Source organism: Pogoniulus pusillus, chromosome 25, assembly GCF_015220805.1.
Source record: "Pogoniulus pusillus isolate bPogPus1 chromosome 25, bPogPus1.pri, whole genome shotgun sequence".
In the NCBI taxonomy this organism is placed as follows: Eukaryota; Metazoa; Chordata; class Aves; order Piciformes; family Lybiidae; genus Pogoniulus; species Pogoniulus pusillus.
In genome coordinates, this window is record NC_087288.1 from 10,351,308 (window position 1) to 10,423,186 (window position 71,879).

At 45.0% G+C, this 71,879-nt stretch overlaps 1 protein-coding gene and 1 long non-coding RNA gene across 3 annotated transcripts; both read right to left on the reverse strand.

Moving 5' to 3' along the window:
• Nucleotides 1-18,074: 18,074 nt before the first annotated feature.
• LOC135186580 (uncharacterized) lies at nucleotides 18,075-23,056 on the reverse strand. The gene is made up of 2 exons (XR_010307037.1): nucleotides 22,979-23,056; nucleotides 18,075-18,284 (listed from the first exon to the last, which is right to left on the reverse strand). It is a non-coding gene; the product is annotated as an uncharacterized LOC135186580 (long non-coding RNA).
• Nucleotides 23,057-23,161: 105 nt separating this feature from the next.
• Nucleotides 23,162-60,213, reverse strand: PKDCC (protein kinase domain containing, cytoplasmic). 2 transcript variants are annotated; one of them, XM_064164397.1, is made up of 7 exons: nucleotides 59,109-60,199; nucleotides 43,846-43,968; nucleotides 41,291-41,562; nucleotides 37,789-37,868; nucleotides 36,523-36,630; nucleotides 26,318-26,491; nucleotides 23,162-24,441 (listed from the first exon to the last, which is right to left on the reverse strand). In XM_064164397.1, exons 1-7 carry the CDS (start codon nucleotides 59,757-59,759, stop codon nucleotides 24,356-24,358), a joined length of 1,494 nt encoding a protein of 497 aa, XP_064020467.1. In that variant the 5' UTR covers nucleotides 59,760-60,199; the 3' UTR covers nucleotides 23,162-24,355. The 2 variants fall into 2 exon arrangements, with proteins under 2 accessions (XP_064020467.1, XP_064020468.1); XM_064164398.1 differs by lacking the exons at nucleotides 23,162-24,441; nucleotides 26,318-26,491 and adding an exon at nucleotides 33,312-34,964 and having other exon boundaries at nucleotides 59,109-60,213.
• Nucleotides 60,214-71,879: the final 11,666 nt, after the last annotated feature.

A 71,879-nucleotide genomic window follows, 5' to 3' on the forward strand; every position in this document is an offset into this window, starting at 1 on the left:
GATACTGGAAGGTGTCCACAGGAGGGCGCCAAAGCTGGTGAGGGGCCTGGAGCACAGCCCTGTGGGGAGAGGCTGAGGGAGCTGGGGGTGTGCAGCCTGCAGAAGAGGAGGCTCAGGGCAGACCTCATTGCTGTCTGCAACTACCTGAAGGGAGGCTGTAGCCAGGTGGGGTTGGTCTCTTCTGCCAGGCAAGCAGCAACAGAACAAGGGGACACAGTCTCAAGCTGTGCAGCATTTGAATGGGCTGCCCAGGGAGGTGGTGGAGTCACTGTCCCTGGAGGTGTTCAAGCAAAGCCTGGATGGGGCACTTAGTGCCATGGTCTGGTTGATTGTCTAGGGCTGGGTGCTAGGTTGGACTGGATGATCTTGGAGGTCTCTCCCAACCTGGTTGATTCTATGATTCTATGTCTTTTGTAGTGACATTGTCCCATATCAATGTGAAATAATGGAGTGTCATTACTTCAAAAGATCTAATACTTAGTTAACAGGGAAAAAACCCCTTGTCACTGCAGAAGCTGTGAAGCTGCACCTACCCAAAAGAAAATACAGTAACACAGAGCACCTCTGAACTAAAGCTGTTTTTTTTTTTCAATTCTTCCAGTCCTGGAGGATCTGTGGAATTTCTTTCATAGCAGACCACTCCGAAACATTGCAGGTGATGCACAAGAGACTAGACTAAAGTCATGTCCTTTTGCATCCTTTTTAATGTCTTACTTTTAAGTGTCTGGTGGATGTGCTTTTTTTTACCAGGCCCCCTGAAAAAACAAAAGGTCACTGGCACAAACAGATCTACCTCTTACTACATAAAATGTTATGTTTCAGCCTTTCTTAATCAGAATCAAACACTTCAGTTTTAGGTTAGAGCTCAAAATGCTGTATCCTTGTTTACAGATATTAGCCCTTCCTCCTCCACAGAGGGAGAATGCATAGCAGTAGCTTCCCAAAGTGCACATCAGGCTTTGGGCTCCGTTATTACTCATTTATCTCACTACTGGCTGCAGATATCCTTAAAAAGCCAGCCCCGTTCTGCACTGTGGGATTTATGTAGATGTAGCTGACTGGGTGGAGCAACAGGGTTAAATTGTGCAAGCAAGGGGAGCAGATCTCATGTTCATGAAGAAGCTGTTTTGGTTCTTTTCCAGTTTGTTTCAAGGATATGGATATGTGAATGAGTGGGCCAGGAGATGAGTCAGTAGAATATGCTACTTGAAAAAGGCAAAGAAGGGAAATCTTTATGAAATTAAAAAAAAAAAAAACAAAACAAATGGAAATAAGAATGAAAGACAGAGCAAGATCATGGGGCAGGGAGAGGGAGGCTGCAGGAAGCCATGAGGAAAACTTGAGGCTGGAAAATTTTGGAAGCAGTAAGAATGGCCACACTAGCAGGCACAGGACAAACTGAACTGCTGGAGCCACTACTGCCCCAACTGTTCCCCTTGAAATGAAGAGTTGGTTTAAACGTTCTGGCTTGAAAAACTGTAGCAGGTCGGCAGCTGAGGCAAAACCTGGTCTTTCTTGCTTCAGGATAACAAAGGCTGACATAAGACAAAAGTAAAGTGATTGCTCTATCTTCATCCATCCAAATTCAATCTGCTGCCATAAGTCTGCCCAAAATCTAGTCTAACATCTGCACTGAGGGGGGATCAAAAAAAAGATTCTGTCTCTTTCAGGATGAAAATGAACTTAACTACCTCATGTGAAAAGAAACCCTTCTTGCCAGAATCGTGTTATTTAAAGTGTTGATTGACCTGAGAGATTTTCTTTCCTCTGCCTCCTACTCCTCACACTATAAGAGTCTATTTTTATTTTCAGACATTATCATGGCAATAAATTTAAAACTCCAGGATCTCTCAGCTCACTCTTCCTAGTTGGCGCCTCATTTGAGTAATGGATCTTGAATCTGATATTCCTTCAGTGATGCATTGCTTGCTAGAGTGGCACTGACCAGGAAAGGCAGGTCAAATAGTCTTTTAATTTAATCTTTTACTCTTTTACAGCTAGAGATGAGAACAGTAAGAAAAATGCAAGATAAGATATCCATGTGATACTCTCATGGTAGAGAGTATCCATGGGGGAGAGAGAGAGAGACAAAATCAGGAGCCATGCAGAGTTATATATCAGGAAACATGGCTTATTTTGGGGGCGAGCCAAAGACAAAATATCAAGTGAGAGAGAAATGATGGAGAGGTTCTGGGGAATTTTTCACTAGTTGGTTGCCTTCTGTTTAAAGATTTGGCTCCAACTTCTTTTTAGGTGGCTTCATCCAGAATGCCCTTCATTCACAGCAAAGGACAACTGTTACTTCTGGGCAGTTAAAGCCAAGTACATTAAACAGGGGGTTCTGTCTGTGATTCTAATGAATAGCATTTCTTAAAATATATGTTGTTTCTGTTAGGTGGGTCATTACTTCTGATGTTTCTTAGATTGCTCCTGAAGTTTCTTAGGTTGCTGCAATTTATTCTGTTGTTTCTTAAAGCTCAGTGTGATCTCTTAACTTCACAAGGAACTGGATTCCACACAAAGCAGAACATTAAAAATGAGTAATAGTGAATTGTTTAGCAAGCTACCACCACTTTCCATAGTGCTGTGTTAACCATTTAAACAGCCCAATTCGGAGTGACATGCTTTGGTTTTATTAGTTCCCACTCCATTTGATGGGACAAAGTTTATCTGATGCAATTCTATTTGTTCTACAATATGAGCAGACATTCCCCAAAATGAGAGAAGAAAGTGCTCCTTTTTAAAGTTCTGAATCACTTTTCCCAACATTGCTTTGCCACTTTATTACTCCCCAGGTGCACATAAGGTATGTTCTTGGTATTTAGCTCCTTCTAGCTTTCCAGTTGTTTTGTCTTTCATTCTCTGAGACACAAAGTTTTCTTAAAATGTCATCAGGAAACAAACCCTTGTCTGGAATGAGCAGAGCCACATGTGCTTGTACTTACTACAGACACCAAAATAGTTTCAGCAATCTGATTCCAGAAAGGAGATGAATAGTTCTGACCACTATCATACATGCATGAACAGCTATACTTCTGCTCAATCCATAACAGTAGTTTTTGTTGTTATTTCAGCCTTGCGTATCGTTTGTGCTGATCCACCTCTTCACAAAGAGAACCAGATGTCTCTATTCCATTTTTGCTGAAGTCACCCCACAGAATTTTAAAGTTGTGAAGGAAAATCTGAAATCATTATTCATTCACTGGAAATTATGACATATTATCATGGAAACATAGAATCAACCAGGTTGGAAGAGACCTCCAAGATCATCCAGTCCAACTTAGCCAATCATCTAGACCAGAGCACTAAGTGCCTCATCCAGGCTTTGCTTCAACACCTCCAGGGATGACTACTCCACCACCTCCCTGGGCAGCCCATTCCAATGCCAAACACTCTCCCTGCCAACAACTTCCTCCTAACATACAGCCTAGACCTCCCCTGGCACAGCTTGAGACTGTGTATACTTGTTCTGTTGCTGGTTGCCTGGCAGAAGAGACCAACCCCACCTGGCTGTAGCCTCCCTTCAGGTAGTTGTAGACAGCAACGAGGTCTGCCCTGAGCCTCCTCTTCTCCAGGCTAAACAACTCCAGCTCCCTCAGCCTCTCTTCACAGGGTTTGTGCTCTAGAGAGAATGTTCCAGAAAGAAAAGGTCTTCATATTTGGCTTCTCATTTCTTGACCCCTTGAGATTATTTGCTTCATATTTTCAACTTTTATTCACATCCTGGAAGGCTAGCAAGTCATTCTATTTGATGGAAACTAAGATTATCATGACCTTCCTTTACTTCAGCAGCTAGGGCACAGAAAAGAAACAAATATCACAAGAGTTTGTGATAAAATATAAAAACCTGGCAGCAATTTTGCCTCCTGCTGATTAAATCTTTACTATATGAGTGATCTAATATAAACCAATGGAGTAAGTCAGCAGGAGATAATATTCATTGTGAGTAAACCTGGAAGAAATATGTCCTGCTTTAAACAAAATATCCTGAAGAAAGCCTCCAATCTGATAGTCTTGGTTATAAGTTGTACACTGTGTAACATGCATGCCCATAAATATACACACCTGTATCTATGTACACACATAAATCTACACTGTTAAAAACACTACATACATGTCTGCACTAAATAAAACTACCTCAGCAGTTTCCAGGTGGTAAGCTCCAGTATGACCACACCTTGTTAAATCAAACACCAACTGATTATTTCTCTGTTAATTTTAAATCAAGTGAACTGCATCTGTATGAAAACAAAGGAATTTGTTTATGACTTGCCTCTTAAATATCACTCATAGAGCACAACTGTGTGACCATAAGATCATAGAATCAACCAGGTTAGGAGATACCTCCAAGATCATCCAGTCCAATTTATCACCCAGCCCTAGCCAATCAACTAGACCATGGCACTAAGTGCCTCAGACAGGCTTTGCTTGAACACCTCCAGGGATGGCAACTCCACCACCTCAGATTTACTGCCAGTCAGTAAGAAATCTTGTCAGTGCTAAAAGGTGGAGGACAAGCCAGGACATGCCTCATCAGTTTCGTCACCCTACTCTGGACAGGTTCCAGTACCTCAACATCTCTCTTGAATTGAGGAGCTCAGAACTGGGCACAGGACTCAAGGTGTGGCCTGAGCAGTGCTGAGTACAGGAGCAGAATAACCTCCCTTGTCCTGCTGGCCACACTGCTCTTGAGCCAAGCCAGGATGCCATTGGCTCTGAACTGACACACACATAGCAGGTTAGAGAGACGAAGCATTGCTTGCATAGTTTGCATCTCATAATTATGGAACCCTGGGTTTTGGAGCATTAAAATTTATTGGTTAGATAGAATCTTTGATGTATAATAAATACAAGTGACAGTCTCCCCTGTAAACAATATACTTGAAAAACCTCTTTCTTGTCTACTTGATCACTGATTTTGACACTACTGGTGAGAACTTAACTGCCTTCTAAATTTCATCTGCCTCTGTCAAATTTCCTTGAAATCAGCTAGTCTTGTTAAAAAAAGGTTACCTTGGGGACACATAGTGTGACTCCAAAATAAGAAAAAAAAAAAGAGTAGGTATTCAGTTGAGGTAATTCTGTCTTATTTCTGTATTCTGCCACAAATGCCCAAGGGAAGCACTAGCTGACATTTGTAAATGGCAGTAGCTGCCTACGAGCTAGTGCAATCAATCATTCCTCATGCTGCTGCAGCTATCCACATAACAATGATTAGTCACTGTGAACCAACAAGTCTGAAGGATGTACTATTTATTACCACCCAGTTAGAAGCATCAGAGAACAACTCACTGGGACAGAAAAGACAGCAGCAGCTTCTTGTTTTCATGTTTATCTAATACAAGCATGGCACTTTAATACAAGGCATTAATAAAGTTCTATCTTAGATAATACTCTCACTTGATTGGTTTGACATATCAGACAAATTAAACCAATCCAACACACAATATCACATTAATGTCTTAGTTACTCTGAACTTGCACATCAACTGCACTCTGGAAAAAATGGCACCAAATATATGATCTTATTTATCAGTAAAGAATGGAGCTTGAATTCCTCAGAGCATTTGTACTACTGACTGTAGAACAAAGTTCTGCTAAATGATGTTACAGAATTGCCTTCACTGGTACTACATTTAAGGATAGCATTTTTACATGCATACAGACTTAGAGAATCCTTACTAATCATAAGGCTGTATAACTTCATCAGAAAAAAATTACACTTAGAGTGAGGCATCCAAAACTGAACTGTGGTGCAATTGGAAATGTATAGAAACATAGAATCATAAAATCAACAAGGTTGGAAGAGACCTCCAAGATCATCCAGTCCAACCTAGCACCCAGCCCAAGCCAATCAACCAGACCATGGCACTAAGTGCCCCAGCCAGGCTTTGCTTCAACACCTCCAGGAACAGTGACTCCACCACCTCCCTGGGCAGCCCATTCCAATGCCAATCACTCTCTCTGCGAACAACTTCCTCCTAACATCCAGCCTAGACCTCCCCCAGCACAACTTGAGACTGTGTCCCCTTGTTCTGTTTCTGGTTGCCTGGCAGAAGAGACCAACCCCACCTTGCTACAGCCTCTCTTCAGGTAGTTGTAGACAGCAACGAGGTCTGCCCTGAGCCTTCTCTTCTGCAGGCATCATTAATAGCTTTCTATTAAGTCATGATTACAGTGAGGTATTACTGCTGTAAAGTATTTCTCTAAGCCTTCCCTTTGATAGCTTGTTTTGGACATACATATTCTTTAAGCTGTAATACAATGATTCATATCTGTTTCCTCAGGGAACCATATTAGATCAAAGCCTATTATGATGATGAGAAGTTTATTCTATTTTCTAACACATACTACTTTTCATTAGAGCTGCCAGGTTGTGGATAGATGATGGAAGAGTGAATGCTTTGAGCAAATGCAAGCATTTCTAGGAGCTTGTAACAGTTCTCCTTAGTTGTTCCTGATCCAGAATAATTTCTTAACAAATTGCATTAAATCTCTGTTTCTAAAATACTTCAAATAATAAACAGCAGCCAAACATGTTTTTTTCACTGCTATTTTAAATTGCTTATTTATAATGAATTCTAAGAACCCTATATGTTGGCAGCATGGCTTGCTGTTTATTTTATTTCCAAAGGGTCCTGTGAGTAGCCTTTTGAAATTCCTCATACATTGTGCTGGAAAGATATATTTCATCTCTCACTTTACACACTTTTCCAGGGAATTCTTGATAGAGCAGCACAATGTACCTTACAGAAGCTGTGTCAGTTGGTCCTTATCGTATTATGCTTATCTTAATGTGTAATCTAGTCTTGAAGTAGATTCCATTTGAGGTCTTATCTTTCTCAACTAGACCAGATTAAAGACAAAAGTCTTTGTTCATTGAAGTGTTGTGACTTACTTGCTCTCAAATCCCTGGAATTCAGAGACAGAGCCCTTCAAGACTGCTGTCTAAGCAAAATATTTCATGCACTTGCTTAACTCTGGGCACAAACAGTCTCACTGCTGCCAGGTTCTCTCTCTCACTTAAAATTACATGTGTGATCAAATACCTTCCAGCTCTGTCAAGCAAATGCAAAACCTCAGGTAAAGAAAAGTAGCAGAATGCAACTATCTCAGGCAGTTGGTACTTTGTTGCCCCTCTCAATATTGTTTTCACAGATCGTATACAACACTCGGATCAACCAGAAGTTTTCTCTTTTAAATACCCTACATCATTTGTTCTACCTGCCTCAAAGAGTTTCTATCATACCTCAGGGACTGCCAAATGTTTCCAAACACGATGAGAACTTTGTTTGGTGGGGAAAAAAAGTAAAGTGTCTAACTTGTCCTAAATTGGCTAGAAATCCTGTCTAAATTCCTCTTTCCCTCACTTGCACAGCTTCGAGAGGAGCCCTGTGCCTAACACAAAGCTGACAGAACTAGCTTTCTCTGGGTTTTCCCAGGGACTCTACTCCACCTTCTGCTATATCTCTTACTGTGGGCTTGTTTACTTTCACTGGGTTAGCATCCAGCACAAGTCATTTTTGCTGCATGCAACTGGGTCTTTTAACTGTTGCAAATGCTTTGAAGTTCCCTCCTTCTGCAAAGAGGTCAACGCGGTCTTTCTTTTGCCCTTTCAAAAGGACCTTTCATTCATTCCTGTGTTTGGTCAAGTTGTTGTGGGTTCTGCTCCAGCCTGGCACCATGAGACCCCCCTACACGAGCAATTGCTGCTTTTGTTGCTACTGCTGTTTGTACTCCTTATTGCTTCTTTCATTTATCTTCGCTGACACACCAAAGGAAAGAGGGGGCTGAAAGAGCCGAATTTGTCCGTAAGCTAAATTGATTGCATGTTATACATGGAAGTCTGGCAGGAAGAGCTGAGTGATCTCAAGATTTTCAGGAATAGTTTCATTCCTATTGTGCAAACCAATGAAAGCGAGTTCAGGCTGGGCTGCCTGCCCCCAGCAGCCCGCAGCGGAGCTTGCTGCATTGTCAAGGAGGGTCTGAATAGAACAAAAGTCTCTCAGCGGACACTGCATTCACTCGATGGGTTCGCATATTACCCACAACTGAATAAAACTCGCATGAATTTGAAAAGGATTCCAGACAGATGAACGTCTGGAGAAGTTGTGAATTTAGATGCTGGAAGGGATGCCTTAAAATCACGGTGACGCTGTTAAATGTGGCAGTTACTCTTCTGTTTAGATATTGACTATCATGGGTGTCTTGGGACGATTAGAATGAGTTCTTGCCAAATAAACATATCTACTACTTTCCTGTCATGCTTGCAAGGAAGTTGTTTAGAGTGGATTGCTTTTTCCCCAGCCTTCATCTGCAACACCAGCTGACCAGGCTAGTTTGGATCCTCTGCAGCTGTGCAGGCTTCTCTGTGGCATAACCACAGATCTAGCAACTTCAGAAACCCTGCCCTGCCCCTCTAAGCTGTCTTTTCCTTTTAAGCCCAGGAGATCCCCAGGCTCTCCTGAAAGTTACAGCCAAGCTAGTCTTCCACCAAGCCTTGATAAAAATTGTGATCTTAGTAATCCTGACGGCCTCTAAAGAAATCTTCAGCTGCGGCGCAGCATAGGAAATGTTAATTTCATGCCTGAAAACAGAGAGCGAGAACTAATGAGTCTGCATTCTTTCTTAACTAAGAGATGGCCTTAGGCTATCTAAAGAGCATAAGGCCATATGATGTGTCACTGTTCAAAAATTCCAAAGGAATCCAAAGGAGTACTTTGTGCTTGTTCCTCCTCTCTTATCTGGCTCAGCACTAGCCTGGGCAATCAGTGTCAAAAGTGAGAACTGAGGGAATGCTGAGCCTGGAGTCATCACTCAGCTAACACTTAGTGCTTCTACAAGATACACAGCACCTTGCTGACTGCCAGCACCTTATTTTGGACAGAAGTCCAGACTAGAAGGAGAGAACAGATGCAAGGGCTCACTAAAACCCATGGCTCTGGGTAATCCAGTTTGGGTTTTGAAGGGCAAACCTTCAAATTGTCTCTGTAACAAGCTCATTTGGACTGTTTGCTTTTTAATAACTCATTTTATCAGTACAATTATATATCCTATTCACATATTTATGAGAGGAGGAATACATAGGTAGAGTTTTAAATCAAGATAAATATGGAATCTAGAGAACATAGAGATTAGATGAAAATACCTGGAAAAGGCCATATAGGGACATACTTCAAAGAATTATTTTCATACTGTTTCATTGTTTGTCTTTAAAGAACAATTATTTATTTTTACTAAAATACTCAGGATTAAGTTTTCCATCTGGCTGCCCAAATTTTCCCCACCAATACCATGTTTCTGCAGATGGGAGAGAAATAGAGCACAAAACATGCATAAGCTTGCCCTCTACATGTTACTCTGTAGAGTAATTTCAACTGGACAGTTCAGAAACCCAAAATTTGACATTATTAGAATGAATAAAATCATAGAATGGTGTAGGTTGGAAGGGACCTCAAAGATCATCCAGTTCCAACCCCCTGCCATAGGCAGGGACACCTCCCACTACAACAGGTTGCTCAAGGACTCATCCAACCTGGCCTTGAACACCTCCAGAGAGGCTGTGGAGCATAGAATCACAGAATGTGATCAAAGATTCACAGCCTCCCTGGGCAACTTGTGTCCAGTGTCTCACCACCCTCGCTGGAAAGAACTTCTTCCTAACATCTAGTTTTAATCTCCTCTCTGCCAGTTTAAACCCATTACTCCTTGACCTGTCATTACAAGACCTTTTCAATAGTCCCTCCCCAGCCTTCCTGTAGCCTACTTCAGATACTGGAAGGCTACTACATCTCCTCCAAGCCTTCTCCTCTCCAGACTGCAGATCCTCAACTCTTGTAGCCTATGCTCATAGGAGAGGTGCTCCAGCCCTCTGAGCACTAGAAAGACTGAGATTTGCAGAAGAGTTTAGGGACTGACTCCTAACTACAGGAGACAATTATTGCCTGGCTGCAACAATCTCCTCCCAAATTTCAGCCTGAAAAGCCAATGTGACACCTGGCAGTTAAAGTATTCTTGCAGAGATTTTTCAAGGGCAGTCAGAAAAGCACAGTTAAAAAGCAGAACAAAACTTTACCTCTTGGAAGGTGAGTACTCTGATACCCAGCCAGTGTAGTTCATAAACACTGGATGAAAACAAGATCTTCAAGCAGCATGCACTGTCCCAGTATACAACCCTGGCATCACCACAGGGCAGCTGTGGGCACAACTGTAACACAAAGCAGTATTTCCTGGCACACTTCTGCGTTCCAGCAAGGATGCTAACTGTCAGATCCCAGGATGCTGAAAAGGCCTGTTGTTACTAACAACACATAAACCACCTGCCTGAAGTGCTCAGCTGTTTTCAAGTTCTTCAACACAGAGACAAAATAACGGGTACATGGCATATACTGTTACTGACTTCAGTGTTTGGCTCACTGACAAGGAAGGAAGGAATTCGGAAGGAAGGAATTTAGAATTCAGAAGGAAAGCATTTGGAAGGAAGAAATTTGGAAGGAAAGAAGGAAGGAATTCAGAAGGAAGGGAATTTGGAAGGAAGGGAATGAGGAAGGCCATGAAAAAAATTATTTTGTCATCAGTGCATGTTAAAATACTCCAGCCTGTTTCTAATGTGTTCTCTCTGCCTTTTTCTGCTCCTGATTGTCTGACATGCTTTCCATTTACCATGTAACAAACCCTCTGGAGTCTGATTGTATGTAAGCTATAATTAATTATTTCCTATTACCACCAAATCTTACTTTGATTTGCATTGTTTCTTTCCTCGGTTAGTTTGGCAAAGGAGACTGACAGAGAGTTTTAGACCTTCTCTCAGCACAAGCTGCCACACCCCAGCAGGGGCACAGAGTGAGAGAGTTCAGGAAATGGGGAAATGCGTCCTGGACCACAAAATCCCCACAAGAAAAGTCACCTTCAGCCTCAGTTAGGTCTGTGGCAAGCCCATCAGGCTTTGTTTGATGAAATTCACCTCTCTTTGCAATACAAGTAATTCAATCACAACTCGGTCCTCTTAACCAGATAGGCTTTTAATTTTCAGCTGGTGTCACTGATAAGCACATTTGGGTTGAGCTGCTTAGAGAAGACTAGCCAAAAAGGCTCCAGATCAGTTTGGCTCTGTTTCTGCACTGAATGTGTGACTGAATGCTTCCAGAAGGGATCAGTTCATGTTTACACAGAAATGTGTTTCCTCAAGTTTCCCAGGAATTCACTGTCTGCAAGTATCTGAGCTGGTAAAGTCTGAGCATCCAAACATTATGGAAAGTGAACACCCAAAGAGCTGTGAAGCAAATTAATTAATTTAAACCGCTGGGAGGACACTTGCAGAACTCTGTTGGTGTCACTATCTACACCTTCTGAGGAAAAACAATTCTCAGCTCCTCTGAGAAGTTGATGGATCAAGGATCTGAGCCCCAAATCTGGAATATACTTCAAGGGATGAGGAATATTTCTGTCTACTTAAGCTTGGGCTTAACTTGCAGTGCACCTGTAGTCTCACAGAGGTTTTGTGTGTAGGCACTGTGCTGAATTTGGTTTGTGTGATTATAAAACATCATCATCTGGTCATTTAAATGTGGGGAATTTAAAATAGCTCCTACACTTTGCCTGTTCTTTTTCTTAACTTTGTCATTATTTGTTTGCTATTGGAACCCTAGAATGTAATCAACTGGAAGATCAGGCATGCAGAAAACAGCACTGTAGGGCTTCCAGCCAGGTCCAGCACTGAGGCACCTTGAATTTGCTTGGTGTCAGGAGGCACTCAGCACCTCCCGTGACTGGCCAATGTAAATGAATGCTGGCAAGGGACCGATACACTGCGATTAAAGGTGATATACAGTTTTACTTTTGTTGATAACAATTGCAGGCAACTGGCTGCATTCTGCTACTCCAAATGACTGTCACCATGCACTCAGGGCGTATGTTATCTGCAAAGGTTTCATATTCCACTTCGAGCAAGGAGTTACCCATTAAGACCCCGGAAACGTGATCACATTAATATGCTCTCTGCTGAGACTGCTTAGCCAAACACACTGAGTGTTTTTGCCAGTACTTTCCTGGTGAGCAGCACTGCCCCTGTGCTTGCCCTCCACCACGCAGTCAGGCACAGGAGGGCTCCCAGGGAGTGATAGAAACACTTGAGTGATTCACTGCAGGGAAATGCAGCAAGCAAATCCTCAAACTGTGCTGTCCAGTGCAAAGGAAACAAGACCATCTTGCAGTGGGAGAAGGGGCATTAAAACATACTAATCACATGAGCAGTAATCTCTTTGGCTGTTCAGTGTGCCACGCTTGGGCTTTGCTTGCCCTGACTTACCTGGCTTACTTACTCTGTGTGATCATGGAGGTGGTGAAGGGCCTCTATGTGTGCACGAGATCAGCTATGGGAGAAGGGCAATGAAATGTTCTGGAGGAAAGGTGGAATCAAAAAAAAAAACCAAAAGCAACCTTCAAGGCCACCTATCTAGACAAAAGGACTCAGACAGGCAATAAAAGCACAAAATTATTGAGACAGCAATGAATTATGAAGGCTATTAAAACCCACAACTGAATTTACAGAATCAGCTTCCCCTGATGTACTATAAAAATGCTTTTCCCTAGGAATTGCAGATGCTGAGATCTGTATTGCAGTTTAATGACACCTCTGTTTAGCAGAAGTGAGGAGCCAGAGTTTAGCTCCATCAAAATAGCATGGATATTAATAATGTTAAAGTTGCTAAATCTCAAATACTGCCAGGAAATCATTAACATTACATTTAACAGTTTCAGATCCTTCTGGTTTTGAACTCAAACTTTAATTATTTATGGAATCTTGATTGCAGAAAAGCCATACCCAGCACTTGTATTTAGATTCTCTTTACAAAGGAGCTCTGTGTTCTCCTTGGGACTTGCATAAGAACTGAAAAGTAGATCATGTGGCTTCTTAATAGTTGTTCACAAAGAGTCTTCTGTTTCTGGCAAATGGAGATGGTTTATGCAAATATATTCTCTCTACTGCTTCAACCAGTACTTGTGGAAAAATGACATTTTGTAATAGGGCACAATGAATATTTAATTCATCCTTTCTTAGGTGAGCTAATGGGCAGCTTGTCACGCTCTTATTCTGAAATTTTGACAGAGGCCATGGAGTTATCACCTGGCAGTGGGAACTGAAAAGCACTGCTCTTTAGCCCTTCCAACAGTAAGAAGAGAGGTGATCTGGGACTTTGAACTGCAGAAAAGTTTCTGCAATCTCAAGCTGTTTTACAAAAGGCAGGATGGATAAAAAAATCTAACTGCATTCTTGATGGCATAGTTATTGCTGGACTGTGGAAGGGCAAGGGGGTGAAGGCTCCACAAAAACCTCCTACAGATACTATTCCCTGGTGTGAATGGCACAAAAAAGAGGCAATATGGAATGTACAGGCTGAATCTTACAGGCCATATTCATGCAAAGAGGCACAGTGAAGTCAATGGCTTTGTGTTCAACTAGGTCCCCCCCAGTGCAGCAAAGGCTGTATGAGAAGCCCTCATCTTGCAGTCCAGTTCAGAAGGGGCAGGTTGGCAGTGGGAACTCTTTCCATGACAAAACTGACTTAAGACACCCAATTGTATACTATTGCTATATATAAATGATAGTGTTTATCTAATAGAGAGCAAGAAATCAAAGGGCAATTAGGCAGGTTAAAGAAGATATCATGAAAATGTTTTAAGCTTCCTTTGTGTCTTATGCACCTCACATGACAGCAGTAAGCTTTTTGAGTTGAGTCTTGTGAGTGAACCAAACAGTTCAGGGAAAATAGGGAGGCTTCACACATACTCTTCTGTCAGACAACCAGCAACAGAACAAGGGGACAGTCTCAAGTTGTGGCAGGGGAGGTACAGGGTGGAGGTTAGGAGGAAGTTGTTGGCAGAGAGAGTGATTGGCATTGGAATGGGCTGCCCAGGGAGGTGGTGGAGTCACTGTCCCTGGAGGTGTTCAAGCAAAGCCTGGGTGAGGCACTTAGTGCCATGGTCTAGTTGATTGGCTAGGGCTGGGTGCTAGGTTGGACTGGATGATCCTGGAGGTCTCTTCCAACCTGCTTAATTCTATGATTCTCAGTCCCCAGTCATTGATCTCAGAGCATGCCCAGGAAAGCCAGGGCATGTTTTTGGGCTTGTGATTCTTCAGAACAGAGATAGGACACAAGTTGTTATGAAAAGTATCAGGGAAGCTGATCTTGTCCAATTTCTTAGCCATTTGTATTTTGTTCTTAGTAGACTCCTACAGTTACCAAAAAAGTGTGTATCTTCTTAAAGAGATTAAGAATCACTCACAAAATCTTCATTCAGATTGAAAAGAGGATCAGATCCCTTATGTTCATTTACAACAAAGGCATTGGCTGTATGAAGCAGAGTAATTAATACCTTTTCAAGTTTATCACATTAAGTGCAACTGGAGATTGGAAAACAATTTCACTCCTATAAAGGTCTTCCAGTAAATACATTTGATTAACAGGTGACCTCAAAAGAGATATTTTGGACATGCTTTAAACCAGTGAATTTAGAAGCAATGTTGTAAAAAAAACAGACACATTGGATATTTCATTTCCACACAGTCACCTGAAGTCACTCGCCTGAATTCAGCATTCAGTTACCTCAACATTATTCCTCAATTAGTTCAAACTATAATTCTTTCATCCAATGCAGTTATCCTGGACCAGATGATCAGCTAGCACTGAATCTGCCTCAAAATAGGTCCAGAAAAATCAGAAACCTATTGTTTAGTGCAGATCTAATAGTAATAGATGTCTCAAGGCACTTGGAAGAGAAGAAGGTTATCAGGAGTAGTCAGCATGGATTTACCAAGAGGAAGTCATGCTTGACTAACCTGATAGCATTCTATGATGACATATGGGTAGATTCAGGGAGAGCAGATGATGTAGTCTACCTTGACCTTAGCAAGGCCTTTGACACTGTCTCCCATGATATTCTAGTGAGCAAGCTCAAGAAGTGTGGGATGGAAGAGCAGACAATGAGGTGGATTAGGAACTGGTTATGAGATACAGTTCAAAGAGTTCCAGCATTATCAAATGCTGGAATAGGCTCCCCAGGGAGGTGGTTGAACCCTCAACCCTGGAGGTGTCTAAAAGATGCAGAGATGTGGTGCTAAGGGACTCAGTTTAGCACCAGCCTTGAGTTAGATAGTGGTTGGACTGGGTGATCTTAAAGGTCTTTCCCAACTGAAACAATCCTATGATTCTATGAATAAATGAATAGGTATGTATGCATCTTAAATAGTCAGTGCAAGTCCTCAGAAGGACAGGGATCTCGTCTCTCCACCAGGCTACTCTGATGCAGACAAAGCCAGAAAACCCTATGTTCCCATAACTTTTGCCAGGCAGGCACAGAGAGGTGATACTGTGCTTGAAAATCACATTTCTGACACTGAGCCCAACATGAAGAGACAATTACTTTAAACTCAATGAGAATCAATAGCAAGACTGTAACAGAATTTGGAGTGTAAGTTCAGGCTCCTGTTACTCTAACCTCAAAGTTTCTCTCAAATTCCTTCTTGGAAGCCATGCTTACCCTACTTAGAAAGATACTAAAACACCTCTTCTATAAGTGCTCAGAAGGAGCTGTACATGGGAAATAAACTACTGAGCTGGCATTAATTTCATCTTACCCCAGTGTTCTGCAGTGTGACATACTCTACATCATCTTCACTGCATGAGAGTCTCCCATCTATCAACTTAAAGAGGAAAAAAATGGCATTAAATTTATTTCTTGGATAATATACTGGATGCTTCCAAAGTCCACACTGAAGCATGAAGTGATAGTGTCTGTGGAAGCAATCAGTTGTTATTGACAGGTCTGGTTAAATTATCAGGTTGTATGCAATTTTATTTGAATGTAGGAAAATGAAGGTTGTAGCCAAGAGCTTGGTGGGGTTTTCTTTCCTGAGATGATGATTTATTCATTTTGGCTTCAATAGCTACGGTGTCAGGCGTATTTTATATTTTTCCAACTTTGACACTTCAAACATTTGATTTCCCTTTGCAACTTCCAACCTAAAACATGTTTCCCATTATAGATATCCAAGTGACTGCCTCGCACACACTGACTCATGAGGCTGGTTTTTATTTTCACAAAATATACAACCCTATTTGAATAAAATACAGATGGTGTCCAGTACATTAAACACAGAAAAATTGCCATTCCTTCCTTCATTCCTTCTGTGTTCTGTCCCCCATATTTTCTGTAGCTGTGTAAAATCTTATCAGCCTTAACAGCTCCTAGAGGATGCGGCAACAGAAATTTGATGCCATCCATATATGGTTTACTACAATAAATTGCCAGCTTCACGTGGTCCTATGAAAGTACTGGGATTTGAATCAGAGAACCATAGAATCAGATAGGTTGGTTGATTCTATGATTTGTTGATTCTGGAGTGTGTCCAGAGAAGGGCCATGAGGATGATCAGAGAGCTGCAGCACCTCTGCTAGAAGGACAGACTGAAAGAGTTTGGGCTGTTCAGTTTGGAGAAGAGGGGGGTCCAAGGTGACCTTCTTGTGGCCTTCCAGTGTCTGAAGGGGGCCTACAGAAGAGCTAGGGAGGGACTTTTTAGGCTATCAGGTAGTGCCAGGACTAGGGGGAATGGAGCAAAGCTGGAGGTGAGGAGATTCAGACTGGATGTGAGGAGGAAGTTGTTCAGCATGAGAGTAGTGAGAGCCTGGAATGGGTTGCCCAGGGGTTGCCAACCTGGAATGGTTGAGGCCCCATCCCTGATGGTGTTTAAGACCAGGCTGGATGAGACTGTGTGCAGCCAGATCTAGGGTAGGGTGTCCCTGCCCATGGCAGAGGGGTTGGAACTAGATGGTCCTTGTGGTCCCTTCCAACCTTAACTGATTCTATAATTCTATAATTCCAGGATTCTAGGTTGGAAGAGACCTCCAAGCTCATCCAGTCCAACCTATCATCCAGCCTTACCCAATCAACTAGACCATGGCACTAAGTGCCTCATCCAGTCCTTTCTTGAATACTTCCAGGGATGGCAACTCCACCACGCAGGCAATGTGGAGAAGGGCACCTAACAACTTTTCTTCCCAGGTGACAGCTGAAGCAGATTCAGTAGCCTCTTACACCAAACAATTCAGAAGGGGAGGGGGAAAAAAGCAATATAGTAATAGTATAGCAAAATAACTGAGTAAACCAGTAACACATGCTGAAATGAGTCAAAGAAAAATTGTTCTGAGTTTGCCATTAAACCACGTCGACCATAGCATACATATGCATAGAGTGTACTTGTAATGCTTAAGACTTTTGAATAACATTCAATCAGCATCACTAGATGGCATTGGAGGGTGCTTAATCATAGAGTCATAGCATCAGTCTCATTGTAAGAGACCTCCAAGACCATCCAGTCCAATTTGTACCTATATCCTCATACGTGTCAGGTACTTGTAAAAGTAAAAAAAGACTTCAGGGTACAAGATTCAGGGGCACAAATCATCTTCTGTTATTCCAACTGGTGGCAGAGACATTGGATTAAGTTGCCACGTATCCACGGCTCTGTGGGTGGTGCCACCACCATGAATTTGGGTTCTTTGACAATGGTATGATCTATACAGCATCTCTACCATTTCACGGTCACTGCAGCCAAGCCTACCCTTCAGCTTCACTCACCAGCCCCTCCTTGTTGGTGAGGACTAGGTCCAGCATAGCATCTTTTCTTGTGGGTTCACAGGATCACAGGATGTTAGAGGTTGGAAGGGACCCAAGGAGATCATCAAGCCCAACCCCCCTGCCAGAGCAGGACCACACAATCTAGCACAGATCACAGAGGGACACATCCAGACAGGCTTTGAAAGTCTCCATAGAGTCTCTACCACTTGGAGGAGGAAGTTATCCTCAATGAACTCCAGGAATCTCTTGTTTAAAAATCACAATTTCTAATACATGTGTTGCTTTCCCTCTGACTTGATATTAAGGGCAGTCTCATAAGGAGGGTGGCTCCTACTGGATTATATGTGTCCCCCATTTGCGTGGGGAAGTAGGGCACCTGTTACACAAAGGCAACTGTTGACTGCATGCAACTCAAAAAACCCAAAGAGATTAAAGAGATGCACTGTTTAGGTTCCATTATATTTTTAAAATGCAGGTCTAAAAGCATCCAGGTCATATTGAAAAAATCACTTGTACTTACTTGTGAGCAACTTACTCCTAAGGGTCAAAATGCCAAGGTCCATGTCTGTGCTGAAAGGGCAATATGGATTCTACGTGCCCTGGGTGCTCTGAGGCAGTTGGCTGGAGTCAGCTTGACAACTCTCACTTCTGAAAAAGAGACAAAATGAAAAAAAAAAAAGGGGGGGGGGAAAAGTTTTCTTTAAAAAAAAAATGAAAGCAGAGTGTGGTTGTAAAGTCTTTATACACTGCCTGCTTTTCACAAAGCTTTCTTTGCTTTTTTTTGAGCCCCACTTTCTGCAGGCAACTGATGAAAACTTCAGTTGAGCCTTTTCAACTGGAATCTGTTTCTCATTTTGACCAAAAGGTTAGGGTTATGTTTTCCTGGAAACACTTGAAAGTCTTGTCTCTCTATTTTTAGTTCAGTTCATTTTTTCCCTCAGTGGTAGGTTTTAGGTAGTCTTCACAGAATTTAGTGCTAAAGAATACAACATAAGGTTCTCCCTACTGAAGTTTGAACATGTTGGGCTACATCAAAACAAGCCTGGCCAGCAGGTTGAGAGAGTTGATTTCTCCCCTTTACTCTGCTCTCATGAAATGCCACCTGGAGCACGGTGTCCAGCCCTGCAGCTCACAACACAAGAAGGACATAGAACTGCTAAAACATATCCAGAGACAGGCCCCAAAGATTATCAGAGGGCTAGTGCACCTCTCATGAGGACAGGCTGAAAGGGTTGGCATTGCTCAGCCTGGAGAAGACAAGACTCCACATAGACCTTACAGCAGCCTTCCATGAGGTGCTGTCACCAGATTAGAAGATTCTAGATTTAGACTAAACACTAGGAAGAAATTCATCATGATGAGGGTGGCGAGGCATTAGATCAGGTTGCCCAGAAAAGTTGTGGAGATTCCAACCCCATGAGTGTTCAAAGCCAGGTTGGAAGAGGCCTTGAGCAATATGGTGTAGTAGAAAGTGCCCTTACCCATGGCAGGGGTGTTGGAACTAGATGGCAGGGGTGTTGGAATTAGATGGTCCTTAGTTCCTTCCAACCCAAACTGTTCTGTGATCCTCCAATGCCTATATTCGTACCCATCTTCCTGACACAGAACAATAGCACAATCTCTGGATGTTGACTATCACCTTCCATATGCTTTGAGTTACAAGTTCTGCAAATACTTTGCTTGGTCCAAATTATTATCAACAAGAGTGTCTTTTTTTTCTCTAAATAGCAACTTTGCATGAAGGCACAGAGCCTCATAAACATTAGGATGGTCAGCACCAGTAGAGGAGGAATAATGATACATGTTTTGCCTCTCTCCAAGTCTCCTTGTAACACATGCCTCCCACACACCCCCAGGCACGTCTGTTCAGCAGGCTGTGGGAGAGCAGCCATGCACAGAAATCTCATGGGCAGTTCCTGGATCTCTGTTCCCCATAAGCACACCAGAGAGAGTCCATGTGGGTAGCTGTATTCTTCAGGATGCTTGGCTGTGACTTGGCTGATGAGTCACTAGGGCTGCTCCTCTGCTCACCTGACAGGAACACAAGGCAGCACTGACATACTGAGCTGTGGTTAGGTGAATTTAAGCTACGAGGTTTGAGTTGGTAAGATGAATTTGAGAGGCAGAGATATGGTCTTCGCTATACATATTATAGTGAAGAATAGATATTATGGTCAGGTCCTGCTGCAAGACAGCTGTCCCCAGTGGTCACCATACCACTTATAGTAACTGGAAATAGGATGACCACCTGTCTTCACTCTGAGCTACTGTCCTGGTACCCCACTCTGCCATCCTTCTCACAGAGCTTGCAGGAAACTTGGTGGCTATGGCTGACTGATCTATTAACCACAATGCCTCAGTGAAGAGGCTTTATCTCATGTTGGAAGAACATCTCTGTGTGATTCTTCATCAGTATCTCATTGCTCATCCAACTCCCTTCACTCCCTGTACAGACTTACCTGACCTCCTCAGCTAGCAACATGGCCCACTCGCTTTCAGGCTTTCTCTGAGGAGTGAGGAGTGCTTGTGCTGACACCACTGATTTCACCACAGATTTAGATACGATGCAAGCTGTAAGAAGAGATTTCTGGAGCTGAAGCCATGAAACCTCAGACTTCCACTTAAAAAGATGCATTGCAGTTGGGTAGAACACTTTCACATGTGAGCAGAGAGAAAATAGCAAGCTCAGACAATCTACAGGAAAAGAGAAGAACACATTTTTTAACCTTGGGCCAAGCAAAGACCGCATCTCTTGATGTGTCTCCAGTGCAACACCGAGAATGTCAGGCCACATGTGATGCTGAGGCAGGAGTTGCCTGGAGTCTGTTCCCAGCAGTGAGGCCAGTGCCCACCCCTGCACCAAACCATCATGGAGATGGTGGGCAGCTCTTGGAGGTGTTTGAGCCGCAATTTGGCCAGGCCAGTGCTGTGTTGGACTGGACCAAACACTCAGCACAGGCCTTCACGGAGGCCCACTGCTACATGCAGCTCTCCCACTTCTCCAGATGAACTCAAGATGCAGTTTAGCACTTCATTTTGTGGAGAACCAATTGTTTTTTCACTAAGGAAACAAGCTCTCCCTGTTTCGCCTGACAGGTACATAAATACATACACACACATGCATGTGCGCACCCAGACATCAATCACTTCAAATCCTGGGGGTCTCTTCTTTCATATTTCTACCTTGTGGCTCGAGGAAGCCAGGAAATGTAAAAAGCAGTCAACATGTTAGGGGGAAAATCAGAGAAAAATGCCTTTTCCACAGAAAATATGGAGCAGTTCCCAGGCTGATTGACCCAGATCTGCAAGTTCACTTTGTGCACTGCTTCCTCCTCCTCCTCGTCCTCCTCCACTGTGGCTTCTCAGGAGTTTTCATGCCCCAAGCACTGACCATGCACTTTGCTGAATCAGACCCCACTGCCAAGGACACCTTCTCCCCATAAACCCAGACTTTAAGCAGTGCTCATTTCAGCTGTTAAATTCAGTTATTTCAGTATCATGCCTCTGCTAAGATTTTAATCAGCACTTCCCCTGGAAAGCCTTACTCTAAGAGTTATAAAACTGCCTGTATAACCTTGATTACCTCTGAAATTTAGAACCCAAGCCCTCGGCTCCCAGCTGCTTCTGTCCTGCTTGCTTGAGCTTGCAAAAGCTGACCTAACTCAGTTTGGCAAGTTAATTTAATTGCAGGGATAAACAGTTCCTGTCCTTAGAAGCCATTTGTTTCATACACATCAGAAAGAATGGAAATTATCCAAAGTTACCTAACCACGACGTTAAATAATTACTATATCTTTTATAGACATATCTATGTCTTCATAGAGATTTGCTTGCCTTTTAAATGTTGACATTTTTTGCTTAGGAATGTGACAAGAATGCAACCACTTTGGTTTTAAACCCTGAGTATTTCTGAATAGTGCAGGGCTGCTGATGAGAAGGCAATCATGGGAGGCTATGAACATTCAAAATACATACCCAGCAGCTCAGTGCCAACAACCAGTATCACTTCAATGAACTGTGAAGGATGCACTGGCATGATTTATCTGGCCATTTTAAAAGGATCTGAGTGTTTGTTTATTACCACAGAAGGATCGATGGGTTCCCAACTGCACAGTGACACAATCAATCAAGCTGTTACAGCTGGGAGTTAGCTGACTTCTGAGTCGCTGCCATTATAGCATGTCATGACAGTCACCTGCCAGGAGTTGCTAGAGTATCAGTGACCTGAAACAAACCACAGTGAGAGGAGATCCACTGCAGAAGATACCACTGGCAGATCATCTCTCCTCCGTGGTCATGCTGCTGTTTGACTTCCCTGGCTCTCCTGCTCTCCTTTCCTGATCCTCCTTGGTAAAGAAAATACACCTTTTAGCCCAATAAGCAATTCTTTCATGTTCTGCCCTCATCCTTGCCTCTTCCAAATCTTAAAAGACTGGTACCAATGTGACTCAAACCAGAGTAGGGAAGGCTGCTGGAATCATAGAATCAAGCAGCTTGGAAGAGACCTCCAAGATCATCCAGTCCCACCTAGCACCCAGCCCTAGCCAATCAACTAGACCATGGCACTGAGTGCCCCATCCAGGCTTTGCCTGAACACCTCCAGGGACAGTGACTCCACCACCTCCCCGGGCAGCCCATTCCAATGCCAATCACTCTCTCTGTGAAGAACTTCCTCCTAACATCCAGCCTGAATCTCCCCTGGCACAACTTGAGACTGTCCCCTTGTTCTGTTGCTGCTTGCCTGGGAGAAGAGACCAAACCCACCTGGATGCAACCTCCCTTCAGGTACCTGCAGACAGCAATGAGCTCTGCCCTGAGCCTCCTATTCTGCAGGCTGCACACCCCCACCTCCTTCAGTCACTCCTCACAGGGCTGTGCTCCAGGCCCCTCACCAGCCTTGGTACCCTTCTCTGGATACATTCCAGGATCTCAACATCTTGCTCAAACTGAGGGGCCCAGAACTGGACACAGGACTTGAGATGTGGCCAGACCAGTGTTGAGTACAGGGTAAGAATAACCTCCCTTGTCCTGCTGGCCACACTGTTCCTGAGCCAGGCCAGGATGCCATTGGCTCTCCTGCCCACCTGGGCACATTGCTGCCTCATGTTCAGCTACTATCTACCAGCACTCTCAGGTCCCTTTCTTCCTGGCTGCTCTCCAGCCACTTTGTCCCCAGCCCTTAGCATTGCTTGGGCTTGTTGTGGCCAAAGTGTAGAACTCTGCACTTGGCCTTGTTCAATCTCATTCCATTCACCTCTACCCACCATCCAGCTTGTCCAGGTACCTTTGCAGGCACTCTCCTACCCTCTAAAGATAGTTGAGAGTTGTCTTTTAACACTCACTGTCTTTGTGACAGGCAACCATGTAGACAAAGCCACCACATGCCATGGGAACACATCCTTCACTGGGAGACACTGGAACAATCTCACTTCCTTTCTGGAAAAAATATGCCAGGCTTAAGTTTAAATACAACATATTGTGTCTATGTCTTCAGGTATTTATTTATAACACAAAATAAAATCAAGTATGAAAGAAATTGTATTTATCTTTTATTATCTTTCCTTTTTTTTACAAAAATAAACACTCTGAGAAACAAAAGCACTTTTTTTTTAACCTGACTGTACAAACTACAAATCAGCATGACATTGGTCACTTCAGCTTTCACTGAAAGCAAATTCTCTAGACACACCATGCCTGTAAAATGCATTTTATAGAGAGTTAAGGCTACCATTCATTTGACATTATTAAGGTAATTTACTTCATTCACTCTAAGAATTAGCAAGCAGTGCCTTAGAAAACTGAGGATTGGATGATAAAAAAGAGTAACTGCAAGATAGTCCTTAAACTAGTACTGTTCTACCAGCTGAACTGCTCTGCCAATATGTCAGAGATGTGGCTTCCTGAACAACTCAAACTTGATTCAACAAAAGTCTTAAGCAGGGGCTTAATTGTAAGCATATGCTTAGGCCTATCCCTTATTCAGTAAAGCAGTTGGCACTCTGCTAAGTCCCTGCCCTTTCAGTGGGACTATTCATATGCTTATGTGATTTGGTAGACCCACAAACTGTCTCTTTTAAATTAGAAATGGAACTTTATGCTAATATTGGAAGCAAAATGAAAGTTAGCTACAGTCTTGCAATTCTAAACATAACCACCTCCTTCCTTTTGACAAACATGCCAGCATCACGTTTGATAGCTTTAACGCAAATGTGGATGGTCTCCAGCATAATGTTTGCTGTTCAGCTTACAGAATGATAGGCTTCAGTTGCTGTGCAGTGATTGTACGTGCTCAAATAAATATCAGTGCGGAGGATGCAGGCTCCCCATAGCAGTCATCAACTTCCGTCCTTGTACACACACGTGCGGGTCAGAAATGCGATGCTAACCTTGGTTAGGAAAGCCAGAGCTGCCAGCTGATTTATCATCAAAACTGTACTCTAACAGTGTATCCTATCTTGCATTTGGCTTTGCTTGGTTGGGGTTTTTGTTGTTGTTGTTGGGTTTTGTTTCTAAATCACATTTTCAAGACGCTGTTTTATTGCACATTCATCCTGGTCACGCAGGCTGTTTCTTTAAAGCTCTGTTTGGCACTCTATAGATTAGAATGAGTAATAGTGCAATTATCTCTCCAGCCACGGTCGCCTTCTACCTAACAGCTGCCTACGTTTCTACACACACAGCTCGTGTCACTCGTGCGTTGGGCTGAGCTGCTTTGCGTGTCAGTCTGTCACCTTCACGTATGTGATCTTATCAGGATCAGGCACAATAGGATTTGAGGCCATCTTGAAGAAGACAAGCTGCCGACCTGCACCAAAATGAACAAGTGGAGAGGGTGGAATTAGAAGTGATGAGCAGAAGGTTGCCTACCTTAAAATGCAGACATCTCATACTCTCTATCTCGCGCATGCTTTGGGGACCCCAGGCATCCCGGGTTGAGCTGGCACAGTATTGCACCCCAAAGCAGTAAAAGCAAAACCACTGGCACAGAACTGGATGCTAAATAGATACACCTTTTACAGAAGCAAACAGAAGTACAGAAAGGATGAAGGCACAAAGGACAGACACTCAGAATCAGATACAGCTGTGCACAGGTAACATGGTAAAGGAGGAGTTTCATACAAATTTCACATGATCTTTACAAGGCTTTTAATGTAAAGATTCTTCCACTGACAAATGCAGGCTTGAGTTCAGGATTCACATGAATGAGATTCAGTTGATTGTGCAGACGCAGGCCCGTGTTTGCCTGCTTCAGTGTTTGAAAAGCTGATCAGTGTGATCCATGTAAAAACAAGGCTTTCTCTGCTGATCACTTTGTAGCCCTGAGTTTTAAACCTGGAGCAAGGTTTCTACTCCTTATAACAAAAGCAACATGTCTAAAGTTTCTACTCATTTGTGACTCTTTCAGAGCCAAGGACCTGCTAGGCATGTAAATGCACTCCACTATCAGCCTGCCTGCCTAGCTGTGCTGTGTACTTGTATTATTCAACCAAGTATGACTAGAGCATACAGCCACACACAGGGGCAGCTTTGGCTTCAAGGCTAGGACATGTTCTGACCACAAAGGTACAGGCAGAAAGCTAAGGCTTGCAGCCTAAATAATTCACCCCCCCGAAGTCTGGGGCAGAGACTCCTAGCAGCTCGCATAAGGCATGGCTACATCTGCCACCCTCCTTCTCAAAGACAGGAGCAGAGGAGCTGCCCTGACCCTAGCAGAAATTGTCAAACCAGGAAGGAAAGAGGAGTGCAGATGACATGCAGCAGACCCAGGATGGAAAGGCCACGTGTCCACAAGCAGCTGTCATAGAAGGAGAATTCACCCTGACTTCAGGAGGGGTTTTATCTCAGGAGAAGATTACGGAAGAACATGCATTTGGTCCACTGCACCTTACAGGTGCAAATGTGTCTGTCTTCCTTTACCCTTCAAGTGGGACAGGGTCAGGAGCAGCTGTAGCCATTTGGAGCTGCAGCTACCAGATACTTCTAGCAGAGACTTGTAACATTTCTGTGTCTCAGCTTGCTCTGGAGTTGCTTGAAATAGGCACAAGCCTGGTGCAGCAGCAGTGAGCCGGGGACAGTTCTCCACTTGATGTCAATCAGCACCAACTGCCTGCCTTCAGGGGAACCACCCTGGGACTGCCAGGCCCACAGACCTTTTTGAAAATGTATTTCTCTTTTCAACAAGCAAATGGGATTATCCCCTGGAAGTTCTATTTCTACCTGTTTATAAAGCTTTCCTTCTCACTGCCCTTTAGTCAAAGCCCTACTGCTAGAGCAGGCCATTCATCTCTGACATAAGCCAGGAAGTCCCAAATAGACACAAGGGAAAATATGTTTGGTTTTGTCTCAGACTCCAACAACCATATGAATTGGGAAGACTTCCTGTGATTTAAAATAACATTTCAGACCCTGCATTTTGGAGGCCTAAGGTCCCAGCGCTGTAGATCTCTGGTGCCAGATCCCCTGAGTCTATCTGCAGGTTGCTGCTCCCTTGGCAGCTGGCAAAAAGAAGCCCCACCAAAAATGAAACTGCCTCAGCCTGGGCTTCAACAACTATCTCACTTCCAGCTGTTGCTGGGAGCTCCCACAACTCAGCCCAGCATGTTCCCAAACTGTATGAAAACACTGCAGGCAGGCAGGCAGAATTCATGACTCAGCTGCGGCTTTTGTAACCCACAACCTACCTGTCCAAGTCGTTTGGTTGGTTAGGACAAAAGCTTTGCACTGAGAGTAGCTGTCACAGATCTCAATGGCTTCATTGACATCAAACACAGAGAGGAGGCAGCCCTTATGATGGTAAGACGGCCAGCATCTGTAGTTCTCATCAGGAATAAAAGCTTCAGGCACTCGTCTGTACTCTGCAAACAACCAGAGTAAAGCAGTGGTTTAGAAAGCTCCAGCAAACTGCTTGGCTTTAACAGGCAAGGTTTATTATAACAGCTTAGGATATATGATGGAAAAGGTGATGGGCAAGACTGTGCCAGCCGTAGTTCACTCCCAAACGTGTTTATAGCTCTACACCTTATTTTCCTTTTCCTTTCCTCCTTTCTTGTTACCTTTTTCTCCAGAGAGTGCCTGTAAATAAACAGTCTGTGCACAAAACCCCTTCCCCACTGCATATGCGAGCCGTTGGTTTTATTGGGAGTTTTACAGGAAGAATGTCCCACCGAATGAACAGCATCCACTTCAATGAACTGACTCACTGTCCTACTCCTTAACGGGGAGCAGGATTGTCAGGGTGAGACCTGAGCAGGCGTTCCCAGACCTCCCTCTCCCTCAGAGGAGCATGCCATTTTTCTCCAGCTCCTTTAGAGAAGGAAGAACAGGCAGGCTTTTAATTAAGCAAACTTTTTTTTTTGCTTGCTCAGATGAGCACAAAAGGGGAGTCACTTGCTGGGCCTCTGAAGAGAAGGGGGAAAAAGTAGCAGGAGTGTGTCTGCGTGGTCCTCACCCAGTGCCTCCACACTGCCCTGCCGAATACTCCTCTCCCTTGGCTGCCGTTCAGTCTCTCTTGCCTTTATGAGCTGCCTCTTGTTCTCTGTTCACAGCTCCTCTCACTTTCACAGCCACTGAGAGGGGTTTCTCTAACAAATGCACCAGCAAATTCAGCTAATTGTTTATAAACATTTCTATCCAGGGTCCAGATGCACAAATTGATGATCCCTTCCCCCCGCCCCCCCTTTTTTTTTCCTCTGCATCCTACTAAAAAACCCCAACATTCTATGCTTCTTCTCTTTGTATCTGTTATGGAAACCAGGGCTGCTGAGTCTGACTCACAGCCTGCTCTTAAGTCACTTTGGTTCAGACATTTTCTGCATGACATTGCAGATTCAGCCTGCTAATATTTCAGGCAGCACATTGTAGGAACACCATGGAGGCAAAGGTGAGTGTCTGCTACTCTAAACTGCCGGCATTTAATCTGGGAAAAGAAATACACATCCACAAGTGCTCATTCACAGTGAAACAGAGGGAAGCAAATGTAGTAAATCCTTTTTTTTTTTTTAAAGCATGGCTCATTGAAAGCATTATAAGAAACATTCACAAACAAGAAGCAAAATCAGAGGTGATTGTGTCCTGCTTAAACCAAGAGAAAAAAAAAACACTTCCATTAATTCAGAAATTTACTCACACGAACCAAGACAAAACCCCAGAAAATAAACCCACAGTTTTCTATTTCAGATACAGATATATTTCTTCTGAAGAAAAGTGACAGCACAAATCAAACTGCTACTGCCTGGAGAGCTCAAGTCCCTTTGTTTTTAATTTCTGGATCAACTGTAAAGCGTAACAGTAATTGAATGTAACTGAATGATAGCCCCTATCTCTGTGTGGTAACTCCTCAATATTGCTTTGTACCTCAGAGCCAAGGTCAGTAAAATGATATGTGCAAATGCAAAACAAATGAATTCACCACTGTTAGCACCTTACACAGCTATCTGTGTGTGGTGTGTGCCACACTATCTGCATATTAAACGTGGTGACTGGTCACAAGTTTTCTTCATGCGGCTACAAGAAGCACCACCTAATACTGCACTGTGCCAAACTCCATGACACTGAGGACATTCACTCACATTTGCTGCAGCAGAATAATGATGTATCTGCCTGATTCTCCACATCAGCAGGGAATCAGCCCTTCCCGAGGGTGCTGTTAGAGCCTCTCAGGCTCCTCAGCAGGGCTGAGAGGGAGCTGCAGCATCCCTTGGCATGCCATCAGGACACTAGGCAGAACAGTCCAACTCTGTGGCATGTATTTTTAATCCATGCAGGAAGGAACTCATTTGGAAGACACTTATTTTGAACTACTGATCAAGGTTTAAATTCTTCTGCACACAGATATGCCACTTAATGTACCTGCAGAACTTTATTCTCAACATTGTTCCCAGTACAACAGTTAGGAGTTAGGCTCCCACCTGACAGAATTTGAAAGAGCAGCAGTGATTTATGTGACCTGAAGCTCTGCCAGTCAGGAGATAATGTTCTCCCTTCTCCACTGACTTCTTCAAGGTGATCGAGCCTGGTAAATCATTTGAGCACCTTGGACAAATTAATTGATGGAGGTGAGCCAGCAGCAACTGCAGTGGTGATGGAGAGATCCTGACTTGTGGGTGCCAGAAAGGACAGAAAACTCCGTGCTGCTGGAGGTACCAACATGCAACAGAGCCCTGCGACTGCCTGTACTCTCCTTGCTGCTCCCCAACAGTTTCTACATGAGAAAAGCTACCACCGTCTGAAATGACTCCTGGGAACAGGGTAGTGCAACAGGCACACAGCACTGAGACCCAGATGCAAAGAGCATGATCAAGTGGCAGTCAGGTGAAAATACAGCTTCTAGAGTCTAGGTGAAAGCATACACAGAATAACACAGGCTCCACAAAGGCAGCTTCTGGCAGCTCCTCTGAACCGCTGCAGACAAATTAATGCCTCCAGTTTGGGGATCTCATCTTCCTACTTAGGCTGCCTGCAGGAAGGTGAGTAGGGTGCAGCAGGCAGGTGGGGCAGGAAGGCAGCTCCTCTCCCTGCTTGCATCACAGACAGCAGGGGTGGCTGCATGGGGCCAGCTTCCCCGAGGAGCATCCCAAGGAGCATCCCAAGGAGAAGGCAGACACAAAGAGCAGAAAGTGAGAAATGCAATGGCCCTGCACTCTGGCTCACATTCCCCAACCAGCCAGGTGCTCCTGGCACCCTAGGAAACCAACACAGGATGTCCTCCTAAACTCTTACAGTCAAAACTGCTCAGCAACTCATTGCATCGCCAACCATGCACTCTCCAAAACTCACTTACCTTGAGCAGAGCAGGGTAGCTGCCTTCCCCATTTGCGTGGTGAAAGCAAATATCCCTGGAATCTCTTGTTTACACAGTGACAAATTAGAGAGCTGACCTCTTAGCCCTCATTTGTACCAGTTGTGAAGAAATGCACTTGTCTCACATGAGCTAGAAGGACACTCCTGAAGGATGCTCGTCCATTGAGATTTGTTCTAGCCTGGCAGGAAAGTTGGGCTCCCCTACACCTTTGAATAATCAACTTTGTCACTGCACTGTAGTTACTTGCTCAATTAAGCAGTACTCCATTCATTTCAGAACAGCTTCAGCTCATGTTTTTGTCCTGCCAAGACCTGAAACTTGCTTAAATGGAGTCCATGGAATTCGAAGGCTCACGGCAGTAAATCACATCATAAAAAGGTCAAAGTTCTGGTCTATTTCCAGACTAATGGTGTTTAAAACCCATAAATACTTGCCTAATACTATAAATGCAGCCATAAATTTACACTTCTGTGTACATACACATAGCTTGAAGCAGAGGACATAAAGACTATCAAGGTAATGGCAAAGAATAGATCAGAGAAATCCCAGACACTCCTACTGCTATCACAACAGCAAAAGCACCCTTCTCTCCATCTCCTGGTTTTGAAGATCCAAGCAAATAAAAGCAGTAAGCCTAATCTTGATGTGACTTATTACAGATTACCATATGGCAGCTAATTCCCTGCTCACAGTTCTACAAATAAATCCTACGAGGGAACATTTTTCCCTGCTCTGTAAACAATTTAAAACTCCCAAATATCTTGGCTGCGCCGAACCCGGGCAATTCTCAAGCGTTTTGGTTTGTGATATTTTTAATAGCTTCCAAATATTTTTACAAGGTTGCTCTGGTCAATCAAAATGTACTGTTTCTATTGCCCCAGAACTCTCTTAGAAGTTCCTTGCGATGTCAGCCAGCCCCTGCCACAGCCTGAGTGGCCAAACCAAGCACCTCCTCCTGACAAGTAAGAGACGTTATCTTTAAAAGCAATCTGCAGCATCACTGAGTGGTGCAACAGCTATAAGAGGATCCAAATCCTTTCAAATCTTATTTTGCTTTTTTTTCCTTGCCTGCATTGTCCCAAAGCTGACTACATCTATAAACACTCTCATTTTCACTATGCTAGACTGAATCATATAAATAACCCAACAAATATATAATAAACTATGTGAAACTGCCTGTGGTTTACCCTTTAGCTTGTTTGAATCACCCTAAATCTGACTTTAATCAGTCCTAATGACCATTTATTTCAGCCACAGGAGTCAGATTGCATTTTTACTACCCACTACAGCTACTTGTTGGAAATTTGCCCAGTTCTCTTTTCTAGTTGTCACCTGCCAATACACTATGGGTCCTGACACAAACACAACAACGTTCATCCTTGAGAGAGGAACCATGTTGCTTCTTTTCCTCTCTCCTCTTTTCCTCCATTCTCGAGAGGAGCACTGACAGCCAACTCTGGATTTGCTTTTAATTGCTTTGCTTACAAGACAAGTAGAAAGAGACAGATCTTGCCAATCTCAGCAAAAATTAGTATTGAGCACTGCTTTGCTCTACAAACAGTCCCCACTGACTCCCAGGGAGCCTAAAGAGAGCAGAACCGGATGCTCAACAGAAAATACTACACTCACGTTTTTAGCATACTTCGTTTTAAGCTTTTCACTCATGCTTCAGTATCTCACACTTCAGCATGACAACAAGGCTCACAAAGCTGTCTGCACTGTTGTGCTGGAGAAAACTATTTTTTGGTATGTCTGAGAAAAATGACATGCTAGGCAAAGCCTGCATGTGTCTGCTTTCAATCATTTCTGATGAATCCCAACTGTTTGGAAGGACAGGCAGGCCTGGCAGGACGTGGGTTCACTGTCAGAGCGGGAGATAGCCCTGCTTCTCTGCTGAGCATTTCCATCCTTTGTCTGTTTCCGCATGCAGGCTGGAAGCAGAGTCAGGCTTGCCTCTTTTTATATGCTTCTATTGTGCTTACAGTAAAGCCACATTGAAATCGGTATGCAGGCTGTCACCGAAACACAAATAAATAAGGAGAAGAACAACATGTTCCCTTACATTTTATTCCTGTTAACATGGTGCAGCTGGAGTGTTTTTCCTGCCTTATGCCCCACGTCCCAGGGCTGCTCACTGGGCTGTGGAGCTGCTCCGCACTCACAGCCACCTCTGCAGTGGACACTGATTTACTAAAGGCAGCTAGCCCAGCTCCTTGTAAAATCCTTGTCAACTGCATTGGGCCCCCTCACTCAAAAAACAGTGATGCTGATGTCTGGGGTCATGTGGGTCAGGTATTTAACTTAAAGACAGATTCTAAGGCCACACTTTGAGTACCGTGTCCAGTTCTGGGCTTCTCAATTCAAGAGAGACGTTGAGGTACTGGAATGTGTACAGAGAAGGGTGACAAAGCTGGTGAGGGGCCTGGAGCACAGCCCTGTGAGGAGAGGCTGAGGGAGCTGGGGGTGTGCAGCCTGCAGAAGAGGAGGCTCAGGGCAGAGCTCATTGCTCTCTACAACTACCTGAAGGGAGGTTGTAGCCAGGTGAGGGTCAGTCTCTTCTCCCAGGCAAGCAGCAACAGAACAAGGGGACACAGTCTCAAGGTGTGCCAGGGGAGGTACAGGCTGGATGTTAGGTGGGAGTTCTTCCCAGAGAGAGTGACTGGCATTGGAATGGGCTGCCCAGGGAGGTGGTGGAGGAGTTGCCATCGCTGGAGGTGTTCAAGTAAAGCCTGGATGAGGCACTTAGTGCTATGGTCTAGTTGATTGGCTAGGGCTGGGTGCTAGGTTGGACTGGATGATCTTGGAGGTCTCTTTAAACCTGGCTGATTCTGTGATTCTGTCCTATGATTTACAGAGGCTACTCAGTGTCTCCTTTAAAGTTCTTGGAAGGAGCTGGGGCTCTAGCCCATCGGCAGAAAGCCTTTTGCTGTACACTGCCAAGTCGGACCTGGCAAAGCTTAGCAGTAGTAGAACATGTTGCTCAATGAATTGTGGTCTGCACAATGATGGATATTTGTGAGCAACAACTAATGGGTCACAATGCAGCTGTAGAGCCCCACCATATTTCAAGTACCATACAGGTGCAAAGCATCCTGCTGCTGTCTACTGGGATTATCTGGCCTCTGATGCGAAAGCCCTCTGGGTGTAGTGGGAGACTTTCTGCCTGCGCTTGCAGCCCTGTGCACCTTCCCTCCTCAGCTGGCCACACGGCAGCTCTCATGTCCCTGGGAAAGAAACGCCAGACACACAAGTGCCCGATAAAGCAGGAATCTGGACTGCAAGGACTTGACTGCAGCCTGCTCTCCACTGAGCCTCCAAGGCCTTCAGCAGCATACTTCGAGTCTGCATACTTTTAGCACAGCTTGTAGCTTGCATAGGCTACACAAACTTCCTCAATATTCCAGCAGCCTTGCAGGATTCCTCTCTCACACACAGACATGCATGAATACGCACCCCCTGCCCCCGCCCCAATTTCAGTCGTTCTGGAGTGGATTTGCAATTTCCTAAGCAGGTTGACATAATGACTCTGCAAAATATTTTTTCAAAACACTGCTGCACTGTAAATGTTTACATACAGCATACTCCTGCCAAATTCTCTGAAGACAAAGAAAATATGTAGTCTTTGCTGTATGTCCAACCTTCCAGTGATTTTAGGATTGAGAATGTACTTTTAAGGAACAACAGCAGCTAAGGAGGCCTTTCTGTGAGCCTGCACAACCTCAGGACTAATAATGGCTCATCTATTAGCTTTAATGAATAACAAAGCTATCTGATGTACCAGCATTAGCTGATTTGATGCATTCTGAGGAAATTCTGAGTTAACTGAAGGGCCACTCACCCAGCTGCTACAAATAAGCATCACTTGATTGAAGCAATAAAAATGTTGACACTGGGGCAGGACTTTGCTGATGGACATCAGTAGATTTTTTTTTATAGTTGTCTTAATCTGGACAATTAATCACATGACTTAATTATTTTTAGATAACATATGTCAGAAGAAATACATGATTCCTGTTTTAGTTCACATTCTTCTGGATTCCAGCAAGAGAGATCAACAGTCAAATTAATATAAAAGCTATTTGTTCATGGTTTTGTTTTAAACACTGCAACGCTCCTATATCCACATTAACAGTACTGTGATTTATGGTTGTAGAACCCATACATAGCTATCAAATGTCTCCCACACCTCTGCTCTGTTCCTAAGACACTAAAGCAAAGTCCAGAGCATAATATAATTTACAGCACTATAAAATCTTTTATAGCTGAAGCACAATGAAAGCTTAATATCCAAGGCCCTCTGTAATATGTCTGTCATCTTGTTAAACTTTATTTATGGGAACACTGCGGTTGACAAGAGCTTTCTTCGTGTCACTTTCTACTGATTATCAATATCACCTTGCTCACTTCCTGGTGTTCAGAGGAGGAGGTCTTCCCTTCAAAACCATGACAAACTACTCAGTTTGCTCTGTTCATCTGTTTAGCTCTAGTTATAGAGAGGAGAGCATCAGCTCACAGGAATGTCCTGGAAGAAGCTGAACACTTGGGCACCAGTCCCTTCCAGCACCACTGTCACCTTCTCCTCCAACTTTGCCATACCACAGAAGAATGTTTCACTCTGTACTATCCGGGTAATTTCTAATTAATCATTTCTAATTCCCTAATCTCTGAACTGAGAAGATGAAAAATTAACTCTAGCATGGTATTACCAATCAAATGTGGAAGGAAAGTGACTGATATGAACTGATAGTCGGGAGTATTTTCATCCACACAACAGGATTTCTTGATACTTTTCTGGCAATGAAAGAGAATCAAAATAGAAATAAATGGCAGTCCTTTCTCTATTTGAATACAGCAGCCTTAGAACAAACAAGAAACAGGCCTGCACTTCTTAAAGGGCTGGCAGCTAAGTCTGAAAACACATTTCATAAGTGTAATCCCACTAAGATATCCAATTCCTCATGCTTGACATTGAAGCCATTTTCTTATCCAAGATTTCAGTAGTACACTCACAGTCTTTAATGCAGATCTGCAAAACACACTACATAAAATATCTCCCTACAGATTTTCAACATCTTTTCTCATGCTGTAGAGTGCCTGACTCCATGAGTGGTGTCCTTCAAATCAAAAAGGCTCCTTGCTCAGAAAGGTGTTACTAACCATGAACAGGGGTGGTGGATTCTGTGTTATATTATCCAGGACTCCACAGAATTAAACTAACACCAAAATGTGTAACTATTGCAGTAGCCAAATGTAGATGGAACTCAGGTCCATATTAGTAAAATCCTAGACTGCTACACTTAGTATTGCTCTCCTAAGCTCCACTCCCTGAGATTCTTTACAAACATGACAGCCCCCCAGAATTCACCACTTCACCCTGAAGTTAAATCTGGGATCACCCTGCATCACAGAAAAGCTTCAGACCTCCTGGCACTTCCTCAACAAAGGACATGTTTGTCCTATGGATTGTACTGCTGAAAATAATTCTGCTGCGTTGACAGGCATCACTCAGCACAGATCATGGTGAAAAGCTGAAAATTAGAAAGTTAAATGAACACCTGCAACAATTTTCTTGCCAATTTTACAACAAAATAAATATTGAATTATTCTGATAAGTGGGTCAAATTCATCCCTGGTGTCATAGCCCTTTGAGGCTAACAGCACTACGACAGGAATGAATTTGGCTCCTGTGTCTCCTGCACAGAGCAAATGCTTCGTTGAACTTTTCAAATCCCCTGTGCCAACATTCATCTTCATTTAGAACGCATCTTTCCCTCTTTGCTGAGCAAAGCCATAATTTTCCTATCAACTTGCAGTCAGTTATGCTGGCAGTCTGACATCCACACTCTACGTACGCAAAAACAATTTGCCAAACAGCTTTTTCAACTGTTAGACTTAACAGCCGCTCCTCTCACACATCATCTTCTCTGACATTGTGATGGTTTGGGTGTTCCCTGCCCCCCCACACTTTAGAAATCACCCAGACTAGACTCAGCCAGCTCTGGAAATATGAATGAAGCTTATATTTACAGCTAGCACAATATACCAGCAGATAGTTACAGTGTATACAGTTATAGACAGAAATAGACAAGATAAAAAGGTAATACAGAAACACAACTCCCCTCCCAGAAACCTGAGTCCCCAGGAGGGGCTCTCAACTGCCCCTTCACCTTCCCCCTACCCCTCTCAACCTTACCCCAGTCCCAAGGAAGAATAGAGGTTCAGCCAGTGGGTTAGGAAGCAAAGTGGATTAGTTCAAAAAAATGGAGGGTGAGGTTAGAGAGATGCATTCAGCCAGTTCCCCAGCAGCAGCCCGAGCCAGAGTGATTATCTAATGGGTTTATTTCTTGTTCCTATACATCTCAGCAAGCCTGTGAGCAAAGTAGACATCACCATTGCTTTCTTTCCACAGCCTGTAATCTAGTTCTTCTCACCAAAACATTCTAGCCAGCTTCAAACTAGCACAGACATACAGAATTCCATAAGATTCTGGGAAGCATATGCATCCCTCTGCATCATCATTGCTTCAATAGCATTTTGTATGCCTGTGCTGCTGCAGAGATTTTATGGGAAAGATACTGCTATGCAAGTTCATTTCATCCTTTTCTTCCTTTTTTTTTTTTATGTATTGCTAGCAGAAGCTGAGGGAGACATTTTATGTCTTATAAAGCAAGCAACAATTCTCTTCTTCCACTCTACAAGTGCTTGCACTGCAAGAAATTCCCCTAAGTCCCAAGAATTTCACAGGGGTAACGCATTTTGGTTAGATTCCCCCCAACTGATATTTGGCCCAGTTCTGAATCTCAGCAACAGAGAAGTGTGTGGATGTGATGAAAGACATTTCCTACACATCTGCTGTGGAGAGCAATAGGATTTCCTTATCCCCATTACAGCCTGCTCACACCTGTGCACGTCCAGCTATGGCATTTAGTGAAAAAGCCTTCAGAAGGCATTCAGGAAGCAAAAATCAGACAACAGATTATCACGTGCATGATTTCAACGGTAACTCATTTTCTGCACATCTGCCCTTTCAAACCTCAAAATAAGGACAAAATCTTAGACTTTAAGTTTCAAGAAAGACTTCTTTACCAGCTTTCGGCGTCCAGGTTGTGTTCTGTAGGTACTCTCCACTCTTATACAGATTCAAAACTCTCTCTAGCTGAGCAGCTGTCTCATCTATTCCCCAGTGAAGTTCTCCTTTAAAAGCACAGAAAAAGAATGAGTTAGATGAGGAGCAACCTGCACAGGACAAAACGAGGCTGTGTTCACATAATGCCCTAAGCATCAGAGCCTAATGGTGCTTTGCTCTATGGTGATGTTGTAATGAGGGACATGAAGTCCACAAGCTGCTATGAACTCAGTTTCACATCCGACAAGAGCCATGCATGTCAAAGTCTGCCTCATCTACCTGGCAACCCCAGGCCTGCAGGCAGAAAACATGTTGGTGAGCTCCCCACAAGGAACTAACTTTAGCCAATATAAGGAGCTCCAAAGGCTTTGCTTGTGATTCAGCATCATTAGCTTTCCCTTTGGATGCACACAGTAAAAGGTATAAATCCCTAGGATAATGCAACAAAACCCCTCAAATCAGATTTACAGGCACATACTATTACACTTATTCCAGAGGCATTACTTTGGTAATTAATAAAGAACAATGGTAATGTCACTAACCTCTGGCTTCTTAAGTATAAAAGCACCACTGCTACCACTGGCATTGCAAAGTATCTTGGTTTGATCACTAAAATTCCCCTTGCCAGAGACAGGGAGTTCCTCCAGATCCCACACAGAATTGCAATTTGATGCAGTTCACCCCAGTGCTGAGGTGTCAGAAGGAAAGTCAAGAAGAAGGTGCCAGCCTCTTTTCAATGGTGTCCTGTGGTAGGACAAGGGGCAATGGATACAAATTGGAACACAGGAAGTTCCATCTCAACATGAGGACAAACTTCTGTACTTCTAAGGGTTACAGAGCACTGGAACAGGCTGCCCAGAGAGGTTGTGGAGTCTCTTCTCTAGAGATTTTCAAGACCCACCTGGATGTGTTCCTGTAAGACCTGCCCTAGGTGACCTTGCTTTGACAAGGGCATTAGATTCAATCTTCAGAGGTCCATTCCAACCCCTGGCATTCAGTAATTCTACGAGATTCCTCTCTGAAACCTAGGTAAAATCTCAAAGTGGGATTTCTCTGGTATATGGTGCCTTTCTTTCCTTCTCTGTATTAAGGAAGTTCTATCTTGGATAGAAAAACAATCTATTTACATTGCAGTGAACATAAAACGCAGCATCCTTCCTATCCAAAGCATGACAGTTACACTTAGGAAGGAAATTACTTGGCATTATCATGTTTATTGTGATTACCTGTTGCATTGACTATCTTATCCAGTAATGGTCTCAGTGAGGATGGAGCACTGTGTGGAAGAAGATATGTAAAAAAAAACCTGCAATGGAGAAGTAACACATATTGAAAAACCTTAAAAACAATTTACTGATGTCTGGTAACTATTGAACAACACAAGGAGTAAAATTCCTATTGCTTATAAGCTGACCTAGTCAGGAAATATAATCATATTCTACAGTCAAATAAATACATAGCTGAGACTATTCACACAGCTGTCTGGCATACCTAGACCGCACTGTTACACACAAGGCTGCCTTGTAACTACATGTAAGTGTTCCATTAATACAGACATTTGCTGTTAAGCTCCATGGATTGTGACTATTTGCAAAGCTGTCTATAACCTTAAAAGAACCTAAAAGGATATCATCAACTCCTCAGAGGGGTTTTGGGACCCTGAAACTGCACAAATCCAGTATCTGCTCACTTCAAATAACTGACTATTACTTTCATGTCCACAGTTTTCTTAGAGACTCAAAATAATTGCCACGAGAAAGCTGCCTACTATTGTCTCAATGACACTGCAATTCAGAATGTCTTTTCTTTTCTTATTGTTTATCTGAGCTCAAGATGCACTCTGCTCTCATCAGACCCCACTTGGAGTACTGTGTGCAGTTCTGGAGCCCCCAGCACAAGCAGGACAGGGAATTGTTAGAGCAAGTCCAGAGGAGGCCACGAAGATGCTGAGAGGGCTGCAGCAGCTCTGCTATGAGGACAGGCTGAGAGAGTTGGGGCTCTGCAGGCTGGAGAAGAGAAGGCTTTGGGGAGACCTCATAAGTGACCTTTCAGTATCCGAAGCAGACCTACAGGAAGGCTGGGGAAGGACTACTGGCAAAGTCTTGTAACGACAGGACATCAGTAGATGTCATTTGCTTTGTGCTGGATGGATGCAAGCAAGGTTATTGTTTTTCTGTGGCTATAGAAATATATGACTTGCTCTAATGCAAACACCTACATGAGAAATTCTGACAAGTAGAGAGCCTGGCACCTACACAACTTAGCTGCAGGAACATTTGTTATCCATCGGGCCAGAGTCAGTGCAATCCCTCCCTCGTGACCTGTATAACACAAACTGTCTGATCCTCTTACATTTGCTCCTTCAGCCTTTTTTTCCTTTCATTATACTTTTCGAGAACTGATCTCAAAAATAGTCAGTGGCAGAGAATTCATCTCTGACACTGGTTAATAGTTCAGAATACTAATTACCCTTACTTTTAAAGCTGTGCATTGAAAGTTTTTCCTTCAAACATTTGGAGGAAAACCCATAAAGATGCATCTGTGCGAGAAGGTCACCTAACCATGTGAGAGTAAAGATGGACCAGTCCTTGCAGAGGAGAGTTCCTCCAAAAATGTTTTCTCTCCTTTAATTATTTACCTCATAAAGAAACCAGCTAGCTAGGCTAATTATGCTTTCAAGGCTAGGGTGTGCTGTACTTTACAATTACAAGGGATTTATTCATTGTTTGACATATAGTCGCCTTTGACTTCAACCTAATGGCACCAGCAGCAACCTTTACTGAGGGCAATCTCTAACCCTACAGCAACGACTGCACTCATAAAAATCTGAATTTCAGAGGACTACCCCTAATGAAGTGAGGATTTAAACTCTCCAGACAAGTGTGCAGTTTGTTGATAGCGCCCTAGAATGAGTGATAGCAGCCTACAAAACATGCATCTGCTGCTGAACAACATCACTCTGTCTCTATCCAATCAAGCAGAAGCAGGGGCTGCAAACACTGGGGCACTGTGTGAGCATTACACATTGGTACATGGCTCAAAGGCAACACTAAGAACTGTAACAGAAAAGGGCTGCTTCCTTCAGCCAGACATGCAACCTGCTGCAATCATAGAATCAAGCAGGTTGGAAGAGACCTCCAAGATCATTCAGTCCAACCTAGCACCCAGCCCTAGCCAATCAACCAGACCACGGCACTAAGTGCCTCATCCAGGCTTTCCTTTGACACCTCCAGGGATGGTGACTCCACCATATCCCTGGGCAGCCCATTCCAATGCCAGTCACTCTCTGGCAAGAACTTCCTCCTAACATCCAGCCACACTGTTCTTGATCCAGGCCAGGATGCCATTGGCTCTCTTGGCCACCTGGGCACACTGCTGCCTCACGTTCAGCTACTATCTACCAGTATCCCCGGGTCCCTTTCTTCCCGCCTGCTCTCCAGCCCCTCAAGCTCACCCCACAGCACACACATCCTCACTTAGGATCAGGACCAATGGATGTCTGTTCAAGATTTCTTAGCCCGATCAGTAAACCAATCTCAACCAAAATCTAGCAAGCTAAGGAAGATTTTGAAGTCAAGCAAATGAGAATGGAAAATCTTGCAGGACAGACTAAAAGCTGTGCTGCACAACTGCAGATGGCTGTCATGTGATGCAGCCCATTTCAGTGTGGTCAGCTAACACAATACGCATGCTGGTGAGTGTCCTGGGACCAAAGTGGAGACTCTCTTTGGAGAAGCCTCTCCTCACCATGGTCTGGCAGGCAGTGAATGGCATGATACTTGAAAGGGAAGTCTAAGAAACAAGCACACTACTATGGCATTGCTTTGAGATCCTCTGTCCTCCTCTCTGGATCAGACAAGGCAGCTGCCTGCCCTCAGTAGTGCCTGTCAGCTGAAGAGATGGCAACAGAAGCATGGCGCTGAGCTACCAGCTCCATGAAGAGCAACAACACAGCTCCTCCAGTAGCTTGCATAGCTCCAAGGGAAGCAAAAGCTGACAGGGGAGAGCCCAGACCACAAACACAAAGCCATCACCCAGAAGGACTCTGCTGTGAATGCAGAGAAATGTTTAAAATCCAGTTTGATGCACACACCATCTGAACACTTTCTTCAGTGTGGCCTCGCAGTCAGGTATGAGCCATCCCCTGTCGCAGGCACAGCACTGCCATGGGGCAGAAGCAGCACGAGGAACAAGCTCCCCAGACTGTCCTTAACTGAGGGTCTTGATGGCCCCATAGCTGCACAGGATCCTGTTAGAGCTCTATGATAGCAGGCTCTGGTGAGATGCAGAACACTGAACCAGAGCACAGGACAGGAGCTGAGCTCTTAACTCAGTTCTAAATCTGAAGCCAGGCCTTTGCTCAGCTAGTGATGAGAAACCTGTAACAATCCCTCTTAACTCACACTGAGGAGCCACCTGAACCATTTCACCCCAGAGCTAAAGGGCCCCCATCTCCATGGGCACCTCTGTTCCACTCCTGTGAAAATCTTTGTTTCTATGAAGAATTCAGTGGGATGAAGTCAATGATCAAGTGGTGAATCACATGCAAAGTATGCAAAATGTCTCCAGAATAATAAATGCTGTGTATTATCACTAACAAAACACTTATTCCTGGATTGGCTTACTTAAGTAATGGTTCTGAGACCATATGTACTCACTGATGTGAATAACTATAAAGGATGCTTTTTGCCCACTTGCAGTTCCCTCTCATCTTACCCCATCTCGTACCTGTAGGCATTGTAGAGATTCCTCTTTTCGTTCATACTCTGACACCGTCCCTCAACCGAACAGGGGAGGGTGAAGTTCCTGGCGGGGAATTCCATGAAGCAGTCACTGTTACTGGTGCAAGAGCTCTCCTCAATGCTGGCATCATCCAGATCTGTCACCTTCAGTTCCCCATCCACAAGCACAAACTGCCGAGGACGAAAGTCCAGTAACGTCACAGAGCCCAGCGGAGAGTGAGCCAAGTAATGCAGGAGCCGAACCAAGCTGAGACATATCTGAAATGCAGAAGTGCAGAACACTTGTGTTATTTTCCCAGTACAAAACCATTTCAGCTGAAGAGGCATTCATAAACATCTCTCAAATATAAGCACTATGACTTACTCTCAAAACTCAATCCCATCACTAAGATATTTCTGGTAGGATTAACTTAGCTGATTGTAAAACACTTGAAACAAGAATAAGCTTCTTTACCAGTGCTTTCCCACACTATTCTTGAAGCAGGGCTCATTGTTGCTATTCTTACTTTTCATAGGAATAAAAACATTAACTTTTAATAACACATTACACACAGGCCTTGACCATGCAGCCTGATTCTGCTCTTTTACAGACTCCAGGTCTGGAAGTTCTGGCCAGACCCCTCCGTGCCCACGCCCAGAGCTCCAACTGCAGACAGTGTCTGCATTGCCCACATACTGATCCTGCCTTTTAACTGCTTTTATAGTTGGCTTTGTTTTGTTTTTCCCACTTGTTCCTATTATGTTTGCCTTTTTGCAGGGGAAAAGGAAGCAAATTCCCAAAAGGGCAAGCCTCACAGCTGCTTCATGGTAAGCATGTAAGTCCATCTACCTTAGTAGGTCTATCTTGGTGGACACTCGTGTGCCACTTGAGGCTGGGGTGGGAGCTCCTCACTGATAGTGAACTTTTAAATTGCAGGTTAGAAACTAAACTAACTATTAGCAGACTCCAAACACCATGAATGCTGAACTCAGACTTCCTACCAAAGCAGTGTTTTCAATTCATGCATTCCTTCAGAATTCACTACGTAACATGTTAATGTAAAGGTAGCATTAATATGTACACAGTTAAATACTGGATTTTTTTATTGTATGTATTAAATTAACAACAGGTCTAATTCAGTCTAGCAAGGTTTTTATTGTTTATATGTAATCTTTGTTTTCTGCTAAAATACAAGGCTACAGTCACGTGCATTCAAGCAGCCACATGCAAATGCAGTCTCAGGGCATAAATGCAAATTCAGGCCTCAGGTGAGCACTGAAATGCATCCTTCATATGAAGGCTGAGTGTATCTGAAGTTATCCTTCACAAACCCTTCACCTGTGGAACACTAGGGCTACCTTACACCTCTGTAATTATTTCCTTCTTTACCAGAAAAGAGTATTTTTATCCTACTTAATGGATACCATAGTGGACATGGAGATGCCTATAGCTGGAAGGTCAGACTTTAGCACTCTTTTCTTCCTTGTAGAACAACACAGGATTCATGTATGTGCCACTTCACAATATGCTACATGTACACAAAAGGCACATCCAGCCTAAACTAACCCATAATACACCTATCTTCAATTGATAATGCACCCAGAATTTAGCTTGAATAAAAATACAAGTTGACATCTGAAATTATTGACTCTTCTCAAATGCCTAAAAGCTGCTGCTGCTCCTACACTGGAAGTCTGTGACCAACCCTGATGGGCTGCTGCCTGGTGTACCTGTTGTCAGGCTGGGGCTGCAAATGCCCCTGTGTGACAACCTCTAGGCACACAGGTGAAGGCTTTGCTCTCTATCACACACACCTCTGCTGCACACAGTACAGATGTGGGCTGCACCTTGCTGGATTGTCTCCCAGATCAGTCAGGTGCATTTTTTGTTTTCTAGTGTGGATGTAGCCATACAATCCAAAGTGTTTTAGATGAAGACTGCTGCTGCCTTGCAATATCTTAGGGAGATAAGCTCAGTCAATGACACACATCCCACTACACACCACGCAAGACAGTGCTGTCTTGATCAAAGCATTGCTGCAGTCTGGCTTCATTTTGGACAAATTAAGTGTGACCTTCGTGCTCCTGGTAAATTGCCAGCATGGCAGACAACCTGGGCTTGAGATCTGTGTACATTTACTTCACTCTTTCCCCAGTAAAAGATGAATAGAGCAGGAAGCAGTAGAAAATAATTCTAAACCCAATGATAAGGATCAGGAGAGAAATGTAACATCCTTCTATTGTTTAAATCCCAGTTGCAGAGCGCAATGCTCAATGCCAAAAACCTTGGGCCTCAAGCTTTAACAAGTAAGAAATGTTTGAAGATCTCATGTATAAAGCATATAACCAGCTACAATTAGATAACATCAACAGACAAAATAGCATGATGCCTGAAGCACTGCAGAAAGGGAGTGCTATTTGTTGTTTCTAATCCAAGATGTAATCACATGCAAAGCAAACGTTTAACAAATGTGAACTGCACTGCAAATACCGCTTGATGACTGATGTTATTTTGTACTCATCACTCTCTTAAAAGTCCTTTTTAAAACAACTGTTACTCACTCGAAATCTATCCTCCCAGGATGTTTGTAAAAGCTGAATCATCTCTAAAGGCGAGCCTAGTTCAGTGATGGTTGTCAGCGTGTCTGGGATGTCATTGCTATCTTGGTAGCAATAGCCATAGAGCTGGAAAAAAAAATCACAACCAGGCAATATTAGCACAACATAACTCAACATGCTTTTATGTTTCTCCACAGATGAGGTGTAAGCATTTCTAACAAGGCTCTGAGTATTGCCTAGAAGCTGCCCCTCAGTGGCTTCTGTGTCCTCTCATTTGAGGAACACTCCCTTGAAACTCCTAAATTCTCTAGTGAAGTCTCATGTGGGCATCATCATGTGAAGTGGCTCCTGCATATCCCTCCATACAGCATCTTATCTCAAGGAATGTTGTATTGATTTCATGTGGCAAGGTTTGGGTAGCAGCTGACTACAGAGGTAGTTTCTGTGAGAAGCTGCTAGAAGCTTATAAAGCCAATTCCAGCCAGCTCAAGACAGATCCACTGCTGGCCTAGCCCAAGCCTATCAATGTCAGCAGTAGTGACTCTGGGACAATGTATTCAAAAAGGAGGGAAAAAAAAACCTGTGCAATTAAAGTTGGGAGAAAGGAGAGAGAGCACATGAAAGAAACAGCCCTGCAGACACCAAGGTCAGCGAAGAGGAAAGGGGAGAGCCACTCAGGTGCCAGAGCAGTGATTCTGCTGCAGCCCACAACACAAACCACGGGGAGACAGTTTGTTCCCCTGCAGCCCATGGAAGTTAACACTAGAGCAGAAATCCACCTGCAGCCCGTGGAGGAGTCCTCACTGGAGCAGCTGGATGCCCAAAGGAGGCCGTGACCCCATGGGAAGCCCCTGCTGGGGTGAGCTCCTGGTAGGACCTGTGGACCCATGGAGCAAGAAGCCCACAGTGGAGCAGATTTGCTGGCAGGAATTGTGACCCTGCTGGAGTAGTCTGCTCCTGAAAGACTGTACCCCATGGAAGGAATCCATACTGGAGCAGTTAATGAAGAATGGTAGCCTGTGGGAAGGACTCACATTGGAGAAGTTAATGGAGGACTGCTTCCTATAGGAAAGACCCCACACTGGAGCAGAGGATGAATGTGAAGAGTCCTCACTCTGAGGAGGAAGCAGTGGCAGAGACAACACATGATGAACTGACTGTGACCCCATTCCCTATCCCCCTTCACCATGGCGGTGGAGGAGGCAGAGAATTTGGGAGTTAAGCCCAAGAAGGAGGAAGGGGTTAGGGGAAGGTTTTTTTAAGGTTTTGGGTTATTTCTTGTCCTCCTGTAATTTGGTTGGTAATATTTTTTTCTCAAGTCAGGTCTGGCTTGCCCATGACAGTAATTGTTCAGTGATCTTTCACTGGTCCCCTGTCCCCTGTCCAGATCAGGAGGTGAGTCATAAAGGGAAGTCACAGAGCTGCTTCGACGGGCACCTGGAGTCCAGACAGGGCCATTCACCACAAACGTGGTAAGAAAAAAAATGCATAGTAATCTAAAATATCCATGAATACAGGAACAGTAGTCTGTCCAAGGAAAACTAGCTTCCCCTATGCAATAGCTGGGTCAACAGGACTTAGTGAGGGAAGACAGGAACTCAGGCTGCCCAGGGAGGTGGTGGAGTCACCGTCCCTGCAGCTGTTCAAGGCAGGATTGGACGTGGCACTTGGTGCCATGGTCTAGCCTTGAGCTCTGTGGTAAAGGGTTGGACTTGATGATCTATGAGGTCTCTTCCAACCCTGATAATACTGTGATACTGTGACTGATTTTCTGCTCAAAAGACATTGCCAAATAGATTTTTATGCCATTTCCCATGGGACTACTGCTTGTGCCTTGGATGGTAATGTGCATTTCAACAACACAGAAACCTGAAAAGCAACTGCAATGCCAAAATTTATCTCTTCCCAGACAGAAATTGTTACTTGATGGACTTTTTTGTGCAGTATCATTAAAGAAGGGCAAATGCTCCAAAAGACTATCTGCCACTAGCTTCTTCAACTTACAAGCAGTTAAATGGCAGTTTCAGCTAAGCTCCAGCTCCTTCTTGTATTTGCTTTTTAAGGACATTTGAATAATCAATTTTTACTTGCATAAATAATTGCACAAGAATATTTAAAGAAGAGATAGCTTACTTTATATGGAGTGGGACAATGTCTGAGGGCTGGAGGACAAGCTTTTGCAAACTCACTGCCAAGCCCTGGCAGAGAGGCAGTTAAATGAACCTGATAAGGATCTGATTGCAACTTTCCAGCCAGAACCACAGGCACACGAAATAAAATTAAGTGTAATTTCTGCCCCCATCAAATAAACCACACAATAAAAGAGTCTGTGTGAAAACGCAGCACTATAAATGCCCTGTTGCTGTTCCTCTGCTTCCTTGCCCTGAGTAATTTGTGTTTTCAGGGAACTAGCTCAGGGAAGATGAGGGTCTCCTCTGAGATGAGGGGACTCAGATATGGTCCTGCAGAAGAACCCAGGCTCACGTGGACCAGAGCAGAGACTGACCCTAATTCACCAGGAGAGCAGAGAGACAGACAAGTGAGTGCCATCACTGGAGGGAGCAGAGTGAGGCAGATTTGAGTACATTCCTACTGCGTGCAACTCTCCAAGGCAGAAAAGCAAAGAGCAGGCTAAAGTCAGCAAATACCAGATCTGTTATAAACTGTTCTGCTAGCTCTGACTGTAGCTGTCTACATTCAGAGGAAAAAAGGGTGCCAAAAAATGTAAAATAAGTAAACAGTTTTTCTTTCTGGTGTAAAAATGGTGCTGTGTTTCAAACAACTGCTTACACATCACCATTAACCTAAACAAAAAAAGAGCTATCAGAATTTATTTTAAAACATGCCAAGAAAGCTTTGGCATCTGTGCACAACAGAGAATTTGTGATAGATGCCAACAGGAACATTTGAAATAGCAAAAGAGACCTATCTCTTTACTGTCACAACCACGACAAGGATTGCAACAGCAACAATTTCTTAATTTAGAGCCCTCCAGACAAGACTTGGGTTTGTTCCTTATCATCTGTGACACCCCTGATGTACAGTTTATTGACAGGAGTTAAATGTATGCTGCAAACTACCATAGAGGATCACATCAGGACAATTTTTCAAGCCTTCTGAACTAACAAGAAACAAAACTAAATGAAAATATTTAATACAATATCCATGTTCATAGAATAGAATCAAGCAGGTTGGAAGAGACCTCCAAGATCATCCAGTCCAACCTAGCACCCAGCCCTACCCAGTCAACCAGACCATGGCACTAAGTGACTCATCCAGTCTTTTCTTGAACACCTCCAGGGACAGTGACTCCACCACCTCCCTGGGCAGCCCATTCCAATGCCAATCACTCTCTCTGGCAACAACTTCCTCCTAACATCCAGCCTATACTTCCCCTGGCACAACTTGAGACTGTGTCCCCTTGTTCTGTTGCTGGTTGTCTGGGAGAAGAGACCAACCCCCAGCTGGTTACAACCTCCCTTCAGATAGTTGTAGACAGCAGTGAGGTCACCCCTGAGCCTCCTCTTCTCTAGGCTAAAAAAACCCAGCTCCCTCAGCCTCTCCTCATATGGTTTGTGCTCCAGGCCTAAAGAGACAAGCTGGATTCTGTAGTTCTCACTAGGTGTTTCACATCTCATGCAGGGCAAACTAAGGCTGCAGGATGAAATTCAGTAGGTTTGAGATCACTCACTTCTGAGTGTCAAAATGTAACATCTCTTTCTGTATCAGCTGCAGAGTTCGGCTCTTGTCTTCAGCACAGTAATACTACCCATTGAGGAAAAAGTCACAGGGAAAATGATCAAGCACTCCAGATTGAGAAGTGACAGTATTAAAATAACTGCTGGTTCACAGGAACATTGAATACCAAAAAAGAGAGCAGTCTTCATTAGACGTCCCCAGTGTTTGCAAAAAATCTGCCCAGGAATAGAAATACAGGTGACAAACAGCAAATATATATTCATTTGGTTACAAAAGTGTAACACCTACATATGCATGCACACAAAATAAGGAGGAATTATTACCTATTTATTTGCACACAAACAACTAAGTAGAAATGAGTACCAGTATCTGTCCGTGTCTATTTTGTCTTGGTCCATGATGTCAACAGTAGCAATAATGATTTAGATTGGTTCTCAAGAGAGCAGAAACTCTGCTCATAAATCATTCTTTCATTTTAGTATCAAACCTGTGCCTTTGCAAAAGACTTCACTTCCTTTCTGAGTATTCAGTGTATATTTTACTATATTAATATCCACTGTGAATGCTTAAATGACCTGACTCAGTTTTGATTTCATTATTGCTCTTTTTTCTTATAAGAAATTTTGTTGCATGAGTGTTGCTGAACTCAGTTGAACAAGCTGAAAAACACAGTACTTAGCAAGTTAGTGTAGATCTAACTCAAAAAATACACAATCTAACCTGAACGCTATCACTTTTACTCAAGTGAAACCTCTCCAGATGCACTGTTATTACATAATTATATAGAAGTTATACAAGCACAGAAGTCTGAGATATGAAGTATGTACTGGGCCATATTCAGTCTTTACTAAATGAACTCCTGAAGCCAAATGCAAAAATGCACATGTGGCCATAGTTGCATCTGTAATTACCATGATTACAAACTGGGCAAGTCCCAACAGTCAGTTAAGCATCCAATCAACCAGACCATGGCACTGAGTGCCTCATCCAGGCTTTACCTGAACACCCCCAGAGACAATGACTCCACCTCCCTGGGCAGCCCATTCCAATGCCAATCACTCTCTCTGCCAACAACTTCCTCCTAACATCCAGCCTGGACCTCCCCGACACAACTTGAGACTGTGTCCCCTTGTTCTGTTGCTGGTTGCCTGGCAGGAGAGACCAACCCCACCTGGCTACAGCCTCCCTTCAGGTAGCTGTAGATGGCAATGAGGTCTGCCCTGAGCCTCCTCTGCTGCAGGCTGCACACCCCCCAGCTCCCTCAGCCTCTTCTCACAGGGCTGTGCTCCAGGCCTCTCATTAGCCTTGGTGCCCTTCTCTGGACATGTTCCAGTATTACAAGACAGTAATTCTCAGACCTTTCTTTTTAGAAGCTGGCTTAAGAGACAAAAAAAGAGGATAGAGGTACAACTCCAAATGCTTTTTTCTTCCTTTTGTTTTTGCCCAATCCATTTTATTTCTCTGAAATGAGACAAAATGGTTTGTATTCCCAGACAGTGAAGTAAGAAACAGTAAGCTGGAGGGATACAGTAACAAGAAAAATAACCACACAGGGAAACTGAATATAGCTGAAAGCAAAAGAAGAGCCAAAATATCTCCTCTATCAAGTTGGACATCATTCTCAGCATTGCAAAGCTACACTTCAGAAATATTCAAGAGTGATGGTTTTCATACGCCTTTTCAGCATGGTTCCAATTAAACGAATGGAAAGAAACACAGTCCCACATCTTTCTGCTATGTCAAGTCACTGTGTTTAAATGCCACCCCAATATATTTTTGTGTAGCCTCTTAATAGCAAACAGTCACAATAAAAGGATGCATCTCTGCCTGTTTAGAAAAGTGCATGCCAGATACGAAATGCTGACTTGTTCTCACATCCTGTGCCATTAACTCATTTTGAGTAGCCCTGTTTACCAAAGCCTTCCCTCGCCATTTGGATTTTCTCAGTCATGAGTGCTCAGTCCTGCATCAGCTTTTACATACTCAGAACTCCCACTGACTGCAAGAGTTTTTAGGCATGCTGAGCACACAAGGTCAGCCTCTGCACAACTTACATTGCTTTGTAAGAACCCTTGTCCCTACAGCCAGTCAGTTTACCTCTCTTTACAACTCCATTTTGCTACAAATTACAGAGACAGAGGTGCTCCTTTCAGAGGAGCTGAGGTGGGGGAAGGAAGGCAAAAGCAGAGGTCAGCCTCTACACAAAAGCCAACAAGCTTACTGAATAAAAACACAAAATAAAGGAGCTTATTAAGCTGTCACCAGCAGAGTAAGTCTGGACAAACAAGGAGCCCTCCTGCACTACTGCACACACCCTTGATGGATTTTCAGAAAAATAAGTATCAAACCAGAACCCACATCGAAGTGTTACACTTCTATATAGAGATGGCTAAGTCTGGAAGGATAAAATCAGCCACCAGCTACCTTCCCCAGCCGGGACTCAGCCAACCCTGCTCTGCCTGGCTTCTGGGCTGTGGTGGAATCACTGCTGGGGCTACTGAAGGGCAAAACTCACCTCTGCAGTGAATATCTTAAGTTTTAGTGCTCACAATCTTTAGAGCTTCTCTACAACCACAAAACCTGCAATTTTCCCCCCTTTTTTTGTTTAATGAACATCACATTTACATCACTCAGGGATTGGCAACTGCCCACAGCAGAAAAGTGTAATTAAACCAACCAACCAACCAAAATCTCACTTTTATGAAGAGAAACAGTAGTTGACACTTGCCAAAGCCCTGATTTTCAAAAATACATGAACACAGAACAGAACTCCCATAACGATGTGATGCAGCTATGATTTAGTGATACACGATTAGAAATGTTTATGTCACTTTAAGATCTCAAGTTTTAAATATCTCCCTTCCTTGCTGATGATGTATATATACAAATATACACATATATACATTTGTGCACACATGTATACACTTGTGTATATATTACACATATGTATTTATATGTGTTTCTATATGTAATACTTATGCTTTATATTTGCATCTGTATTTTAACACATTTTATATACATTTAAATATATATTTAACCATTTTTAAATATTGACACTCCTCCTCAGCCTCAAAGCATCTACAAACTTGTAACATGCATGTCCCTGGAAAAAAGGATGAATTTCCTGAAAGGCTTAAACTTAATAACTATCAATGCAATTGCAACCTTTCTGCTACAGGATATATAGAGGTGGTGTGCAAGAAGCAAACTGATTTTCCTCATTGCAATCTATCAACCAAGCCCTGCCAAGTACTGAGCTTCACTGGAAAAAGACTTTCATACATCATACAGAGCACTCCCAGCACTATGCAGAAGCTTTTAAGAATGGGACCAAAACCGTGCTGATAGCTGTGCAGCAGGATTTCCTCCACTGCTGGATACTGGAACTGAGAGCAAGAAGTGGGCAATTCAAAAAAACCCACTCCAGTTTCACAGACCTAGCTAGGCTTTTATTTATAAATGCATTATCACAATTAGCACTAAAGTCCAGAAGAGCTAGAATGTACAAAAAAATCTCACAGCTGGCCCTGTTACGAAACATAGAAACACATTAACAGAAAAATGGGAATGTATTATTTAATAACACAGATGTGCATGCATATCTAACCAGATCTGCTGGTATAGTCACAAGGGTTATCTCCACGTTTCATATGTACACATGTGCATACATATCTACATACACCTGCTGTTTTGACATATACTATGATGATTTACTAGCTTACCTCCCTTTTACTCTCTTTGCTTTCCTTAACTCTGAAGTGGAACAGACTTCTACTAAAAACGTTTATAACATTTTGAATTTGCATTGCACTGCACAAGCTCAAAGACCAACCTTGCAAATATTTAGTCACAGAAGCAGCTTACTTTTGTAAAGCCTTCCAATGGAAGACAAACAGATCAACCATGATTTCAATGGAAACAAGCTGATATCACTGGAGGTGCAGTCCATTATCTTGTAAGTAGCCAGACCAGAAGCTCCTCCGACCTCCATCCACAGCCACTGCATTCAATTCCACTGCACAGCAAGTTTAACCCTTCATTGTGATGTGATTTTGCACTACAAAACTAGCAAATAGCCTCTGTACATTGCATGTCCAGAAAATCTTGACATGTATTAGATTCATCTGCATAATTCTCCTTTCTTAGGTATCTGAGTCATACCACTCTGTACTTTATCATGTACATCTTTAATATAGTTGGAGTCTATCCTCAGCTACACAGTCTAAGAAAGAAAAACAAACAAACAAATCCTAAAACACAAAAATCCCCCAACAAAACAAAACAAAAAACCTCACAACATACTCTTCCCAGAATACACTGTTCCATATTTGCCATAAAATGATATAAAACACCCACATTTGTTGTGTCTGCCACCTACACCAGCAGTGCTGCTGAGTGTGATGAAAAATAACAACTCCTTTAAAATTAGTCTAGAGTGAATATTAATGTTAGCACAATGCCTGTGAGAACCATTTCTTGTCAAGTTTTTCACAGCCATCACAGAAATGAAAAGCTGCAATGAGAGATGCCACAAGGCATCTCCATGAACCACTGGACCACTGCCTTGGTGCAAATATCCTTGAAAATGACCTTTCAAAATAAAACCCAGCTTGCCTGACACAGACATTTCATAAATCACAGCTGCAACACTTCCAAGCATGGCCTCACGTTACACCTGAGTCCACCAACACTCTCTTTGTTCGTGCAGTGAGGAGAGGGTCAGAGAAAACAGAGTTCTGCCAGCCTTAGTGTGCCCTTCCAGAGGTCATCTCCTGCCTTGCTGGCCAACCATGGCAGGCTGCAATCAAAAGACACAGCATGTACAAAAGGGTCACAGAGATCTGTTGCAACGATAGGATGGAACAGGGTAGGATAGGATAATTTCAGTTGAAAGGGACCTACAGTGATCATCTAGTCCAACTTCCCAACCACTTCAGGGCTGTTCCTCTTTGAACCGTTCCTACGTGCCCTATCCCTAGATAGCAGGGATGAGAGGTTTATCTAGCTGCCCTACACTTGGGGAAGTGGGGAACGAAGACAGGAGTTCTAAAAACTTTCCCTCATCGTTCTGCACTGATCACAAAAAAAAAAAAAATCCAGGGCAGATTCTTGATGTGTTAAAGTGGCCTTGATCAGTCATTGCCACACCTAACCAAATAGGCAAGAACAAAGCATGCCATGGTGACCAGTGATCTCCTCAACCTGCTGCAGAGAAGAAACAGTGCCAGGCTTCCCTGAAAGAAACTGAATGAGGTTGCAAGTCATCAGCTCCCATACAGGAGGCAGAAATTCAAACCAGAGTCTTCTGGAATGATTTACATGGCACATAAAACTGAGAAGCAATCATAGAAATCATTCAACAAATGATTTGGATTAGTTTTATGAAGGTTGCTTTCAAAAAGAGGGATGATGTAGCCCTTTTAACGTCTGTGCCTTATGGAAAGATCTTTCTGCCATCAGTTTTGCAAGTTGAACAACCTTTGCCTTCCCATGCAATTCGAGGGGGGGAAACATTATTTGGCTACTTCAACGTCAAGACACACAGCTTGCCTTCCAGTGACACAGACGGTTAGAGCCGGTTTGCAATTGTATCAGCTTCGCACATCCAGCAGCTCTGGAGTTCTTGTTAACAGATCCTTTCTTCACTCTTAAAAGTGCGGGATAACATCTGGGCCTTTTGGGAAGCAGTCTCACAACAATGAAGCGCTTTGTGTAATTCTTCTTCTCTCGCCAAACCACATCTGTCTGCTCTCTGCCCTTCGCCACTCCACTGAGAGCTCCTTGGGGCGGAGGGGACATGTGCTAGCAGCAGCGGGCTGTCTCAATCGAGCCATCAGTAGGTGGCACTGCCTGCTTTTTTCTGTCCACCCACATAAATGGCCAGCGCTGACACCCTACATCGACCATCACTAACCCTTTCAAAGGATGCCCAAGTGACTCAGGTGTCTCGTTTCCTGCAGGTTGTATCTATGGCAATAGCAAGCAGTGGAGCGAGTGAATCAAAGAAGCAGTTCCTGAAGCGAGTGAAACAAAGAAGCAGCTCCATCACTGTTTGCCAGGCAGCGGTGGTGGCAGCTTTTAAAGAGGAAAGAGGTGGTCAGCAAGTGCTGTGAACCTCTCCTGACACCGCAACAGAATTTGGCAGGCTCATCTGCCTGAGACTTGAAGTTCCTCTGATTCTAACGCCAGTTAAACAGATGGTGTCGGTCTGCTCTCGCACCGAGTGTGGTAGCCGCATTCATATTTAGACAACGTGTCCCAAGAGTGGCTCAAATAAGCTACTTGAGAAAATTCCCAGTCTGAAAGGACCCTCCAACTTGCAGAAATCCCCATCGATAACTGCAACCAGCTCCATCCTGGAAGGTTAATTCTCATTAGGCTCTTCATTTTGAAAGGTTTGCCTCAAGACCTGCTGCCTCATCCAAAATTCAGCATGACAAAATCTCCACGCAGTCATCCACCAGCTAGTGTCAGCAGTTCCCAAAGTAGTTATGGCCAAAATCCTGCCAACTGCAGATCAAGGCTTGTTGCTGGGAATCCTACAGCAGTGCCACCACAAAGGGGATTCAGCGGCCACCCGCTGGCAACAGAGAAAAGGTCCCCGAGTAGCTGTTTTCACCACAGCTTAACAACAGTGAAAACAACAGTTGGTTCATGCAACAAGTATTGGGAAGGACCAGATCTTCAGGAGTCCATACACTCCCTATGCAAACACATTTACACTGGAAATTAATGGTAAATTGATTTTCTTCAGACTGGGAAAGACTGTCTACTTCCACACGGAATAAGCAACGTGTAGAGACAGCTTTAGTATTGTAATTCTCACATTAAAATTAAAATAGCCCTATCCTATGGCCTCCACATATCTAAGGAGAAACCATCAGGGTGAAAAGTCTGCTAATTACCACATGTAAAGAAAAGAAAATCTTTTTTTTTTAACAAAGGTGTTTAAAGATAGGATGATTGGCTAGCACTTCTTAGGTCTACTCGATTTGTCGACATGAGATGCATTATTTTCAGTGCTACTTGGATCAATTAATTTTCCAAGTGATAAATATTCTCTCTGTAAATCATGACCATTTAAAACAAATCAGTTACAAATACACTAGAGCTAAATGAACCAATTCATACCAAAAAATGCTTTGACATCATAACTTGGATGGTGACTTTTTTTTTAAGCTCAGTATTTCACCTGCACGTTACAACTTTACCTTAACGCTAAATAAGCCAAACGAAATGGCTGTGTTTGGGCAGTCAGCAAACCACTGATTCTGTTCGCAGCTGGTGTCTTCCACTGGCTTCAGAAAAGGCCAGTCCTTTTCCCTGAGCTTTTGGGTTTTTAAGGCGGCGGTAGCTCCTTGAATCAATGTGAACTCACACTAGAAGTGCTGATAAATAGCTGTCACCGAAACAAGCTTTCACTCTGCCAAACGTCTGCAGTTTCAAACATTCCCTCCCCTCTCTTCAGTTTCAGCAGTGCAAAAGAATTCCTCCAAAGAACCGCTTATGCCCATGAATGGCAACACCCTTAATTCTGATACTCCAGGGCTATAATTGCGTTATTACAGTAAATCAAACATTCCCTTTGTGTCTTTACAATCGTGCTCATTGTTCGAAATTAACTGCAAATGGTTTGATTTTTTCCTTCCTCAAATACGGGCAGGGAGGAATTAAAGCACACGACATCATCTTCCCCACTAAAACGCAGGGAAAGCCAGGAATCAGACAGCAGCATCTAAACTTCCCAAGAGAAGAAACCACAGCACGGAGGGAAGTGAAGAGCTCAGGCACCGTTCACTTGACACAGAGCGACTGCAAAGCAATTAGTGGGCCACTAAATCCTCTGTTACAATAAATCAGTGACCCAATTCCTCCTCCTTCCCACTGTCTTTCATTTTTAAATCGACTTTAATGAACTACTTCTCTTTTCTCAACACCAAAGCAAATGTATTTTCACTGCAGGCTGCACCTGCCTTTCTCTGTGGCTTCTGTGCCAGCAAGGCTGTGAGGGTAAGGGCGAGCCCAGTACTGGCACTGCAGCCAGCACACTAGCAATTTTAGTGATGGGCAAAGCACAGAAACCAAAACAGGAAGGCAAGATGCCTTAATCTCAGCGTTGGCTAATGCAAAGCCACTCTCCCTCTTGCTGGGTTTCCATGTTTCTTCTTACAGAGTTGATTCACCACATCTGCTGGAGCTGACACATGTGGCTCCTTCCCTAGGCAGAGGGCACGGTGGGTATGTCAATGTATTGTCTGAAGGCAGTGGTGCTTTCTGGAAAGAGCTCCTCTCCCCTCTATCATATATTGTACAATCAAGTATTTTAAAAGGATGGTTTAAAAAAAAAAAAAAAAAAAAGCTGCTTTTGACAAGAGACAGGCCAGAATGGGAACTGCCGAGACAGTAAAGAACAAGTCTGTTATCTTACAAACTACACTTCAGCCTGTCAGCTGCCAGAGATTTACAGGAAAAAAACCCCTTCCTAGGACAGAGCCTACATAAAACTTCATTTCCAGCAAAAGAAACTCACGAAGGCATTCACCCTGAACAGCCTCTGACCATTACTGGGGATGCTTGGGAGGGTCCAGGGAGAGGACAGCTGCCCACGAAGGGTCCCCGAGTTGTGGGGCTGCAAATTTCCCCTCTAGCCTCCTGCGGTGTGGGGAGGCAGAAGACCTCCCACTTCCCTGTCTCCAGCCCCAGGCAGGAGGTTGCAGGGATCCTACCGGCTCCAGCCCGAGTGGTGGCCAGACAGCACTCACAGGTGGCACCAGAGGGAAAATCATTGCATGCCTCCGTGCCCAAGACCCTCCTGGACCCCCTCTTCCCGCACCGAGCAGGTGGGTGACTGCTCAGGCTGTACGCCAGCCTTGCCCTCCCGCAGCAGGACAGGGTGGCAGGAGGGTGGTCATGTTCCTTCAAGCTATCTATAGCAGCCGGCTCGTATTTGGGTATGTCGGCATCCGCTGGGAGGGGGCAAGGAGCCAAAAAGAGGTAAGGAGCAACGGCAGAAATGCTCCGGGCCTTTGGTGGCCCGGCAAATATTGTGTTGTGCCTTTAGTATCTGTAGGCAGTACAGATGCTACTGCTCTGATAAAAGCTGAAGTGCCTGTCAAAAGCCAGAAAAGGGGAAGAAACTGCTTTTAAACTGATGTCCTCTGCCTTGGCAGCAAATCCTGGACAGTGTGATTTCTAAGCCCTGGGCCAGCTACCGCTGAACACAAGCTAAAAATCGGTCTTGAGGGAAGGAGATTCTGTCCCCTTTGAGATTTTAACTGAGGCATAATCAGTTAATTTCACCTTGCATGGTGGCACCAATTTTCAGCATTGTTTTACCACTCCAGCATATTACAGACTTGCTCCTGGCCCACAGAGCCACGCTGACTGCCTAAAGACAAACAGTTCGACTGCTATTGTCTCCTGTCAAGGTAAGGTCTTGTCAAACACTTAACCCTCCCTTCTCACTCCTGCTGCACCAACTTCACCCCACAAGTCTCTAGAATGAAATAAACTGAACCAAAAGTTAGGTGACGTTCACAGGCTTAGGGCTCTTCAGATCTCAGTCAGGACAGCACTGCCAGCCAGAGGGCAGACAAGAAAATATGATGACAAAATCATAACAAAACTGAAAACATGTTTCTGATTTAAATGTTATCTATTTTCAAATTGGGTGGCATGTTAATATGAAGCCCAAATTAACACGTGGAAGTTTTGCCCATGAGAGAATTTTCTCAGCACAGCACTGAGTCTGTTTTCCTCCCAGCGTTTATGCAAGTGCCTACTCATTCTCCAGATGCTTCAGCCCCAGCCTTCCCCATCAAGGGATACACCACATCTCACCTTCACTTCCCCCTTCATAATCCACCTGACACCCCAAAATGGAAAAGTGAACTATAGTGGCTCTTTCAAGCCGTACTGCAGAGGGAACAGTAACGCAGTCTGCCCATCCGTTGTCTATCCTCCCCCCTTCCCGTGCACTGGAAAACACCGCGACAGCCGCTCAGGACGCTTCCCAGACAAGGTAGTCCACTTCCATTGTGTGAGGAAGATGAGCTATTTACAAATCAACCTTCCAGAGCAGAAAACCACACACGAGTAACACGGGGAAGTGCCTACCGAAACGACCTGCACCTTTAGAAACACAAGTTTAAAACTCACTGTGGCCAACTCGCTTCCACTGAGCTACAAAAACAATCTCGAAGAGGAAAAAAGAAACCCACTTAGCGCTCACAGCTGAGGGGTGTATTTCCTGCTGTCAGCTCAATCAGTGACAACGCCTGCACCCAAGCACAGGTTTCCCAAAATTAATTCATCACAGCAACAAAGAGAGAAGCAACCAACACCCTTAACCAAGAGAACAATTTTGTGTAGTTTGCTAAATACTGTTCTTGTAGCACCACAGAGGAAAGAACATGGGAAATGGAACGAAGGGAGGAAGGAAGAAGGTTAATAACTATTTTCTTGCGGATAAATCGCGAGTACCCTTTCTTTGAACAGTATATGAAACTTGAGAGCTTTGATCGTTGGGATCTATAGTTCTCGTGGGGAAGCTGGTACTCCTGCTGCTGCTGAAGAAGAAACACAAAACTCCTTTACTCGATTCAGTTCAAAAAGCACCTACTGTGAGACAGTCTGGTCCAACGTTCATTTTTTATTCTACCGCAACGCTCATGCTATGCGAAACGCAATAGGAATTTCCATGCCAGCATTTACATCCAAATGGACCCGTTGAGATTCAAGCTGATGTGTAACAGCCCTATTATGCAGCCCTTTTGGCAAGCGCGGCAGTGCCGGCGCACTGACTCACACTCGGGCCGTCCCAGTGGGTTACTCCGTGGGCTGGTCCCCGTGCCAGGGCTGCGTGTACCCCGCACGGCGCCGGCTCAGAGCCTGCGGCAGCCGAGAGACACTGCCAGGGCTGCCCCTCGGCCTCCTCTCCAGGAGTGCACACGCAGCAAGCGGCTTCTGAAGTCAAGCTGGCCTTTATTTCCCACATGTGGGGAGTGATTTTGAATCTCCCGAGTCCTTCCCAAGCACTCGTCCTCTCCCTCACCTCAGTATTAATTTTGTTTCCGAGGATAAGCGACCAGAAAGCAAGCCGCGGGACCGGCGTGGAGGGAGGTTGCCGGTGAGGTGAATCCTGCACCAGTCGGCAAAGGCATCCCGCATTCTTCCCCCCGGCCAGGGGTCCCGGGCCCCGCGGGAGAGCAGTTCTGGTCGGCGGGGAGACGAACACCGCTAGCAGTGCAGGGCTGCCGGCAGGAAGCGCCCGGCGACGCGCCTCCGGACCAGCGATAGGAAGGGAAAGGGGGAGACATGCCCGCAGGGACCTCTGTGTCAGCACCACCGCCCCCTCGCCGTGCCTCTCGAAGGGGCTGCGGCTCCCCACGGAGCGCGTTCGGGGGAAAACTCTCGGGGACTCCGTGGCACGGCCCCCTTCCCACTCAGGCTCAGACCAGCAACGGTAGCACAAACAAGTTACCCGCGGCGGGGCCAAGCGAAGGGAAATCGGCGCAACCTACTCGCCTCGGCGGCGCTCCGCGGCCAGCCGCGCAGGACCCGCGTACCTGCAGGACGTTGGCGTGGCGCAGCCGCTGCAGCAGAATCATCTCCTTGACGATCTTGTAGGCGGCCAGGCGGTAGCAGTTCCCGAGAGAGGAGAACTGCCGCACGCAATGGGCGATGTCATGCCCGCCGAAATCCACCGCCTTCAGCGCCACGGCCAGCGTGCGGTTGAGGACAGCCTTGTAGACAGCCTTAGTGTACCCCGAGCCCAAGTACTGCACGCCACTGACATTGCGGATGTCGCGGCAGCCCAGCAGCGGCGGCTCCAGCGAGAGCTCGGCCGAGACGCCGGCTCGAGGCCCCGCCGCCGCTCGGCCCCGCGGCCCCGGCTGCTCTGCCGAGGTGCGCGGCGGCGCCAGGTCCATCAGGCGCCGCTCCCGCGGCCGCAGCGGCCGCCGTCTCGCCGCCACCGCTCGGTGTTGCCGGTATCGCAGCACCTCCTCGTAGCGCTCGCGGATCTGCTGCTCCAGGGCGGCCGGGCCGCCGCCGCCTTCCTCCTCCGGCGGGTCGACGGGGGAGCCGGGCGGGGAGGGGGGAACCCCATCGCGGGGCAGCGGGTGCTCGGAGACGGGGATGAAGAGGACGTTCAGCAGGGTGCCCAGGAAGAAGGCGAGGCAGCAGCCGGCCGCTACTGCCGTCTTCCTGCGCCTCATCGCCACTTCGCTGGCAGCTTGTCCAGCCTTTCGGATTTCTCTCCTCTCGCCCCTTCCCCGGGAACCAGCTCCGAGGCTTTTTTTGTGTTTTTTTTTTTCTCCCCCCGCCCCCCTTTTTTTCTCTCCAGGCTGTGCCGGCTGTAGAGCGCACCCGGGCACTCACCGAGAGCTCAGCCCTTTACGTTGCGCTTGCATTACACTTGCCTCCCTGCTTTTAAGCCTCTGAAACACTTATTATTAGCGGGACGCGGAGGAGGCCGGGGGGGGAGGGGGGGCAGGGGATCCCCGGCTCGCTACCCACGCCGACGCGCACTGATTGACAGCTCGGCCCTTCCCGCGGGCCGGCCGAGCAGCAGGGGGGCCTGGGAAACGTAGTCCCCTGCCAAAGCCCCGTCAGCCGCCGGCGAGCCCGGGAGCCGGGACTACATCTCCCAGGCTCGGGCGAGACCTCCGGCGGTGAAAGCGTGGGGCGGGGCGGAGCGGAGCGGAGCTGCACGGGGCGGAGAGGTAGAGCGAACTCCACCCGACCGGCGCCTCGTTCCCGGTGGTTGCCGGGGGACCCGGGCTGCCGGTGCTGCTGCTGGGCGAGATGGGCGCTACGCGGCTGCGATGAGTCCCATGCCTGTCTCACCGCAGCGGTTTGCGCGGAATGCCCTAGTCCTCAGCCGGCGATGTGGGGGCCGGAGAGTTGCTCAAGCACACACGTAGCCACAGAGCCGCACAGAGGGGGTTCCGATGGCTTTTCCCCTCATCTTTTCTTGCCTTCAAAATAAACCGAAACGAGACGGCTGCAGCCAGGAGCTGCGGGGTCATGAGCCAGGTTGAAAGCTACGAGATCTGGGCTGCGGCTCCTCCAGCCACGGCACAAGGCGTGTGCGGGCTGGCGGTGCGTGTCACTTACACGGGACTACGGCCACAAATCATGGTCTCGGCATGGGGTGGCCTCTGCCCTGTTGGAAATGTGAATTGCAGGGGTGAGTGCTAATGACATGGTTATCCATCAAGCCCGCATTACGATGCTGTTAGCAACTAATTAAAAAATACAATCAGCCCGCGAAACTCGCACAAAAGAAAGCCCATCAACAAGAGAAAAGTCGTAAAGAGCCAGGCGAGGCAAAGTTCACCACAATGAATGCGGGAAGTGATTTCCAGTAACGGAAAGGGAGGCGAGCCATGTAACCATTTAGGCAATACACATCGAGCATACAAAACAAACCCAAAAACAACCACAGGAAAAAAAAAAAAAGTGAGGAGTCTGCGACGGGTCCCAGGAGCCAGCGAGCTGCGATCCGCGCCGTTCCCTCCAGCGCCGAAGGAAAGCGGGGCCTGGGCAAGTTCAACCCCAGGCTTTAGCCAGCTCCTGCGCGGCAGGGCTCGGAGAGCGGCGGCGAGGCTGGGCGGAGCCGGGAGGGCGACCGCAGCCTCCGGCGGAGATATCCTTGGGAAGTGCTCCCCGGTGGCGCGAGCAGTAGGGCTCCCGGACCCCGGCAATAATCACCACATAAAAATAATAGGAGTCCCCCGCGTAATGACCCATTAAAATAGAAATAACACGCGACGGGGAAGCCTGTGCCCGGCGGGGCAGCAGGCTCCGGCTTCTGCATGCCGCTCGGCCTCCACGGCCACAACCCCGTTGGGCACTGATCCGCGGTCCTTCCACACTGCTCTGCGGTACTCGCGATACTCATAGCTCCCACTGTCGGGACAGTGCCACTCGCCTTCCCGGCGGATGCGAGGTACCACAGGTAGGGTGAGGGGAAGCGAATTGCAGGTGTTGACAGGTTGGCTTTTATTCTTTCTGTATCGCAGAGAGGTTTCTCGTTGAGAGGTTGGGGTGATGTGGGGCTTTTCCTCCCCTAATCGTACTTAGCGGGAGCAGCGGTTTTTTAAACTTTCAGCCATGGCAGGGGCCGCTTCGCTGCAGCTCGTCCCAAGGCAGCCGCTGTACCTGTTGCAGCCAGTGCTGTTTCACGCAGATTGCAGACCGGAATAACTTTTTGCAAAGACAGCGGATTCATAACAGTATGAAATCTGCTCCCAGAGCTGTTGGGACACCTGCAACCCTTCCTGTTTTGAGAGTGAATGCCCCCGCCACCCACGTGGACGACAGAAGGTTCGAGTTGCCTTCCCGCGGTAGGTTTGGGAGATCTGAATGTACTGGACCGCCCGCAGCAGAGCAGATGGTTCCCGAGGTGACACAGTGCGGTATCATCCAGCTGGGCATCTTCAGTCCCACCGCGCTGTCCTGCTTGTCCTCTGCGGCAACGACCGCGGTTTGCCCATCAGCCCCTGAAAAAGGCAGGCGGGGGTGGATTGATGGCTTGGTTCGTGCTAGCCAACGCTTTGTCTTACGGCGTCGGTAGAGACAGAAACACATCGGAGCGGTTGTAGCAGCAGAGGAGGGAGGAGGCCCTGGAAACGTTACCGGCCAGCGGTGTGATCTCAGCAGAGTATTTCTTGCAGGCCAAATCGGGGGCCACTCGAGGCCAACAACATCGTGACATGAGGAGCAGGCTCCTCCGAGAGGCTGTGCCCTCCACGGTAACAGAGGATGCCCCAGGGAATGAAGGCAGTCCGGGGGGGCCAGCTGAGAGCCTCCAGGGTCCTGCTTTTCTTGGCATCTCGCATGGCATCTGCCCCTCTGGATGCTTTGGGGGACAGGTGCTTTGGGGGATGTGTGTGTACACCACCCCGAGACAGTGCCTACTCTTCTTGCAGGATGAGAAAGAGAGAGTCTGCAGTGAAATGGGAGGGTCAGGCTTTGCCCCCTTCTATCTTGCCCTTTACTTGTCCTCCAGAGCACTCCAGTTTGGGCTGGACAGTGCCTGGCACCGCAAAGGCTGCATGCCCACAGAGGTTGTGCACCCGTAGTGTTTGTACTGTTTAGGGGAACAGAACTGTACCGCAAAACAGATGCCCCACAAGCCATTAAAACAGGCCACCTGTTTTTCACATCATGCACCATCTCAAAGCCGGTTTCCTTCATTATATCCATCCCAACAGATACCATGAAGTACATCACTCATTTAGATATGGGACCCGACCTCTGGAGGATGACTTGTGCCGAGCACTTTGATGTTGAGAGACAGATTTCAAAAGAGAGAACCCCCCTTCCATGTTTCTAATTACCCTGCACACACGGGGTCTGCCATTGATTAGCACAGTGGTGCCAAGGTGAGGCATGCAGGCTGCTCGGCCCACTTCTGTTCTGCCTGGCTCAGCTCTGCCTGGCACAACACAGCAGGGCCAGAAGGGGCTGCCAGCCTCCTTAGCATGAGCGATCAGAAAAAAACAACACAGATGTATAAACAGAGCTACTGACTAAAGTCAAGTGAGCTGCAGTGAGCAGCAAGCACCCATGCCAGCATGAAAACAGGACAACAGCTTTTTGTGCACCACCCCTCACACCCCCAGTCTCCCCTCCGCTGAAGGAGATTTAGGAGTACATGATATCTGCTCCTGCAGCCAAGGCTCTTTTGCAAGACAGTGTGCTGAAAGCATTACAGGCATTGCTAACGCTTCTGCTCACATGTGAGGCTTTTACCTCGGCAGCACAGTTGGAAAAGCTGAATCACTGCGAGAGAGTGAAGACTGAAGGGTATTTTTTCATGTGCAACAGGCTGCTCTTTATTTGATCTTCACAGTCCCTATTTCTATCAATATTCCTAAAGCCAAGGGATCAAACACGGAAAAATTAAAACCATACTACCATGCTAAATGAGATTAAGATCGTGGCAATATATTGACTGCTCCTTGGGGAAATGCATTTTTTTGCTGCAGAGCTGTGGCCTTCCTGGAGGCTAAGCTTGTGTTTCAGGAACAGGCAATGGGAAGGAGATTCCCATGGGACTCTGCATCCCAACCAGGAGCAACAACCCCAAGTGCACATGCTCCCTGTGCTCCTAGCCTGGCTGCATAGTCCATGTTAATGGAGGTTGGCAAGCTAAGCTCAACTATCCCAGGATTTACACTCACAAACAGGCAATGAGTCTCACTGATGGTCTCAAAGAAGTCTCACATTTTCAAGCGTGGGTAGCTTCAAGATCTCACTTTAAAACCACAGCTGAAAAAAAATGTTTTTGGGAGCTGGAACACTTCAGATCTTCTGCTACCCAAGTTTGTTCTTCAAGAAGTGTTTTGCACTCACATCACTATCCTTTTACATTCAGGAGTTATTTGAGGTTTGGTTGTTGTTTTTTTATTTCAAGGGGTTCATAGCTTTCTGAATTCCTGGCAATCTGTCCTGGCTGCTTATGTGGAAGAAGAGGGGATTTTTTGGGAAAGTCCAGCCTGAGCCATGAAGGCAGAAGTCCCTTGAAAACACATGTCCATGTTCTGAATGCCTTTTCCTCCATGTCCAGCCTAACAAACCTCTTGGTCATTCCCTGCTTTGCCGAGGTCCTGTCAGCTTTCAGGGCACAGTGGAAAGCTTCTATTTCCTCAGGGTTTTGGGGCCAATGATAGACCCTCTCACAGGTACAGTTTGTAGCCTTTTCAAAGTTTTCTTAAACTGCAAAAAAAAATTGTAGTAATTTTATTTTAAACAAGATCTCCTTTTCTAAAACTATGTTTTCTTCCTTTTCTCTCAGGAGACTCAGCTCCTTGTGTATTTGAAGCAAGCCGAAATACAACCATTTGTCTAAGTTCTGGCTGGAGCAAAAGTGTATAATGAAACACTGTTTGTGTGGTGGCCAGCAAAAAGCCTGGACTCTACCTGTGGTGCTCTGGATTTTTCCTAAAGGAAAAATTAACTTTGGGGTTTAGAGAGCTTGGGAAGAGAAGCTGGGCCACTGTGCCTTTGTGATTGCATTTGTGAATTGTGATGATTCTTGCACTTTTTTTCACTAATACAACATCTGTAAGTGGGAGAAGGTGTTTTGTCTCCTAACCTGTACTCTCAAAGCACAGCAGCTTGGGTTTTTATGTGCCAGATGTCAGTGTGCCCTGATTCTTCAGGCAGTTTGGATTAAAGATTCCCTGTATCAGAGAGGTGTTGCAAGGGTAACTCCATTAGTGCACGTGGAAATCTGGTACTGCAGCGATAAAGACCTTGTAAATATTTACCCAGACAGGCAAGCTCATGGCAATTTCACATTACTAGCTTAACTTCATTACAGAGAAGTAGTTGAGGGAGTCAGCAGTGTATCACATTCGCTTTTGTTATTAATTAAACGTTAACAACGTATCTGGTACTGCTTCAAGCCACAGATTCAGAGGGTCACTAAATATTTTACAATCTGTGGGGAAGTATCAAATCTCCAGCAAAGGAAAAAAGTAGCAGAGCTGCTATAAGAATAAATCTTACCAGTCAGACCTTTTACACTTTTAAGAGTTCATAAAATAGTGGGTAAAGAACAACCAGAGGATATAATTTATTTGGACATTCAAAAACCTTTTGATAAACACCCATACGAGAAACAGTCAGGGAAACTTGGCAACCACAAAATGAGAGGTAAAGTCCTGTCATGGATTAAAATCTGGTTATAAATGGGTGTAGAATAAATGGCCAATTCTAGTAGGGAAAGAGATTAATAATGAGGTGCCCTAGAGAGCAGGACTCAGACCAATATTGTTTAATGCTTTATTAATAACCTAGGGGTGAGTAGTGAAGTGGCAAAAGTTGATGTCAGTAGAAATGCACTTAGCTAAGGTCAGGAGCAACTTCAGAAGAATTTAATTAAATGGCAGGACCATGTGCAGAGGTATGAGGGCAGCTTGGAAAGTGCCTTCAAAACCCACACAGCACTCCTGCTCCTCCTGACACATGTGCCTATCTGACATCTCTGCAAATGTCAAAGTAGGTAAGCTGAAGATGGGCAGATGCTTCCAAGCATCTCAAGTACTTTTTCACTCTTCTCAGTTGCTGCTCAGTCCCCCTCCTTCTTTCTTTATTCCAGGAGGAAAGGCTGAGCTCCCACTTGGCAGGCTGCTCTTCCCAGTCTCTGAATAATATCCCCAACAGGCTACTTCAGTAATTGTTCTAAAAAGCCAGTGTGAATTCCCATGACTGATCATTCCCTGAAGACATATGCTAAAGGACTAGCTCACCTCTCACAGCATTCAAAAACTGGGTGTTTGGTCTGAAGGCCATGACACAAGACCAGGAATACACAGTCCTGGTTTTTGCCAGGCACCTGGAAAAACAAAACCTGCCAAGCCAGCTGGGGTGCAAATATCTATATAAAAATAATAGTCACATCATCTAGTATGTAATGGGGTAAGGGTGCAGGCAGCTGCTGGAAATCACTGCCACTGAGCTTCTGGGTGAGTTCAGGTGAGTTGTTTACAACTCTGTCTTTTTCTTTCTGCCTGGCTGTGTCGTGCTGGACCTTGTTGATGTGAACCATGGCCTTGTGATGCAGCACAGGCCTGAATTCACACTGCAGGCTCTTTATTTTGAACCTAGCACATGGACAAATATAGTCTGGATGGCGTTCCAAGGCATCTTCGTGTGACCTCGTTGCTGCCAGTCCTTTCTTCCAACTGTTCTCTTTTCTCCACAGTGCCACTTAAACACAGCGCAGATTGCTGCACTTTTGGAGGTGATGACATTCACATAAATTCAAATGCCTGCTTTTCACAAGGGTTTAGTCTTGTTTTATTTTTACTAAGTGGGTCATTTCCAAGGATACTATTCTGCAAAAATAAGCAGCTCATAGAGATTTTTTTGTTTTAATCCCCCCTGATATGATGTGTGTTTTGAAGTACCAGCCACAAAAGAAATTGTTTTTAAATCCCCTCTTTCATCTGGTGATGTATATTACATGAGAGATACCCCACATCCTGTTGTAGGTTGTAAAGGGTTAACCCCTCCTGGGGGTGCTCTGAACCTGACCCCAGGTCCTCCTGACTCCTCCCTGGGGGTGCTCTGAACCTGACCCCAGGTGCTGAAGCTGAAGCTGACCCCAGGTTAGCCCAGTCCCACTTCTGTCTAGACCCCCTGTAAAAACAGAGGAGCTTCCTGTTTCTCTTTCTTTCCCTGCCATGGTGCTCCAGATGCAGCCTCACCAGGGCAGAGTAGAGGGGCAGGAGAACCTCTCACAACCTGCTAGTCACAGCCCTTCTAATCCATCCCAGAATGGCATTGGCCCTCCTGGCCACCAGTGCACACTGCTGGCTCATGGTCAACCTCCCACCCACTGGGACCTCCAGATCCTTTTCCCCTTTGCTGCCTTCCAGGAGCTGTGAGGTTTTATATGTGATTATTGAAGACACTGATGTGAGCATTTTGCCAGGTCATAAAATCCTTTGCAACAGTAGTAGTTTACTTAGAAAGCTTAAAAAGTCTTGAATTTAAATTATGATGGTACAAAGCCAGGCTGGGGTGGTAGAGAAGGAGATTTGGAGAAGATCAGGGCAGAGTATTTTCTACTCAGAAGCCAATTTCTCACTATCTACTGGATCACAAAGGCATGGCAAAGAGGAAGACATGGATCTGTAATTTATTACTGTGCCTTTAGTATCTAGCTCCAAGGATGCTGGCAGGACAAGCAGTGGTTCTCAGAGATGGGAATGCAATACTTTTTTAACAGAGAACCAAAAATTGTGTCCAGAAAAGATGTCAGGTCATTTTACAGCTCCTTATTTGAGCAGACAAGATGTTTGAATTGTTTCTCAGAGTAAAAAAAAAAAAAGGCATGTGAAAATGTCAGAGAATTTCCTCTTTTCCCTTTCCCACCCAAATATAAAATCAAATAAAAACAAACAGGAGACACAGCTCCCTCTGCATGTATTCTCTCTGATACACAAGCTGTTTCCAGATGTATGGATCAGACCTCATCCAACTACTGCTTACAGCCCAGCCTTAGCACATTGACTGAATGCTCACCAAGTTGGGAATTTCAGGAAAAATAATGCACTTGGTGGTCAGGCTCCCACCTTTGGCCATGCTACTGGTTTCTGTCTGTGCTGTGATGCTGTTGCCATCTCTTCCTTCAGTCAGACCATTGTCAAGCTTTCTAATGTACAGACGTGAACACATCAGAGTGTAAGTAAAAATAGGAAATAATTTTTTTCCTGGTCTTTTACATGAATATTTTGTCATGGATTATCACTATGGGCTAGGAAATATGTAGCCCTGTTGTCACCAACAGTTAGGTATGCTCATGATGGAAAAGCACAGCATCATGTGTAAAAAAGCAAGTGCATCGTGGGAGAAACAAACAAAACACAAACGTGCCCAAACCCTTCAGGATCTACACCCAGAAACAGTTTAGGATTTCCACACATCATGTGAACAAACATCTCACATAATTCTTTTTGCTAATGGAATATTTGTGTGTGTTGTTGGGCCCTGATCAAGATTTTTTTCAGATGCAATAATGGTAAATACCTGGGCAAGAGGGCATCACTTTGTTGGTGCAGGTCATAGAAGAATAGAATGGTTTTGGTTGGAAGGGACCTCAAAGCTCAGCCAGTTCCAAACCCCTGCCATAGGCAGGGACACCTCCCACTAGAACAGGTTGCTCAAGGCCTCATCCAAGCTGGCCTTGAACACCTCCAGGGAGGGAGCAGCCACAACCTCCCTGGGCAACCTGTGCCAGTGATGAGCTGCTACAGAAATTATTCTGTACTCTGGTGGTTTGTATCAGCTCTGTGTAAAAGAATTCAGAGTCAGCCTCTACTTAAATGGTGACTAGAATAGAGACACAAATTCCAGCAATTAAAGTGAGTTTAAGAACACAAAAAGTGGATTTAAAGGTCAGTCTGCTGAGAATGGCTTCAGGAAAGCAAATGCACTGTTACAGACCCAGGGGAGATGCCCATTGGCTCTCCGTGAAGCTGGCCAAGCCCCAAGGGTGGCTGCAGTGTCAGGCCTCCCTGGGTGCTCACACCTGCACAGCTCAGCACGAGCCTCACAAGAACAGGAGTGCCCTGCAGCCTGCTAGGGAGGTTTGGGCACCCCTGGGTTAAGGATTGAAATAATTTCTGAGAATTTTTCAGATGCTGAAGCTTTAAGGTGCTTAGAGAGGCAATTAATGACTACATCTCTCTATGGAGGTGTTTTTCTTGCTGCATTTGGCAGATTGATATATCCCCTGTCAAACATGGTTATACTTGGCAGGGGTTACACTTTTTATTCCCACCCTTCTCTAAAGCACAATAGACACCAGACAACAAAGTCTGCAGCATTATTTTGCAAGTAGAAGAGCTAGATCCTTGTGTAAAAACTCCCTTTGTGAGTCAGAAAACATACCTTGATAATTTGCCTCTACCCTGAGAGTCAAAAAACAAACAAGCAAGCAAAAAACCCAACCACAATAATATACTGTTATTCAAGAGGGGTAAAAAAAATCCCTTTAAATTGCTCCAGTCATCAAATCTAGGTCAAAATGGAAGCCACCTTTGAATCTAGCAAGATCACATTGATCTCAACTGCTTTTTCCAGAAATGATGAGAGGTTTATATTCTTTGAGCACCCCAACAGGCTGACTATATCCCAGAAAGAGTAGTAAACTCCCAGCTACTGCCTCAAGTCCGAGAAACTAAACCTTCCATCATCTGGTTTTTATCTTTGGGCAATGTCAGATGTACTTCCTATCACGTCTATTGTTGCTCCAATGCACTGAGCCTTCTGTGAATTTCAAAACACATAACTCAGCCCTCAAGTATTCCTTTTGTAAATATTGATAATGGTTTCAAGTTCTTTATTAAATAACTTTTTAATGAGTTTGAGGACAAAGAACTGTTTTTTTTTTTTCACAGTCTCGGGAAGATAAGCATCACAACCTATCTTTCTGGCCTGTGGAACACATGGACCTCAGTACCTCACTGTGTGGTGCAGGTTTGCCTCACTTTTAAGAAATCCAGTTAAACAAAAGAAGGTTCACAATTATAAGAAATAAAATCTAAGCATTCCATGCTAAAATGTCCAAAATCACATGCAAATGCTGTGTGAGAGCTTTGCAGGCTCTAGAATCGTAGAATGGTTTAGGTTGGAAGGGACCTCAAAGCTCAGCCAGTTCCAACCCCCTGCCATAGACAGGGACACCTCCCAGTAGAACAGGTTGCTCAAGGCCTCATCCAGCCTGGCCTTGAACACCTCCAGGGAGGGAGCAGCCACAACCTCCCTGGGCAACCTGTGCCTGTGTCTCACCACCCTCACTGCAAAGAACCCTTTCCTAACATCTAGTTTGAATCTCCTCTCTGCCAGTTTAAACCCATTCCCTCTCATCCTGCCATTACAAGACCTTGTCAATAGTCCCTCCCCAGCCTTCCTGTAGCCCCCTTCAGATACTGGAAGGCCACTATAAGGGCTCCTCGAAGCCTTCTCTTCTCCAGGCTGCAGAGCCCCAACTCCCTCAGCCTGTCCTCATAGCAGAGCTGCTGCAGCCCTCTGAGTGTCTTTGTGGCCTCCTCTGGACTGGCTCCAACAGTTCCATGTCCTTCTTGTGTTGGGGGCTCCAGAACTGCACACAGGACTCTAGGTAGGGCCTGAAGAGAACAAAGTAAAGGGGCAGAATCCCCTCCCTTGCCCTGCTGGCCACACTGCTCTTGCTGTAGCCCAGCACACAGTTGCTGTCTGGGCTGCACTCACACTGCAGGCTCATGTTGAGCTTTTCCTCAGCCCAGGCCCCCAGGTCCTTTTCCTCAGGGCTGCTCTCAGCCATTCCCCACCCAGCCTGGAGTTGTGCTTGGGATTATGCCAACCCAGGTACAGGACCTTACAGTTGGCCTTGTTGAATGTCATGAGGTTGGCCTGAGCACACCTCTGCAGCCTGTCCAGGTCCCCTTGCTAGAGCAAGTCACCTGTGCCACACAGCTTGCTGCCATCTGCAAACCTGCTGAGGGTGCACTTGATTCCTCTGTCCATATCACTGGCAAAGTTGTTAAACAGCACTGATCAGCACTGTTCCCTGAGGGATACTACTTGGCACTGTGTGCTGGTATTTGGAGCAGCATTGGAAAGTTCCTTTCACATCTTTAATCCAATAGCAAGAGCTACGAAGTGCCACCATCACTCTTCAACAAGATTTGATGTATATACCTCTCCTTCTTCCATGTTATTTGTGGCCTGTGGTTTTACCAGAAAGGATCCCTGTGCATATGCTTATGATAGTAGACAATAAAATATTACTGTGAGGTTCACCAGGGGCCATTTCCAGGGAGAGATTTTTCATCATTTTATAGGCATGGTCAAAATCCAGCAGAAGAGATCCTCTTTGGAGCAGGCTGTAAACTCTTTACATGAGGAGGTAAGAGAAAGTCTATAGGGTACCTTGAAATATGTTAAGTTATTGAAGTTCTGACCTTGGTCTTCTAGACTTGGCCCAGAGGACTGATGTTTACTAGCAAGTATGCAGCTCTCTAGGAAACTGCAGAGTGTCAGTGGAAGTAGGGTTATTTTCTTAGTACATTTCAATTAAAAGTTGGGCTGGGTAGCAGTATACTAAATCAAATATGCTGTACAACCAATTTTCTCTATAAAAAATGAGATGTTTACCTTCCAACTTAAAAATACTGCCTTCAGGCATATAATGTTCCAGCCAGCTGTAGTTTAAACACATGGTGCAGGTTCTGTAGCTTGCTGCTTCATTCAATACTCAGAACTCATTCATGTTTGCTAAGCAGAATTAAAAGGCATCTAGGAACAGATTACTGATCCCTTGACAGTAGCCTTTCTTCTCATGCATTCCCTCCAAGACATTCAGGTCTAATAATAACAACATTTTCCCGTGCTGGTCCTATTAACAACTTGAAATCTTAATGATGATCCATCTGAAATGTAAGGTTTTGGTCTTAGTTACACCATTATTCAAGGGAATGTTTATTCAATCATTTAGCTACGACTACAAGCAGAGGTCAAGACACATACAAGGAAGTTTAGGTGATTTTAGATGATGTTTTAAGCCAAGCCTGTAGCTGGACATGCTTCCAAAACTGTACTTTTCCAAGAAGGCAGAGAGAGAAAACTTAGCCTCTCCAGCACCCTTCCCCCACCCCTCTCCCTGCACAATTTCTCTTGTTAAAATTAGATATGAAGCCACACATGGAGCCATGCATTGGCACTGCTGGGGGCTTTCCTCTTTTTCTTTTCTTCCCTCTGAAGTCAACAGAACATCTCTCTTAAATATGTAACCAAAAGGTAAGGGCTGGGAAAGGAGCTGTTGTTGATTAGTG

What these genes read in the sequence shown, in the direction of transcription:
- PKDCC (XM_064164397.1), bottom strand. Translation starts at nt 59,759, where the DNA reads ATGAGGCGCAGGAAGACGGCAGTAGCGGCCGGCTGCTGCCTCGCCTTC. An exon ending in AATCTCTACAATGCCTACAG is followed by an intron (nt 37,869 to 41,290) that starts GTACGAGATGGG and finishes TCTCCATTGCAG; the next exon opens with GTTTTTTTTTACATATCTTC. An exon ending in CAACCAAACGACTTGGACAG is followed by an intron (nt 24,442 to 26,317) that starts GTAGGTTGTGGG and finishes ATTTTGGTGCAG; the next exon opens with GTCGGCAGCTTGTCTTCTTC.